Source organism: Linepithema humile, chromosome 8 (assembly GCF_040581485.1).
Source record: "Linepithema humile isolate Giens D197 chromosome 8, Lhum_UNIL_v1.0, whole genome shotgun sequence".
Classification (NCBI taxonomy): domain Eukaryota; kingdom Metazoa; phylum Arthropoda; class Insecta; order Hymenoptera; family Formicidae; genus Linepithema; species Linepithema humile.
The window spans coordinates 725,317-797,405 of record NC_090135.1 but is presented as its reverse complement, the minus strand read 5'-3'; the positions used below and the strand labels follow the sequence as shown (position 1 = coordinate 797,405).

Genomic DNA, 72,089 nt, shown 5'->3' with positions numbered 1-72,089 from the left:
CATTTGATGGAATTGTGTTGTCAAAATATCAAATAAGCGGTACACCGTTAGCAAGTGTACCCGTATATCCTGCCTGTAAGCAAAATAAAAACAAAATAATATACGATGAAGATTAAATCTGTCATACGTAATATTAAATAGCAATACTTACAGCGATGTTAGTATCACTCCGTTTTCACGCCCATGCACATCATATTCAATTCGAAAATTGTGCAGCACGTGTTGTTGCTGCACATTTCTCGTCGCCTCTTCAAAATGATGCACCGCACCGTGCAGGACGGCGATCCGATCCGTCACAGCCCTCATCAACTGCTCGATCTCTTGTAGTTCAATTGTATATAATTGTGCCATTTTTTTTTTTTAAATCACAAACTGTTACTCACAAACTCGTGAACTGTAGGAGACTTGTGACGGTCCCAACCTCCGAAGCATTTTTATAGTACGTCCCTTAAATGTGGTGCAAATCTATGTGACCGCTCTACGGGGGGTTATCTTTTCAAACATACTCCAAATTTATAATTTTGAAACATAATTCTTCTCCCGAGTAACCGAATATCAGTCGATAGATTTAGTATAAACTACCGCGGCATAAACAAATCTCATAAGAGATATCATAGCGACTCCATATAATGAGTTTGACAACCATGAAATTCTTCTCTCACGAGGATGTATTACTATTATTTACAAACTACTGCTGCAAAAACAAAAGATACGTACGACACACGTGAATACTTATCTTACAAGGATGTATTACAATCATAGATGTGGTGCAAATCTATGTGACCGCTCTACGGGGGGGGTTATCTTTTCAAACATACTCCAAATTTATAATTTTGAAACATAATTCTTCTCCCGAGTAACCGAATATCAATCGATAGATTTAGTATAAACTACCGCGGCATAAACAAATCTCATAAGAGATATCATAGCGACTCCATATAATGAGTTTGACACCCATGAAATTCTTCTCTCACGAGGATGTATTACTATTATTTACAAACTACTGCTGCAAAAACAAAAGATACGTACGACACACGTGAATACTTATCTTACAAGGATGTATTACAATCATGATAAGTTAAATTAATGTATGATAAATGTTAAAAATTGTTTCAACTGCGCCTCTAACGCCTTTCACGATTACGAGGGGGAACGGGGGGAGGCGCTTGAGTCGTCCTCGGACGAGGCTCGACCACAGCTATCGGCTTGTGGTACACTCCGCAATCCTTACACTTCTCGTATTCGGAATTTTTTCTATTCTGATCACGCTCCATTTTCTATACTTTTTTTCTCCACCGCGTGCACACTTTGAACTGATAAATTACTCTCTTCCGCACACCTTATATACAGCTCGACGCAAAAACGTCAATTTCGCTGTAGTAATAAACGTTAAAAGACGTACAATAGATGTTCGATAGACGTACGAGAGACGTTCAAAGACATTCAAAGACGTACAATAGACGTTCGATAGACGTACGAGAGGCGTACGAGAGACGTTCAAAGACGTACAATAGATGTACAATAGACGTTCGATAGACGTACGATAGACGTTCAAAGATGTTCAATAGATGTACGATAGACGTTCGATAGACGTACGATAGACGTTCAAAGATGTACGAGAGGCGTTCGATATACGTTCAATAGATGTTAAAAATAGTTCGATAGGTGTTCGATAGACGTTCAATATACGTTCAATAAATGTCTGAAAGATGTACGATATAAGCGATAGGTCATATTACATGGTGGATTATGTAACGGGTAAAAGGTTGAATAAAAGTCATACGAGTGTGATATACATCATTTTATTAGAATAAATCATAGTTGTTTTACACGTTTGTTACGCTCAAACCACCACCACTTGTACAATTTGCAAACATTCCGCATAGCGCAATGTCTCGTGTGATACGCGCAGCGCAAGGTTCCGATTACATCCAAGTTCGTCAGGCGTGCGATATCTTCGTAATCCGCATCGATCGTTTCGATCTCTACATCATCTTCCAAAATCTCGCACAGCCAATTTTTCTTCTCGAGTCCTTTCACGTATATCAGAGGCGGTTCCGTACCAATGGCATTGTTGATAAGACTTTTCATCTGACTGTACGAGACGTGTCCATCTTCCCATCGGAAGCCGTGGTGGTGTATCCGTATAACCAACACGCCAGCGATTTTTCCGATTTCGTCAACAGATACCACGGTACGTGTTCACGAAATACGTAATGAGATAGCGTTTCGCCATCGCGAAGTACCGCTACCTCTTTCACGATAAAAATGTTGTTGAACGCGTAACCTTGCAAGTCGACGAAAATTGGTACGTTCGACATCGTCGTCGACCGTCGGAAAACTGACATTCCCATTCGCACACGTCTAATTTATAACTTTTCACACGAGTCTGCGCACAATGTTGTTCAGCGGATTATATTCAACCATTCGATCGTGTATAATGAGACAATAGGCGGTGGTGTTGGCCGGTATATTTTCCTTACAATCAAATTCTATTCGCACGTCAACGGTGGCGCTCTTGACAGAGTCGTTTTGTCGCGAACAATCTATGACTACGAACGGACCGGCTTTCGAGAATTCATCGATGTCCAAATACGTATCGTCCTGTCCGTAATAGGCTTTGCGGAAACGCGCATACATGTTGTACAGTATAGCGTATCGACTCTTGTCGAAATCCAAATTCATGTCGTCGTACGGATAAAAATCTGAATTCAGATGCAGTCTCACATTGGTGAGTTTACAAGCGTCAAATTGCGTAACGTTTTCAGACAGTACGTTTTTTCGACCGGTTTGGAGAGCAAAGATTACGTATCGCGGTTTTTCCAATTGCGTCGCAGCTTTGACCGCCCAGGAATGCTTGGTCGTGTTTTGCAGCAGAGGAAACTCGTACAGATCCCACGAACGGAAGCACACGCTCAGATATCGTCCGCTTTCCAAAGTTCGAAGAAGAGACAGCTTGTTAACTTCGCTCAGAGATACGTGAGGCATTCGCCACTGTATCTTGAGTAGCTCGATCGTCGGATTCGTACCGACTCGTCCAACGAGAGAATTATTATCGTTGCGCGATCGTATCAATACAAGTTCGTGACGAGCGTTGATTACAATCCGTTTGTAGTCCTCGCAGAATCCTAAAAGAGTATTGAGCGGAACGCAAAAATTAAAGTTTCCATCGAGCAACGGATTTCCATCCGGATTCCACGATGCGTATTTCAGCGTCTTGCTCTTCTCCATCGTCAGCGATACATAGTTTTTGATCGTGCTCGTTATTCCAACGTTTCTGTTACGATCGATTTCAACTCCGTCGAGCTCGTATCGCATTTCATCAAACATGAACGCGACACAATTATTACCCATTATACACACGTTATCTCTATTCTCACCGGTAGGATTCATAACGAGTTTTCCTTCAACGTAGAGAAAACTCTCACACGGTAACGTGTACAAATCCTGTTGCTGTATCGGTATTCGTATCTCGTCGCTGTGTCCCAACGTCGTGTTAGCGTACGGATTGTACGTGTGCATCTCATATTTCACGATACGCTCGTCGAAGACGGGCTCGTCAGCGATGTCGAGTATATCCATCTCTTTAAGCGTTTCTCACAACGAATCCCAACGATTTTAAAAAGTTTACGTTCGTCGTACTGAGCCTCTTGAATGGCGATGTTTTCCCAATTTTCGTTGTTCTCTCAATCACTCGCTGTTCGTTCAACACGAGCATTTCCTCGCACCACGTCGCCGCAAGTGCAGTCTGATGGTAATCTCTTCTCCGCGAAAATCGATCAATCGTCCGTCTTGATCCACCACACGCAAGGTGATATCGGTAACGCTCCTCGCGATGACCGGAAGGTAAATGATTTGCGCCGGTGTTTCCGAGACTTTATATCCCGGAGGCACGTTCGGTGAAAATTCGTGTATCGTGTGCACCGACCTGTCGTTGGCGTACGCACCCGTGGTTATGCTGCATTCCACTCGAATAATGTTTACGTTGACGATGTTTACCGAGGAATCTGATTCGTGCAACTTTCTCGGTTCCAGTATACGACCCGTCGAAAATCCAAACAGCGGTCCGATGGTATTCGGTTTGGCGAAATTTATTCGAAAAGCGCACATGATTTCACTCTTCATGGTATTAACGTTGGGACGAAGTGACAATGGATAATCTTGCTCTTCACTTTTTCCTCGTTTTTGCAGTATCGCGCGTTTCAGATAAGAAGCAATGGCGTCCAATTCGTACGATCCTTCGGGAATTGTAATTTCTTCGTCATTGTCGTCGAAATAAAATTTATTGTTCGCTACCGTCACGTTCGGAATCGTGTTGTAGGTCTCCATCGTGGTTAGGCCGAGCTCGTAGTCCCCATCGCTCAAGTCTATCGGTGGAAAATAATCCACCGTGAGAACGCTGCTTTTACCGCTTAGAGTGAGCGTCAGCGACATTGCCGAGATTCCATCGACGACTGATGTCGATCGATGGCTGATCGATTTTTATATCTATTTTCTGGAGGAACAGGAGACACAATTGTCCACAGATCGTTTGATCGTACGTCTGGTAGACCGTGCGATTGTACGTTATCGTTGTATCGGTGTCTCCGAGGTAGCGTGTAAGCTCCTTCGGCGGTTGCAAATTGCCAAAGCTGTCAAAGTATACGGCGCGATCGCCTCTCTTGGCGTACGCCACCCAATGCGTGCCCGGCCCGTCGACATCGTCCAAATTCACGATACCGCTCTCGTTTTTATGTATCTTGTCGGGTAAAGCGTTACGCATGTAGACACCTCGGAAATACGGTATTCGCATACGCTTCGCTATTTGTAACAACTGTAGATTGGTGGTGGCACCCGTGGGCATCTCTATCGTTTTTTCGACGTTTTTTTTTTCTCTTCAATCCTTTGCCCCGCTTGTACGGAGCGAGATAAATCCCCCGTCCTTCCATAGCTTTATTGTGACGTTTCGTCTCTTCGAGTTGTCGTCGCGCGGCCTTAGAGTCGTTCACCGCCTTTGCAACACCCGCCGCTCCACCGGCAAGCGAACCGATGACTCCCAAGAGCGGTAACAACGGTAACATACCACCGCGTTTCGCCGTCGGAAGCGTTCTCCTCTTGGTCTTCTTCTTCTTCTTTCCCTTTGTCATACCCATCCCCAATTTCGTCTTTGCTTTCATAGCAGCCCATACGGCGGTAGCAGCAGCCCTCTCACCGAGAGTCGCGTCCGCAGCGGTGATCCGCACCCGCGCTTTATCGGCGAGAACGCGATCGGCTGCGTGGCGGTCCGCTGATTCGCGGTTTTGCGAGTACGCGATGTCGTGATCGCGACACGCCGCGTCCAACGGATTGATACCTCGATCCCCTCGCGCGAGTCGTTTCCGCAGACGAGTCCCCGGCCCGCAAAATTGGTAGCCGGGTATATGCAGCTCCAACGGTAGTCGATTTATCACACTGTTCAGTAAACCGGCACCCTTGTATCGTTTCATAGAGCGCGAATTCTAACGTATCGCGTGTAAATCATATTTCCAACTGAGGTGTGTTTCGACAGCGCTCACCTATAAATAGGAGGCGCGTATCGATCATTAACCAGTAGAATATCAAAGTTTGTCGGACGACAAAGTACAATGAATAACCGGGATAATAAGAAGGAACGGAAGGAGGTGATTGTCGCAAACGTGTATCGCTAATCGTGTGTTTGAAACAATATTTTTTTTTTTTTTTCAGGATAATGTCCGAATCATGTATGGAAATAGAGATATTTTAGATCTAGCGACGAATATCCGAGCACCGCTCTTTCCGACATCCGATGCTGCGCACTCGTCGCGTAATAACAATGATGAGAAAGAGTCTGGTAAAAAATGAAATTTGTACAACAACCGTACACGATCCGTGTGAAAAACATGGATGATAAGAGTGGGCAAGGGGTTTGTGAGAAGGCGTGCAGACACGGTAAAATGCTGCCAAACACGATACGCGGTATCATTTGCGGTCCCTCGAATTGCGGTAAAACCAATGTAATGATTAGTCTGCTGGAAAGTCCGAACGGTGTACGTTTCGAAAACGTGTACGTGTACTCGAAATCGTTGAATCAACCAAAGTATCGGTATCTCGAAAGATTGCTCGGATCGATCGATGAAATCGGCTACTTTACGTTCTCGGACAACACAATTGTACCGCACAGCGAGGCGTTACCGAATTCCGTATTCGTCTTCGACGATATAGCGTGCGACAAGCAGAATGTGATACGCGAGTACTTTGCTATGGGTCGACATTCGAAGGTCGATTGTTTCTATCTGTGCCAAACGTACGCGAAAATACCTAAACATCTCGTGCGCGACAACGCGAATTTACTCGTAATATTCAAGCAGGATGGAACAAACCTTAAGCACGTCTACAACGATCATGTGAATACGGACATGACGTACGAAGATTTCGGTACATTGTGTCACGCATGTTGGCAGCACAAGTACGGATTTTTAGTGATAGACAAGGATAGTGCGATTAACGATGGACGTTACAGACGTGGTTTTAACGAGTTTGCGGTACCGCGGAATGGTTAGTTGTTCTCGAGACGTTGACGATGACGCTCGACACGAAAGATATCGACGAGAGGGAGAAGATCGCGAAGGAAATCGCTCGTACGAGCGAGTCGATTCGCAAGAAGCATCGGACGTTGAAGACGGGTAGAGTGGAGCAAGAGGTGCAATTGGAGAAACGGTTGAAACCGATCGTAGAACCGTTGAAACGAATCGTCGAGAACATCAAGGGTGACGATGATTCGGTTGACGATCTCGAGATTAAAAACGAACCGGACATCAAACGAAAGCGGTCGAGCTCTGAGAAGAAGAAGAAAATCAAGCGTACCTCGTTGACGACACCGATACAGACCCCATTGACGCCACCGGTACAAGCCTCGACTCCGTTCCAGCCGCAAAAATTGGTGTTTGAAGCGCCGACATATTTACCGATCGAAAACGTGTTCGAAACCACGGACCCGTCTTTCGCGACATCCGTGAGACAGACGATGCAAACGTCCGATGGTCGGGAAGCTCTGTACGGTCAAATGGGTCCGCTGGGCCAAGAGTACATCGGTGAGCTCTTGAGCGGTGACAAGAAGAGAGGGATCGACAACGTGTACGGTGTATACTTCAACGATGCGGGAACGTTTCTCGGAGCTCGACCGCTTTCGTTTGATGTCCGGTTCGTTTTTAATCTCGAGATCGTCAACCGAATCATCGTCACCCTTGATGTTCTCGACGATTCGTTTCAACGGTTCTACGATCGGTTTCAACCGTTTCTCCAATTGCACCTCTTGCTCCACTCTACCCGTCTTCAACGTCCGATGCTTCTTGCGAATCGACTCGCTCGTACGAGCGATTTCCTTCGCGATCTTCTCCCTCTCGTCGATATCTTTCGTGTCAAGCGTCATCGTCAACGTCTCGAGAACAACTAACCATTCCGCGGTACCGCAAACTCGTTAAAACCACGTCTGTAACGTCCATCGTTAATCGCACTATCCTTGTCTATCACTAAAAATCCGTACTTGTGCTGCCAACATGCGTGACACAATGTACCGAAATCTTCGTACGTCATGTCCGTATTCACATGATCGTTGTAGACGTGCTTAAGGTTTGTTCCATCCTGCTTGAATATTACGAGTAAATTCGCGTTGTCGCGCACGAGATGTTTAGGTATTTTCGCATACGTTTGGCACAGATAGAAACAATCGACCTTCGAATGTCGACCCATAGCAAAGTACTCGCGTATCGCATTCTGCTTGTCGCACGCTATATCGTCGAAGACGAATACGGAATTCGGTAACGCCTCGCTGTGCGGTACAATTGTGTTGTTGTCCGAGAACGTAAAGTAGCCGATTTCATCGATCGATCCGAGCAATCTTTCGAGATACCGATACTTTGGTTGATTCAACGATTTCGAGTACACGTACACGTTTTCGAAACGTACACCGTTCGGACTTTCCAGCAGACTAATCATTACATTGGTTTTACCGCAATTCGAGGGACCGCAAATGATACCGCGTATCGTGTTTGGCAGCATTTTACCGTGTCTGCACGCCTTCTCACAAACCCCTTGCCCACTCTTATCATCCATGTTTTTCACACGGATCGTGTACGGTTGTTGTACAAATTTCATTTTTTACCAGACTCTTTCTCATCCTTGTTATTACGCGACGAGTGCGCAGCATCGGATGTCGGAAAGAGCGGTGCTCGGATATTCGTCGCTAGATCTAAAATATCTCTATTTCCATACATGATTCGGACATTATCCTGAAAAAAAAAAAAATATTGTTTCAAACACACGATTAGCGATACACGTTTGCGACACTCACCTCCTTCCGTTCCTTCTTATTATCACGGTTATTCATTGTACTTTGTCGTCCGACAAACTTTGATATTCTACTGGTTAATGATCGATACGCGCCTCCTATTTATAGGTGAGCGCTGTCGAAACACACCTCAGTTGGAAATATGATTTACACGCGATACGTTAGAATTCGCGCTCTATGAAACGATACAAGGGTGCCGGTTTACTGAACAGTGTGATAAATCGACTACCGTTGGAGCTGCATATACCCGGCTACCAATTTTGCGGGCCGGGGACTCGTCTGCGGAAACGACTCGCGCGAGGGGATCGAGGTATCAATCCGTTGGACGCGGCGTGTCGCGATCACGACATCGCGTACTCGCAAAACCGCGAATCAGCGGACCGCCACGCAGCCGATCGCGTTCTCGCCGATAAAGCGCGGGTGCGGATCACCGCTGCGGACGCGACTCTCGGTGAGAGGGCTGCTGCTACCGCCGTATGGGCTGCTATGAAAGCAAAGACGAAATTGGGGATGGGTATGACAAAGGGAAAGAAGAAGAAGAAGACCAAGAGGAGAACGCTTCCGACGGCGAAACGCGGTGGTATGTTACCGTTGTTACCGCTCTTGGGAGTCATCGGTTCGCTTGCCGGTGGAGCGGCGGGTGTTGCAAAGGCGGTGAACGACTCTAAGGCCGCGCGACGACAACTCGAAGAGACGAAACGTCACAATAAAGCTATGGAAGGACGGGGGATTTATCTCACTCCGTACAAGCGGGGCAAAGGATTGAAGAGAAAAAAAAAAACGTCGAAAAAACGATAGAGATGCCCACGGGTGCCACCACCAATCTACAGTTGTTACAAATAGCGAAGCGTATGCGAATACCGTATTTCCGAGGTGTCTACATGCGTAACGCTTTACCCGACAAGATACATAAAAACGAGAGCGGTATCGTGAATTTGGACGATGTCGACGGGCCGGGCACGCATTGGGTGGCGTACGCCAAGAGAGGCGATCGCGCCGTATACTTTGACAGCTTTGGCAATTTGCAACCGCCGAAGGAGCTTACACGCTACCTCGGAGACACCGATACAACGATAACGTACAATCGCACGGTCTACCAGACGTACGATCAAACGATCTGTGGACAATTGTGTCTCCTGTTCCTCCAGAAAATAGATATAAAAATCGATCAGCCATCGATCGACATCAGTCGTCGATGGAATCTCGGCAATGTCGCTGACGCTCACTCTAAGCGGTAAAAGCAGCGTTCTCACGGTGGATTATTTTCCACCGATAGACTTGAGCGATGGGGACTACGAGCTCGGCCTAACCACGATGGAGACCTACAACACGATTCCGAACGTGACGGTAGCGAACAATAAATTTTATTTCGACGACAATGACGAAGAAATTACAATTCCCGAAGGATCGTACGAATTGGACGCCATTGCTTCTTATCTGAAACGCGCGATACTGCAAAAACGAGGAAAAAGTGAAGAGCAAGATTATCCATTGTCACTTCGTCCCAACGTTAATACCATGAAGAGTGAAATCATGTGCGCTTTTCGAATAAATTTCGCCAAACCGAATACCATCGGACCGCTGTTTGGATTTTCGACGGGTCGTATACTGGAACCGAGAAAGTTGCACGAATCAGATTCCTCGGTAAACATCGTCAACGTAAACATTATTCGAGTGGAATGCAGCATAACCACGGGTGCGTACGCCAACGACAGGTCGGTGCACACGATACACGAATTTTCACCGAACGTGCCTCCGGGATATAAAGTCTCGGAAACACCGGCGCAAATCATTTACCTTCCGGTCATCGCGAGGAGCGTTACCGATATCACCTTGCGTGTGGTGGATCAAGACGGACGATTGATCGATTTTCGCGGAGAGGAGATTACCATCAGACTGCACTTGCGGCGACGTGGTGCGAGGAAATGCTCGTGTTGAACGAACAGCGAGTGATTGAGAGAACAACGAAAATTGGGAAAACATCGCCATTCAAGAGGCTCAGTACGACGAACGTAAACTTTTTAAAATCGTTGGGATTCGTTGTGAGAAACGCTTAAAGAGATGGATATACTCGACATCGCTGACGAGCTCGTCTTCGACGAGCGTATCGTGAAATATGAGATGCACACGTACAATCCGTACGCTAACACGACGTTGGGACACAGCGACGAGATACGAATACCGATACAGCAACAGGATTTGTACACGTTACCGTGTGAGAGTTTTCTCTACGTTGAAGGAAAACTCGTTATGAATCCTACCGGTGAGAATAGAGATAACGTGTGTATAATGGGTAATAATTGTGTCGCGTTCATGTTTGATGAAATGCGATACGAGCTCGACGGAGTTGAAATCGATCGTAACAGAAACGTTGGAATAACGAGCACGATCAAAAACTATGTATCGCTGACGATGGAGAAGAGCAAGACGCTGAAATACGCATCGTGGAATCCGGATGGAAATCCGTTGCTCGATGGAAACTTTAATTTTTGCGTTCCGCTCAATACTCTTTTAGGATTCTGCGAGGACTACAAACGGATTGTAATCAACGCTCGTCACGAACTTGTATTGATACGATCGCGCAACGATAATAATTCTCTCGTTGGACGAGTCGGTACGAATCCGACGATCGAGCTACTCAAGATACAGTGGCGAATGCCTCACGTATCTCTGAGCGAAGTTAACAAGCTGTCTCTTCTTCGAACTTTGGAAAGCGGACGATATCTGAGCGTGTGCTTCCGTTCGTGGGATCTGTACGAGTTTCCTCTGCTGCAAAACACGACCAAGCATTCCTGGGCGGTCAAAGCTGCGACGCAATTGGAAAAACCGCGATACGTAATCTTTGCTCTCCAAACCGGTCGAAAAAACGTACTGTCTGAAAACGTTACGCAATTTGACGCTTGTAAACTCACCAATGTGAGACTGCATCTGAATTCAGATTTTTATCCGTACGACGACATGAATTTGGATTTCGACAAGAGTCGATACGCTATACTGTACAACATGTATGCGCGTTTCCGCAAAGCCTATTACGGACAGGACGATACGTATTTGGACATCGATGAATTCTCGAAAGCCGGTCCGTTCGTAGTCATAGATTGTTCGCGACAAAACGACTCTGTCAAGAGCGCCACCGTTGACGTGCGAATAGAATTTGATTGTAAGGAAAATATACCGGCCAACACCACCGCCTATTGTCTCATTATACACGATCGAATGGTTGAATATAATCCGCTGAACAACATTGTGCGCAGACTCGTGTGAAAAGTTATAAATTAGACGTGTGCGAATGGGAATGTCAGTTTTCCGACGGTCGACGACGATGTCGAACGTACCAATTTTCGTCGACTTGCAAGGTTACGCGTTCAACAACATTTTTATCGTGAAAGAGGTAGCGGTACTTCGCGATGGCGAAACGCTATCTCATTACGTATTTCGTGAACACGTACCGTGGTATCTGTTGACGAAATCGGAAAAATCGCTGGCGTGTTGGTTACGGATACACCACCACGGCTTCCGATGGGAAGATGGACACGTCTCGTACAGTCAGATGAAAAGTCTTATCAACAATGCCATTGGTACGGAACCGCCTCTGATATACGTGAAAGGACTCGAGAAGAAAAATTGGCTGTGCGAGATTTTGGAAGATGATGTAGAGATCGAAACGATCGATGCGGATTACGAAGATATCGCACGCCTGACGAACTTGGATGTAATCGGAACCTTGCGCTGCGCGTATCACACGAGACATTGCGCTATGCGGAATGTTTGCAAATTGTACAAGTGGTGGTGGTTTGAGCGTAACAAACGTGTAAAACAACTATGATTTATTCTAATAAAATGATGTATATCACACTCGCATGACTTTTATTCAACCTTTTACCCGTTACATAATCCACCATGTAATATGACCTATCGCTTATATCGTACATCTTTCAGACATTTATTGAACGTATATTGAACGTCTATCGAACACCTATCGAACTATTTTTAACATCTATTGAACGTATATCGAACGCCTCTCGTACATCTTTGAACGTCTATCGTACGTCTATCGAACGTCTATCGTACATCTATTGAACATCTTTGAACGTCTATCGTACGTCTATCGAACGTCTATTGTACATCTATTGTACGTCTTTGAACGTCTCTCGTACGCCTCTCGTACGTCTATCGAACGTCTATTGTACGTCTTTGAATGTCTTTGAACGTCTCTCGTACGTCTATCGAACATCTATTGTACGTCTTTTAACGTTTATTACTACAGCGAAATTGACGTTTTTGCGTCGAGCTGTATATAAGGTGTGCGGAAGAGAGTAATTTATCAGTTCAAAGTGTGCACGCGGTGGAGAAAAAAAGTATAGAAAATGGAGCGTGATCAGAATAGAAAAAATTCCGAATACGAGAAGTGTAAGGATTGCGGAGTGTACCACAAGCCGATAGCTGTGGTCGAGCCTCGTCCGAGGACGACTCAAGCGCCTCCCCCCGTTCCCCCTCGTAATCGTGAAAGGCGTTAGAGGCGCAGTTGAAACAATTTTTAACATTTATCATACATTAATTTAACTTATCATGATTGTAATACATCCTTGTAAGATAAGTATTCACGTGTGTCGTACGTATCTTTTGTTTTTGCAGCAGTAGTTTGTAAATAATAGTAATACATCCTCGTGAGAGAAGAATTTCATGGGTGTCAAACTCATTATATGGAGTCGCTATGATATCTCTTATGAGATTTGTTTATGCCGCGGTAGTTTATACTAAATCTATCGATTGATATTCGGTTACTCGGGAGAAGAATTATGTTTCAAAATTATAAATTTGGAGTATGTTTGAAAAGATAACCCCCCCCGTAGAGCGGTCACATAGATTTGCACCACATCTATGATTGTAATACATCCTTGTAAGATAAGTATTCACGTGTGTCGTACGTATCTTTTGTTTTTGCAGCAGTAGTTTGTAAATAATAGTAATACATCCTCGTGAGAGAAGAATTTCATGGTTGTCAAACTCATTATATGGAGTCGCTATGATATCTCTTATGAGATTTGTTTATGCCGCGGTAGTTTATACTAAATCTATCGACTGATATTCGGTTACTCGGGAGAAGAATTATGTTTCAAAATTATAAATTTGGAGTATGTTTGAAAAGATAACCCCCCGTAGAGCGGTCACATAGATTTGCACCACATCTAAGGGACGTACTATAAAAATGCTTCGGAGGTTGGGACCGTCACAAGTCTCCTACAGTTCACGAGTTTGTGAGTAACAGTTTGTGATTTAAAAAAAAAAATGGCACAATTATATACAATTGAACTACAAGAGATCGAGCAGTTGATGAGGGCTGTGACGGATCGGATCGCCGTCCTGCACGGTGCGGTGCATCATTTTGAAGAGGCGACGAGAAATGTGCAGCAACAACACGTGCTGCACAATTTTCGAATTGAATATGATGTGCATGGGCGTGAAAACGGAGTGATACTAACATCGCTGTAAGTATTGCTATTTAATATTACGTATGACAGATTTAATCTTCATCGTATATTATTTTGTTTTTATTTTGCTTACAGGCAGGATATACGGGTACACTTGCTAACGGTGTACCGCTTATTTGATATTTTGACAACACAATTCCATCAAATGGAAAGCGATGTGGCGCGCACCGCTGACGTATTGAGAGCGGTGAGAGAGGCGCATTTTGCTGACGATGATGTACAACCGTAAGTATTACATTCGATAAGTATCACACTTAATATTTTCAGATTATTAATAGAATTTTTCTGTTTCAGATGATGGTCCCACGATTTTTTTATTATATTATTATAGTTTTTATTATATTATTATAGTTTTTTTTATTATTATAGTTTTTATTTTATTTCACACACACACACACACACACACACACACACACACACACACACACACATATGTATAGTACACACTTTTTAAATAAATATTATATTTTTTATAAATATATTATTGTATTTTTTTTTTGCCTCCTCCTATCCTTGTGTTATACTATATTATAATATTATATACTACTTGAAATTAATTTTTTATAAATATATTATTGTATTTTTTTTTGCCTCCTCATATCCTTGTGTTATACTATATTATAATATTATATACTACTTGAAATTAATTTTTTTTAATAAATGTTATATTTTTTTGTCTTATCCCATCCTTGTGTTATACTATATTATAATATTATAATATTATAATATTATATACTACTTGAAATTAATTTTTAATAAATGTTATATTTAATAATATTATATTTAATTATATTATATTTAATTATTAACTTTATAATTATTTGTTACAATTAAAAGGGAAAAATGATAGTTACCGGTTCGCTCGTTTCCTTCTATCATGTAGTGTAACATGACGCGCGCGCTTATCTCGCAGTAGGATAGGTCAGTGAATATGATGTGGTACAGGAAAGATGGTATAATAAAAATTAATTTAATGTTAAATAATATTTATTAAACAGATACATCTAATAAATACATTATGATAGTGAAAATATTTTAACAATAAAGCATGTGATATGCTAGAATTATTGCGATCCAAAGACCTGAGCTAACAGCTCACAATCGATTATATCATTCTTATCGAACGATTCGCTCTCACGTATCACCGCGATGGGGTCCTTCGCACCGCTCGCGATTTTTCGAAAGTGTGCGAACTTGGTGTCGACCATACCAGTGACGTTGTTCAACGATTGAGCGATATGATCCACACAATACTCGAGAGCGATTATGTTACATACGGTGTTGTGTGACATTACTAAACACACTGTTGATGTTTCCAGACGCAGTACTTTTAGATTGTTTATCTTTCCAAACCGTAGCGTGACATGTTCGATGGTTTGAGACGGTGCTTCGTTCGCATCATTGTTAAAGAAATGGTGGATGGCGTGTCGTTGGTCCAGGACGATCTTCCACATGTTGTATGTAAAATGTATCTCTTTGCCATGGTTGTCACCGAGAGCGATTTCTATGTGGCTCGGCGTAGAAACATTGATTCCAATATCCAGATATTTATAACCGGTTTTTGTCAACGGGTATCTTCTAGCTAAAATTCTGGGAGGCGTGATCATGCTTCCATCGATACTTGTCGAATTACTTTTATTTCTGTGGATAAAAGCTTGTATAAGTTTGAAATGTAACAATAGCAGTAAGTTTAAAAGTGTAAATAGTAATAGAGTCAACTTACACGTTGGGTGAGAATTTCCGCTTCTTCGCATCCACACCTTGCTGTTTGTCAGCCGGATTACTCATAGTTGTCTGTTGTACGGTAGAAAACATCGTTGCTATAATTCAGATGAAGCGTTGCAGCGATGTAGTGATTGTCCAAATGGTTTCGGATAACTGATGGTTCCTATTTTTTTTCCGCGAGCTTTTTATACCCGCTCGTCGCACACGACACTAATTAAAAATATCGATGATGTCACGCAAATTGAAATCTGGCAACATGGCGCCTAAAGTGGCTGCCTAAGGGCCTATGATCTAAAAATAGCGATGATGTCACGCTAAAACCTGCACGAACCTGCAAAGGATATAAACAATTCTCGGAACTATAAATCATTTTTGTATAAACAATCCTTATCTCTCTATGACTCATGCTTATATAAACAATCCTTATCTTTTCCAGGAATTTATGTAATCCGATACCTTCCCCGCACCTCCCCCTCACCTCCCTCGTCACCCCCTCCACTCCAAAAGTGCTGACGCAGTGTAATCCGATACCCTTTGTATAAACAATCCTTATCTCTATATGACTCATGTTTATATAAACAATCCTTATCTTATCTCTTCCAGGAATCCTTATATAAACAATCCTTATCTTATCTTTTCCAGGAATTTATGTAATCCGATACCTTCCCCACACCCCCCCCTCACCTCCCTCGTCACCCCCTCCACTCCGTAATTACCCCCTCCCCTCAACCTCTTCCCCCTGTAATCCAATACCTTCCCCTTTCCCCCGCACCTCCCTCGTCTCCCCCTCCACTCCAAATTTACCCCCTCTCCTCCAAAACGATGACGTCATTACCCCCTCCCCTCCAAAACGATGACGTCATTACCCCTCCCCTCCAAAACGATGACGTCATTACCCCCTCCCCTCCAAAACGATGACGTCATTACCCCCTCCCCTCCAAAACGATGACGTCATTACCCCCCTCCCCTCAACCTCTCCTCCCCTTCACCCGCGCACCCCCTCAGATGCCTGAGTTAGAACCCGTGTTGCTATACTACTAATGTCCACCTTTCGATTACGGGAAGATCCTCTTTTCTTCTTTTCCTCCCGACGCCAATATTTCCTGTCTTTGTCTTTTTTGAACCTACACCGGCTGTCGTCAGATTCCTCGGACGAATACTCTTTATAAGAGATATTCTTCGTGTCGCGTTTCCTCTTCTTTGGTGTATCCTCATTATCTTGGTTCGGAAATACGGTTATCTCTGTTATCTTGGGTAACGCGTATTGCGTTTTGTTTTTCTCATTCGGTGGTGTATTTTCTTTTTCCGGCTCGTCGTCAGATCGCTGTTCTCGTGGTGATGCTACATCTTCCAGAGACATCTTCCAATTCGCCTCAAGAGGTTGTCCTTTGGTTTCGACGGTCTCTCTCTCACCTTGAGCTTCTGTTAGAATTCCTTCCATCGGGCAGTTTGTAATTGATGATGCCCATTCGGCTTGGATTATTCTTTGCATGTTGGTTGTGGATATTTTATACGTGACTGTTATTGGTTTTTCTTCTTGTGTGCTCTGTGATTTCGATTTTTCGACAGAGATGTTTGCCGTATAACAGATTGTCACTTCATTGTCTTTGTCGCGCACGATGAATTTATCTACGTATGATTTCTTATCGTCGTTTAGCGACTGTACTTTATGTAGAAGATTTGTGACGTCTTCGTCGCCGTCGCTGTCATCTTCTTCGTAGCACGGTACATCTTTTAGTTGCTGCAGGATTTTCCTCAGATCTTCGATCCTCCGTTGTTTCCTCCGCAGTGCTGTAATGCTTTTCTCCTTACTCTTTAAGAGCTGTTGGATCTGCTTCTTCAAGTCTTCCTCTTCCTTTGCTAGTTCGTGGAACTGCTTGTTCGTGAGGTTTTCCATTTCGATATGTTTATCGCGTCGCGGTTCACTGTTTACTGACTGCCATTCGCTGTCCGCTAATGCGTTATATAGATGCGCCGCTGTCTGATCCGCGCTTTGATTGGACACGCCTTTCCGCGCGTCTGCACGTTCATTGGCTGAGTTCGTTGTTGCATCACGGTTTTCCACTATAGCTGGTTTACCGTCTATCAAGTATAATTGGCCTTTGCTTCTGGTCAAGATACTTGTATTTTGAAAGTCTTTTTCACACAAATTGCTTTTTTGGTAGAATTTGCATGTATTAGTGACTTTTTTGTTTTTCAGGATACCACTTGCGATTTCGGATGTATTTCGAATCTTGGATTCTTCCGTTCGCTGCTTCTGGATTTTTACGCCCCCTTCCAAATTTTGTGTATGGATTCGGTTGTTACTCTCCAATTTGAGCTTGTGGATTTGTTCGCCCCCTTCCAAATTTTGTGTATGGAAATTAGGTGCTTTTTGACTCGTATCACTAATGATAATTTTTTCTTCTGTTTCAGGTGCTGTCTCCAGGGATCTTTGATTAATGGTCTTCCTCTGTTGCTGCTTCGGAGTCTCGTTGCCCCCTTCTGGATTGCCCTTTCTCAGATTTGCGTCATTTTTAATGCCCTTTTCTTCTTTTTCAGGTACTGCTTCCGGGAATCTTCGATTGTTGGTCATCCATTGCTGCTGCTTCGGAATCTCGTTGTCCCCTTCCGTTTCTTCCCTTTTTAGAATTTTGTTTCGGCATGTTTCCTTGTCGATTCTCGTGAGTCTTCGCGCGTTTATGTCCCTCCATGCTTCCGCGTTGTGGAACACGCTTCCGTTGTGACACATTTGTTCGAGAACGATTGCTGTTTTTGGGATTTCCACGAACGGTTTAAGTCTGTGTTCGGGAATCACTCTGATCATATTGATCGTTGGAATCTCAACTCGGTCTTCCTCTTCCGCTCCTTGATCTTCCTCGGTTGATTCTTTCAGCAGAGGCTCGCGATGTGGTCGCATTTGCCTCGCGTTGTACGCTCCGATTACGTCTCCGTCCAGACTTTCGATCAGGTATGCGTTTCTTCTGATAACTTCGCGTATTCGATACGGTCCGTCGTACACCAAGTGAATTTTCCGTGTGAGTCGTCTGCTCGCGTCCGATCTTCGGTGTAGCTTGACCCAAATTTTGTCCCCAGGTTCGAATTCCTTCGCTGGTTCGTGTTTGTCCGTTTGCTTCTTCCGGTTTGCTGCTTTTCTGATTAGATATTCCGTCATTCGTCTCTTTTCCTCGTCGAGATCGTTGACTTCGTTTTCCTCGGGATAGATCCTCGGGTCTATGTTAAGGCTGATTTGAACGTCAGGATATAAGATCGCAGGTGTGCTTCCGGTGCTGAAATGCGCCGTACTGTTTACTATATCTTCGAATCTCGCGATGATTCGGTCCCATTGCGATTGCTTATTGTGGAAGTAGGCCCTTATGACTCTTCCGAGTTCTCGCATAACCCTTTCCACCGGGTTGGATTGCGGATTGTAGGGCGATGTGCGCCTTACCGCGAATCCGGTTTGTCCCGCGTAAATCTTTCCATTTGTTCGTTATAAATTGCCCCCCATTATCGGTTAATATTGTTTCCGGTATTCCCATTTTGGGTAGGTACTCGGTATCTAGCTTATCTATCAATGTGTCAAGCTTTTGGTTCGCAATCGGATAGAATTTAACGTATTTGGAAAATTGATCCATTAGTACCAGAATGTATTTGTTTTGCGCTTGTGTCGCGGGTAAAGGTCCGAAAATGTCCAGCGATATTACTTTATTCTTATCGTCAGGAAGCTCATAATATTCGACACCGCGCGTTGGACGCGTGTAGTATTTCGTCGCGATACACGTTTCGCACGACGCTACGACGTCTCTGACTATTCGATCGAGATTTTTTATTTTGAAAAAACGCGCTGCGAATTCTCTCACTTTATCCATTCCGAAATGTACTAGGAATTTATGAATCGACTCGACGAATGTCCATGCAATTTTATTCGGTACTATAATTCTTTCGTTCGTCCCTCTATTTACGCGTATAAGTCCGTTTCTCGTGTGATACTTTGGTACTCTGTTGCGTATTGCATTTTGCAAATCGATATCCTCGGTCTGTGCGTCAGTCAGCATTTCTATCCACTTGTCGGATTCGCTAGCGTCGTCAATGTTTCGAATCGGGCAAATCTTCAGACTTCCTTCCTCTTGACTAAGCTTAACGTCCTTCTCGTGTTGTCTCGACAGAATATCTGCGACATCGTTGAGCTTTCCCGGGATGTGTACGATTTCGAGGTTGAACTCGAGCATGAAAGACAACCATCTGGCTATTCTCTCGCTCGATGATGCACAAGAACTTACGAACTGTAAAGCTCTGTGATCTGTGTGAACTCTTATTTTTCTGCCCATTAGTAACACATGCCACTTCTTGAGTGCGAATACAAGTGCTAAGCATTCGAGTTCGGTTATCGTGTAGTTCAGTTCCGCGTTTTTTAAGCTTCTGCTCGCGTACGCTACTGTGTATTTCGCATCGTTGTCGTCGGTGTATTGGTAGAGAGAGTCTCGCTCCTAAACCGGTTTTTGACGCGTCTACGTATAGTCCAAAATTCATGTTCGGCCTAATGAGATATAATTGCGGAGCTTCTTCGAACGCTTCTTTGATCGCGTTGAATGCTTTTTGCTCGCTTTCCCCCCATCTGAATTTTGTATCCTTTTTTAATAGTAATTCGAGAGGTTTCGTCATTTTCGACAGATTTTTTATAAATCTTCGGTCCCAATTTATCAAACCAAGAAACGCTTGCACGCCTTTTTTATTCGTTGGCTTGGGGAAATTTTTAATCGCGCATTTCGTATCATTGTTGATATCTGCGGATATTTCGTTGAACGTGTGTCCCAGAAACTTTATGTTCTTTCGTAGGAATTCACATTTTTCTCGGTTAAGTTTGAAACCTACCGCGTTCAGTTTGTTCAAAACGAAATCTATGTGTTCTAGATGTTCGCTTATCGAGTTGGAAGCTATCAATATATCGTCGAGATACACGATCACGAAGTCGAGATTTTCGTCTTGCAACGCTCGGTTCATCGCTCTCGTAAATGACGCTCCAGCTGTTTTTATTCCGAATGGTAGACGCTTGAACACGTAGGACTGATTATTGAATAAAAATCCCGTGTATTTTCTACTCTCGCGCTCCAATGGAATTTGCCAGAATGCTTGTGTAACATCCAGTGTTGAGAAAATTCTACGATTTCCTATTTTGGAGAATACTTCGTCGATCGTAGGCGGTTGTGCGTAATCGTTCTTCATTCGCTTGTTTAATTCGCGCGCGTCCAGACAGATACGTAGATCGCCTGTTTTTTTCGACACGGCTACTAGCGGGTTTATGTATTGGGTGGATGCTTTCGCGATTATACCCTGTGTTTCCCAATTAGCGATGAGTTCCTTAACCTTTTCCTTGTGTATTTCGGGAATCGGATAAGTTTTACGTTTGAATCCCGTTTCGGATATCATTTCGATTTTATGTTTGTAATGATTAACGCGACCTATGCCGTTGTTGAACATTTCTCCGTATTTGTTTAAGATTTCTTCGAGAATTACCCCCCCTTCATGTTCGGATATTATCGCGCTTACTAATGCGGGTTTTTCGGGAATCTCTTCGAAATTTACGCAGAATTCGCGTTTGTTGAATTCTAATTGCGCTTTGTATCTTTTGAGCATATCGCTTCCTAGAATCATAGGATAAGCTAATTTTTCGACAACAAAAAATTCTTGTGTCAGCTCCTTGTCAGCTGCTTGTACAGCTAGCTGTATTTTGCACGCGATTGTGAGACTTTTCTCTCCGAACGCTCCTTTCAAGGTATTTTTGCGGATCGGGATTTTGCTCATCTTTTCATTTGCTTTTGTAAGCTTGTTTAGCGTGTCTTTCGATATCACGGATATCTGTGCTCCTGTATCGACCAGGGCTATAAGCTTCGTCTTACCGATTTTAACTATTATAATAGGTTCGGATTTATCGACTAACTTTTTATTTTTACCGACCGAATTGTCAGCTGTTGCCTTTCCGGATTTATCGGTTGTATTTTCGACAGATTCGTCTAGGTCTTTTAGGATTTCGCGAGTTCGAATAATCGCTAACTCTTTCGCGTTCCTTTTGTCGACTTTCGACACGGCTTCGTCCTTATTTCCTTTTCGCTCCGGAGTGTCTTCGGGTTTTTCTCCCTCTTCACCTTCGCGTATTGCCGAGATAGCCTTTTTACGATCAGCTGTTTTACCGGTCCCCGTTTTTTTACTCGCGTCGTTCGATTTGAGTGCGGTTCGCGATTTGTTTGTCGCCTTTTTACGATCGTCTTCGCTTTCGCTCGATGGCATCTGAACAATCGGTTTCGGACTTTTGCCTTCCTGCCTACTTCTCTCGAGATTGTCACGCCACGGAAGAGCTTTTAGTTGCATTTTTCCCTCGTTCGGATTGTATCTCGCGTATCTATTCGCTTGCGTGGAATTTTTTACGGGTTCGACTCGTTTCTGAGAAGAATTATTTTGCGCCAAGGCTTTCCCTTCCGTACGCGTTTTCGCGAAGATCTCTTTCTCGTCCTGAATTTCTTCTAGGAGAGTCACGAGTTCCGTTATAGAGGATGCGGTTGTCGCTCGTATTTCACGTGCGATTTCTCGTTCGAAGTGTCTTTTTATGCATCGAATTAATTCGCGATCTTTCATCGGCGGTTCGAGCATTCTCGCTTGCTTTGCAAGGTCTAGCGCGTAATCTGACATACGCGTATTTTTCACCGGTTTGTACTTTCCAGTGTATAGTTTTTCGCGGAATTTCGCTTGTTGATCCTCGCCCCAAAAATAATTTATAAATTCTCTTTTCGCGTCTGCTATGTGTTCAAAGTCCTGTAATTCGTACCAGGTTGAAGCATTTTCGCGTAGGCATTTACCGAAGAAAAACAGCTGTTCCGGATTGCTTATTTGCTCGTATCTAGCTACGTTTTCGAATTTCTTCAAAAATCGCATAGGATTTAACGAGTCTTGTTTTCCCGTGAATCTAATTTCTTCGAACGGGTTTTTTAACCATCCGCCTCTTGGTAATCGTATCCCTTCCGTACCTCGCACTTTGCTCGGTCTCGGCTCGTTCGCATTTTTATCGTCGCTTGAGCTAGTGCTCGTTGGACTGCGTCGTCTGCGCGAAATCGGCAATTTTTTAAGCGTGTTTAGTATTTCGGTTAACGACTCCTCCAGCTTCAGGATTCTTTCGTCTTGTGATAGTACTTCCATTCTCGCGCTTGTTTCAGTATTTTCGGATTCTTTATCCGCGGTAGGATTGGTTACTACTTTGCCTGATCGCAACGTCCGGTGTGGAGTGTACGATGTATTTGGTACCTTAAATTCGATTCTTCCCTCGTCCCTATCCATTTTGGAATTATTGAGAGTCTACGAGAAACATTCGCAACACGGAGAATTTAACTCGCGAGCAATTTTGTCGTTTTATGAGCTTCCCGTGTAAGGATTTTATTGATTATTATTAAACGCACGCTTTATTACGGTTTTCGCGTTACTTGTCTCGTCCGATTTGTTTATCCTGTCCGCGAGACGTTATTTCGCCTTTTGAGCTACTTGACCCGCTGTGTCGGAATTTCGGCTTGTTAGAAGACGTTTCGCGTTACTAGTCGTTCACGTATATCGCGATAATAATAAAGAAAAAATTTTAAAATTTTTCGGCTTCTTTTCACCTATTGAAATCCTATTTCACCGCTTTGTGGATATATCCCTCTTTGTCGGAGTGTTTTTCCGTCTCACTCGACTTGTTTACGACGCTCGGCTCGAGAACCAAGGTGTTCGCCGCTTTCAATAGACTATTGTCTATGTTTTTCCCTTTGGACAAAACTTTCTCGCTTGAAAAGAATTGACCGGGACAAAACATTCACGCTTGAATAGAATTGACCGTACTTCACTTTTGACTTTGATATCGGTTACCGCGCCGCCTCTACGTATTTTATTTTATTACGCGACGAGTATGTGATATTAATATTAACATTTATCACGGTCATTTTTGCTTATCGACGCTAATGTGATTTTATGTTGGAAAAATGTATCGCGTTGCGTTTCTCGTTTCGCAACGGATATCTCTTTTACTATCGCCAATTTAACGGTGATTAGTAATATTTTCTTGACTCGTGTTTGCTATTAATTTTCGCAATCTTGCTGACTACGAATTTTTTCGCACCGCGCCGCGCCTAACTTTATTTTCTTAAGCGACGGGTGTTCATGTCGCGGTCCCAGGGCTTTTACGAGGGCCATTGACAAGATTTTCGTTTTCGTTTATAGGTTTTTCTCCGCCGCGCCGCAAATTTAGCTTTTTATTTTGTTTTACCGCGACGAGCGGTCCTGTCACGGTCGCCAGAGCTTTCACGCTTTTTGGAACTTGCGCACGCCTAGCTTGACACACGCGCGTACCATGGCTTCGTGAGACATACTAGTTATCGCCTTTGATACTGTAACCGGACGCGCCCCATGGAGAGATAATACTCGGGACTCACCAGTCGCAGGCAGCAATACGTTCGCCGTAGTTTTGGTCGCCACTCGCTTTAACCTTACAAGCGAGAAGGTTGCGATCCTCGTCTCGTCCTTCCGTGACCCTCGGGCTCGGATGTTGCTTCCTTCAGCGTGGACGAAGACGCCTAATGAGATGTTGCAACGTATCTCGTTCTAATCCAATTTTTTATGTTCACAGGTTCACCTCGCGCACGTACGATGGATCACCGGGATGCAGAACGGATAAGGTAAGTGTTGCCACTTCTCTTTACACAGGTACGGATCGAAATAACTTGTGCACACTTTATTTTAATGATTAATTAAAATAAACAGTATATATTTAATATCAAACAAAATAAAAGTACACTTATGATTAGCCATCGTGGCTTACAATGTTTTTACGCGCGCCGATAACATCTCGGTCACTCGCGTTTACAATTGGTCGTCGCGTTACCGACCACTCCGCTGAGCGGTGGACTCTCGCTTTGAGTCCTCTTCCCTTCTACTTCATTTTACTCAATCCACTACTGCCGATTCCTCCTGGCACGGGTTTATATACCCGTCCGCTGGCATGGTATCCCTTCCGCTTGTTCTGCGGCCAATCACCGCTCTGGAAGGTCTCCGCCAATCGTGGAGCTCGTGCTGGCGGTCGTCAGTTGCCGCCATCTTGGTTTGGTCCGCGTCTGATCAGCTCGGTCAACGGTTGAGCAGGCGCGATTTTTAAACTTAAGATTATTACATTTTTTTTAAATACATAATAAAATTAATAATGGTCATTACATTTACACTTTTCTGACCTTGTTGTTTGTTAACCTAACTAAAATCTTAAGGAAAGATTAACAATTATTTATTATTCCAGGTAACGTCTGTTGGTTATATGGTGAGTATGGGAAGTATTTATTTAATTTATTTTAATTGTTTATTCGCGCTTTATTTACGCTTTTAATCGTAAGTCTAATGTAATTCTAAAGAATATATTATTTTATAATAACGGTTAAGTAAAAAGATATTTATTTTAATTAACTTAGCCTATGGTTACATTTTTCTTACATCTACTTATTTATTTTTCGGGGATAGGTCGCCGAATAGCCTCCTCAGTTTTATCTCCGGATCGTCCTTCGAGCATCCTGGAACCGGTTGCAAGGTTAGGTTGTGGTTTCTCGTCCCCTCCCCTTCGTCGTGCGCCACCTTGTCGTGGTGAAGGGGCTCACCATGGGGCGGCTCGCTGGAGTCGTCTTGTGGTGCCAAGAGCGCACAGTTCCCTCGCTGGAGGGAACAAGGGGAGCCCAGCGACTCCTTAGGGACTTGTCCCAATCGCTGGTAGGAGACGGGGACTCTGACTTCAAACCCCCGGTGGCATGGCACCGTTAGGGGGAGATTTCTATCTCCCCCCCATGCACGGGCGGCCAGGCTCGTTAGCCCAGTGGGGCGGCTGGCTAGGGGGGTGCTCCCCTCATGGTTGAGGCCTGTCTTGGCCGGGGCTGCTGCTCCGGCGGGACGGGTCTCTGGTGGGGTCACTTCGGTGACCCCGTCTAAAGGGGTGGATGTGGGTGCCGGTCCTTTCGTGTCTGGGGCCGATCCTTCTTCTCCCAATTGGGGGGGGGGACAGGATGCGGTCTGGCATGGGGGGAAGCGGTGTCCCACAAGGGTGGCCCTCCCTCTCCGTCCAAACGACTCGTGGACGTGGTCCACGAGCACGCGGGCGTAAAGGGGGGCGTCAGGGACGAACACCCCGGCATTATCGCCGGAGTGCAGACCGTAACCCCAATTTATTGGGGCCGGGGGCCGGTGCTTGCATTGAGCTTGCACGGGCCGCGAGGGTGGTAAAACCTCTATAAAAAGACCCGGGCAGGCCGAGCTCGTTAGCCCTGTGTGGGCAGTCGGCCTAGGAGACGGACACTCCGAAATCAAACCACAGGATTGACGGGGGGGAGGTGCGCTGCTCTCCTCCCCGGTTGTACCCGGACTCGTCGCGCTCGGCCGGGGGTCGTCCTTCCCCGTGCTCGCGCGATCATTCACACACACATACACACACAATCACTCACACACACATTTTTGGTCCCCGTGCTGTCTGTGCGCCTTCGCTGTTGCGAAGATGCTCGGAAGCCGGGGGCCATGCATGCACTCTGCGGGGGACACCCGCGCATCATGGTGATGTGTGGGTTACCGCTTCCCGCTGTGCATACTCACACACAAACACTCACCTATCATACACTCACACACACACCATTCTCACACACATACATACAACTCACCACATTTACGCCCGCCCGGGTGGGGACCTGTGGTCCTCTCGTGGGCCGGCATGTGGTGGTGAGGGGGCGGCGGTCGTGTCGGGACGCGTCGCTCGGGGGAATCCGCATTCTACCCGGGGGCGCGCTTTCGGGGCGGTCCGTTGCTTTTGACCCGCTGCATGTCGGGCCTCATGCGGGCGGGTGGCGGGGCGGGTCTTTCCGCTGGTCGGTCGGTGGCGTGCGCCGAGCGGGCCAGTTTCTTTTTGGGGGCCCGTGAGGCGTGCGCGCCGATTGGTGTGTCGAGTCCGGGACAATAGCGCGGAAGTCTCAAGCCAAGGTGGAAGGCATCGTGCCGAGGGCTGAATGGCCGCAGAGACTTTAAAAATGTGCGGTCGTAAACGATCCCTGTGGGGCACCTGGCGCAACCCCACAGTATATTAGTCGCCTTATCCCGGTAAGGAGGCTCTGCCGGGGTGGACCCATGATTCCTGCCACATTCGTGGGATTAACAATGGACAAAGACAAATACAAACAAAACAAACAAAACAAACAACAGGACGGATATAACAACGAAGACAAGGCAATCAAACAGGTAGTCGAAAGGACAAGGAAGGAAGGAACTTGCAGTCGGCAGGATGGCAGCGGCCGACAAAACGGAGGTTGGCCGTCTGCTGCATGGCGAGAGGATGACGGGTAGTAGGAATTCCTCGCCCGCCAGCGGTAAAAGGACTCCTCCGCCAATGAAAGTAATGGGGAGGAGGATGCTGCCTTCAGCACCCCGAAGGGGAAAATGGGAGCCGTGAGGGTGGCGGGAATGTCGCTCTTGAGTGAAGAAGCGGGGCCAGGAAGAGCCGATAGGGGAAGAGATGGACTAAAGAAGAAAGCCAGGAAAAAGAGCCCACCCACACCGGATAGAGACCTCCTTGAAAGGTTCGGGTTGCTCCGCAAAGAGGTCGATAACCTCAGAGCGGAGAACCAAAGATTGAAGGAGGAACTGGAAAGGATTAGGGGGGCAATACCATTTCCCCCTACCTTCCCTGCCCCTGGCCCAGCACCCCCCATCCAGGGAATGGAGCCAGGGAGGAAAGCAGAGGAGAGAGGAATGGAAAAGAAGCCCTCCCGACCGCCCGCGCGGGACCGGGCGGCGGGACAAACTCCCACAGGGAGAGAAGCCTTTCCCCACATAATTACGTGGGAGGAGGGGATGAGGAGGCTGCCAAGGGTGCTGGAGGAGCTCATCCCAACGATCTTGGCGAAGATGGGGCTCACCCCTCCACAGGAGTCAACAGCCGGGGGGGAGTTCCCCCCCTTAAAGAAAGGAGGGGGGATGAGAGGGGGAAAAAGCCTAAGGCTGCTCCCTCTCCCTCCACCACCCCCTCAAAGGAAAATTCGGGCCCTGGCCGGACCAGCAGGAGGGCGACAATGCCTAATATGGTGGCTGGGCAGCCCACTACTGGGGGAGGGAACCCTCCTCCCCCCAGCAGCAACAACAACAGCGGCAGCAGATGGTCCCACAGAGTGGCCAGGAATGGACAAGGGTACTGGGCAGCAAAGAGAAGAAGAGGATAAGGGCTGCCCAGGTTAACAAGGAACAGGAGGTAAAGAAAGGCCTGGCCAAAAGCGCCCCCCCCAAACCCCCCAAAGTGCGGCGGCCCCCCAACACGGCGGCCGTCATCATGACGTGCCCGCAGGAGGATTACGCCAAAATCATTCGGGAGGCAAGGAGGAAAATTGACCTCAGGAGCCTAGGGATCGACGAGGCGAGGCCAAAAAAGACAAGAACAGGGGCCACCCTCTGGGAAATACAGGGACCAGAGAGGGAAAAAAGGCGGACGCTTTGGCGGAGGCCTTAAATAAGGTATTTGCTGGCCGGGATGACGTAAGGGTCGCCAGACCAGTCAAAATGGGGGAGCTTCTGGTACGTGACCTGGAAGAATCGGTTGAGCCGAGAGAGGTCACGGATGCCGTGGCCGAGGTGGGGGAGTGCCTCCCCTCACTGATCAGGGTATCCATTCGGCCCTCCCCCAATGGGAGCGGAATGGGCGCGGCATGGGTACGGTGTCTCCTCACGGCGGCGATTAAGGTGGCGGAGACGGGCCGTATCAGAGTCGGGGGCTGGGCAAGAGTAAGGGAATCCTTGAGGAGAGGCCCTTACAATGCTTCAAATGTTTGGAAAAGGGGCACGTGCGCGCGAAGTGCACCAGCGCAGAGGAGAGGAGCGGTACCTGCTACAGGTGCGGCTTGACCGGACACATCGCACGAGACTGTGCGGCACCGGCAAGCTGCCCTGTATGCAGGGATAGAGGACTCCCCCATAATCATAAGATGGGGGGCCCCGCCTGTAAGGCCCCTAGCAACAGTGGGCGGACTGGGAAGGGAGGAGTGGTGGGCGCGGCCTCGGCCCCCGTGCTCACCTCAAATCCTCCTAAGTCTCCGGGGGGGGAAAAAGAAGATGGAGACGAAGAAGGAGGACAGGACGGGCGCGGCCTTGGCCTCCGCGACCGTCCCTGTCACTCCCAACAGGATGGAGGTGGAAGGAATGGGACAGATGGGCGTGGCCTTGGCACCCACGCCCACTTCTGTCCAAGAAAGAGAGGGGGATGGGATGAAACCACTGGGCGCGGCACGGGTCCCCGCGCCCAACTCGGCAAAGGGGACGGAAGAGGAGGCGAGACAGGTGGGCGTGGCCTCGGAACCCACGCCCATGTCTGCGGTAAAGGACAGTAAGGAGGGGGAAGGAGCAGGTATGGCCTCGACCAGTGGGTCCGTCCGTGAATCGGCGACAAACGCGGACGAGGAGGAGAACGAGACCCCCTGGTCTCCCCCGAAAGAGGAGATCCAGGGAGGATTTCGAGCGGCGCGGTGTCGGTAGATTGAAGTCGACACCGACACCGGGCGAAGAAATCATGGTGGTAACCCTAGAGGATTCTGTGTGTAGGAACATTCACTCCTACCAGGATCCTCCAGGTAAACGTGAACCACTCTGCCATGGCAATGGATCTCTTCCATCAAAACATGGCGGAGGGTGGGTTCGAGCTGGGGGTGGTCTCCGAACCGTACCGAGTACCGGAGGACCACCCCAATTGGTTCACGGACCCGACGAGGGAGAGGGTCGCCGTTTTTTGGAGGCCCCCGAAAGACTCCCGCCCGTGCTCCAAGATAGGAGACGGGCTAGGTTTTGTAGTGGTCGAGTGGGGGGACTGGTTCGTCCTGGGGTGTTACGCCCCACCTAGTTGGAAGCTCCCCGCCTTTAAGATCTTTCTATCGGAGCTGGGGGACTGCGTACGCAGATGCCTCCCCCGGCCCACATTGGTCGCGGGGGACTTCAACGCGTGGTCTACGCTATGGGGTTCCTCGCGAACCAACGGAAAAGGTGGGGAGCTGGTGGATTGGGCGGCGGCACTCGGCCTGTGCGTTCTGAACACAGGTTCGAGGAGCACCTGCGTGCGTACCGGGGGGAAGTCTATTGTGGACCTCACGTGGGCTTCCCCGTCTGCCGCGCGCAGGGTCACGGGTTGGTGGGTGGACGAGGACCTGGAATCGGGGTCCGATCACAGGTACATCGTGATCGAGGCCTCGACCACCCCCACCGGACAGCTCAGCCGTCGTCGGCGTAACACCCGAAAAGCATGGGTCCTCAGGAAGTTAAATGAGGACATCCTGATGGCGGTCATTCTGGTGAAAACCTGGCCAATACCATCCGGCCAGGCCGTGGACCTGGAGGAAGAGGCCACGAGGATCGTGAGCATGGTCGAAGACGCGTGCGAAGCGTCTATGCCACGATCTAAATGGTCCCCTGGTAAGGCGATGTACTGGTGGACCGAGGAGATCGCCGATCTTAGGCGTTCCTCCTCGGCCGCCAGACGTATATTCCTGCGCGTACGCAGAAGGGGGGACCACACCAGAATGACGGAAGCTCTGGAGGGGTTTCGTGCCGCACGAAATGCCCTGCGAGCCGCCATCAGGAAGGAGAAGGCCAGGGCTTGGGAGGAGCTGACCTCCACTCTGGACCGGGATCCGTGGGGGCGACCCTTTAGACTGGTTCTCAGGAAGCTGAGACCAAGGGCGCCCCCCACCGCGGAGAGACTAAAGCCGGCAATCCTCGGGAATATTATAGACACGCTTTTCCCCGTGGGGGAAATAAACATCCCTCCCCCTACGATCGGGGAGACGTGGCCCGAGGAACCGGCAGTCTCGGTGGATGAGATGACCGCGGTGCGGGCTAGGCTTGGTGGTGCTGCTAAAGCACCAGGACCCGACGGAATACCCGGCAGGGCCTGGGCTCTGGCTGCGAGGGTGCTGAGTGACCGGATGGGGCGGCTGTTTACCGCCTGCCTCAGGTCCGGCGCTTTCCCCTCGTGGTGGAGGAGGGCCAATCTGGTCCTCCTCCACAAGGATGGTAAGCCGACGGAGCATCCCTCCGCATACCGGCCGATATGCTTGCTGGACGAGGCAGGAAAGCTCTTTGAGCGAGTCATCGTTGGGCGCCTCGTCCAGCACCTGTCTCAGGGTGGTCCCATGCTGAGTGAGAAGCAGTACGGCTTTCGGGAGGGACGCGGCACGGTAGACGCTATACGTCACGTGCGCTCCTTCTCGGATGCCGCGCTGGAGGGGGGGGGGGGGGAGGTGGTAATGGCGGTGTCACTTGACATCGTGAACGCCTTCAACTCCCTCCCCTGGGACTGTCTGGGGACGGCCTTTGCTTACTTCCAGCTGCCCCCATATCTTCAGGCAGTCCTTTGGGGCCCTACCTTAGGGACAGGATATTTACATACACGGACGGCAACGGCACGGTGTGCGAAAGGAGGATGTACCGCGGGGTTCCACAGGGGTCTGTTTTGGGCTCGATGCTGTGGAATCTCGGGTACGACGTGGTGCTCCGGACGGCCCTCCCTCCGGGCTGTGACATCGTTTGCTACGCGGACGACACTTTAGTCATGGCACGGGGGGAGGATTGGTGGGAGGCCGCGGCTGCATCGAACGTAGCCGTGGCCAGCGTGGTGTGCGCAATACGGGGCCTGGGATTAGAGGTGGCTCCCTTGAAGACGGAAGCACTGTTCTTCCATAGGAAGACAGATGGGAGACCACCCCCGACAGTCATCAAGGTCGGAGGGTCCCGTATCCCTGTGGGGTCCAAGATGAAGTACCTTGGCCTCACCCTGGATGGACTCTGGGAGTTTACGCAGCATTTTAATGCTCTCGCTCCCAGAGTGGACAGGATGGTGAACGCGTTGAGTCGCCTCCTGCTCAACCTTGGCGGTCCAAGTGCCAAAGTCAGGCACTTATACACGAACACCGTCCGGTCGGTGTCCCTTTACGGGGCACCGATTTGGGCAGAGGACCTGATGGCCAACAAACGCGCCCTGTCCCTCGTAAAAAGGGCAGATAGGCGCATGGCCATCAGAGTCGCCCGGTGCTACCGGACGGTGTCGTACGTGGCGGCCACGACCCTGGCGGGGGTGCTCCCGTTCGACCTCGTCGCCGAATCGCGTGCCGAATCCTACCGGTGCGCAAAAGAGGTCGAGCGGAGCGGCATTTCCCCCGAGAACATCCCCAGGGAAGTGGCGAAAGAGAAGGTCAGAGCCCGGATGTGGGCGCTCAGGAAGTGGAAACACAGACTGGGCGAACACAACACTCCGGGCTCGTCGGGATTCTGGACCGTCGGGGCCATCCAGCCCTGTCTATTGGAGTGGGTAGACAGGAGGGGAGGTGGCATTTCCTTCCGAATGGCACAGGTTTTTACCGGGCATGGTTGCTTCGGTGACTACCTGTGTCGAATCGGCAAGGAGCACACCACGCGGTGCCACCACTGTGCGGCCAGCCGGGACTCGGCGCAGCACACGCTTGAGGTTTGCTCAGCGTGGGCTGAGGAGCGTCGAGTCTTGGTTGCGGTGGTTGGCGAAGACCTCTCCCTCCCTTCCCTAATTAAGGGAATGTTGGAGGGGGAAGGGGTCTGGGAGGCGGTCTCCTCCTTCTGTGAGGCAGTCATGTCTCGGAAGGAGGAGGCCGAGAGGGAGAGACGGGGCGAGGGGGGTTCAACCTCCGCCCTGGCGAGGAGAAGAAGGGGCCGGGGGGGCGGTCGAGTCGGACCACGTTCCCCGCGCCCGGGCGCTATGGATGCGGCAGGGTAGGGCTGGGGGGCGGGTGAGAGAGTCGGCGATCTCTCATTCCTCTACCCCCCGGTAGGTTCACGGTTCCCTCGTCTGGAGAGGCCGTGCGGAGTCCAGCGACTTCGTTAGGGTACTATCTCAATCGCTGGTAGGAGACGGGCACTCTGATTCCAAACCTCTGGGTGCCCGGACTCAATAGGTGTGTTTTTGGAAAACACACCCCTGGGATAGAGAAGCATTACCTCGATAAAAAAGCCGGGGCCTGACCAACCTCGTTAGCACGCCGGTGCTCCGGCATAACGGTCGTGCCCCCATTGCACGAGGAAGGGCGTAAAGCGTCACATACCGTAACCCCAGTTTGTGGGGCCGGGGGCCGGTGCAAGCATGGCGCTTGCGCGGGCCGCGAGGGTGATTCAACCTCTATAAAAAGATCCGTGCAGGTTGGGCTCGTTAGACTTGGCCGACAACCGCCCTAGTGAAAGGAAAATCACGATAAAAAACCTGGAGAGGGAAACTCTGTTAAAAAATGACAAATTATGGATTAATGTCGGACAGGAGCAATAAGTTACCGCAGCAGAGTTTCGGGTGCTCAACTGCCGGCGCGGATGGAGGTATCGTCCTTGCCTCCGCCGCGTCGTCATCCGACGTAGGGCTAGCCGCGGGGTTGTCGTCGAGCCCCGCGGTGGAATTAGCTATCGATGGTGGAATGGTCGACTATGTGGAGGAGTGCGGGGGGCTAATCCCCCCTCTCACGCTCAGGGGGGGGTGGAGGCGATTCGCCCGAACCCCACCCTATATCATTGGAGGAGGAGGGGGAGAGGAGAACTGCTCCGGCAGTGGAGGGTCTCCCCCTACAAGAACGGATGGAGGGGGAACCCTGTGAATCCCGCAACAACAGAGACCGTAGATCTTCGCCGGGGACGGACGCAGTTTGGCTGCGCGCAACGGCGAGGACTGCCGGTGGACGGCTCTACGCATTGAGGAGAGGCCAGGGGAGGCCGCGGAAGGACGGATCTGGTCCGTTCAAGCCCGCCCCTCCCCTGGGAGCATCAGAGTCTGACTCTGACGACGGGGAAAGGGAGACCCGCACGAATACCTCGGCGGGAAGTGCGTTGGAGAGCGTGGCCGCAATTCGGGGCGTTGGGGGCCCCGCGGGGATCAGCCCGTTTGCGGAGGTAGCGCCGCCCAGCTTCTCCGGCCCGCAGAGGAGAAGGGCGGAGGAGATCAGGAGGATGGAGAGGGGCACGACTGAGGAGATGTTGAAAAACATCGACCAGGGGCTTCTCTCCATCGAGGATGTTAGGCAGCGCGCTGCCAATTTAAAAGGGGAGCTGAGCGGGAAGCTCAAGCTAGGGGTCTACGTCCTCAGAGAGGTCGTTCGGACCATGGCCGCTAGGGCCTCTGAGGGCGGAGACCCCGGATACTGGAGGGAGAAGGTCCTGTCGTTGGAGAGGGACATGGAGGTCCTTAAGGCTGAAAATGGCCGTCTCCAACGCAGGACCAGGAAGCAGCAGGCGGAGCTGGCCAACCTTAGGGCCGGCGAGAGACCCGACTCGCCTGTGGAAGGGGGTGCCCCTTCCAGCACGGATGATGCGGGGGGGACGGCGATGGAGGTGGTAGGAAGTGGGGGGATCCCTCCCCTTCTCCACCCGCCAGGTGATCCGAGTCTAGCGGAAAACCTGGCGGGAATCGCCAAAACCCTGGTAGGGTTTGGCGAAAGGCTGAGGGGAAAAAGCGGCTGGGCCTACTCCTCCTCCGGTCCCTGCCTCTCCCCGCCCCCAAGCGCTTCCCACTGGGGGAGTTGTTCGGGACGGGGGGGGGGAAGAAGAAGAAAAAGAAGGGGGGAAGGAAGACCGGGGGGGCGGTCCTTCGTGGGATTGGTGGTACATCTCCCCAGCCCGCGACGGGGTCTCCCGCCAATCTCCCGGATCCTCCATTGGAGGGGGATGCTGCGCCAGCAATGGGTGAATGGACCACCGTTGATCGGCGCAATAAGAGGAAGGGAAGGGCTGTGAAGGAGGGGATGGGGACTGGCCCCCCCACCCCTGCAATCCGGGCCCGACCGGGTCTAGCAAGGGGGACCCCTGGTGGGGCACCAACCAAGGGAAACCCGGTTAGGGCGGCGAGGAGGAGACTCCCGCGCTCGGCGGCAGTGCTAATCACCAGACAGAATAACCTGTCCGAGGCACTGGTCGTGGCGAGGCGGGAGATCATAGTGGGGGAACTTGGCATCGACAGGCTAGATGCCAGGAAAACCCTGGGAGGAGGGCTCTTGGTGGAGATACCCAGAGGAGGGCGGGAGGCGGAGGCGAAGGCATGTCGCCTGACCTCCGCAATCCAGATTGCCCTCCAGAAAAACAACTTGGAGGGGTACAGGGTCACACGACCCATAAAGCGCCTGGACCTCCGCTTGAGAGGGGTGGACTACACGATCTCCGAGGAGGAGATCCGTGGGGCGATTGCCCTCCATGGCGGATGCTCGGAATCGGAGATCCGAGTGGGACCGTTGCGCGCTGCCAATACCAGCGGCAAGCGAACGGTATGGACCCAGAGCCCGGTCAGGGCTGTGGTCAAGGTAGCGGAGGCAGGAAGGATCCGCATCGGCTGGTCCGACGTGCGGGTCGAGCTGCTGCCGGATGGGCCGGTGCGCTGCTTCCGCTGCCTTGCAAGAGGGCATACACAGCAGAGGTGTCCGTCCGCAGTGGATAGGGCCCTCTGCTGTTTTCAATGTGGAGAAAAGGGGCACAAGGGGAAAGTATGTAAACGCCCCCCTTGTTGCCCCATATGCAAGACCGCTGGGAGGAAGACGGATCACAGGGCCGGATCGGAGAAATGCTCTCCGATCCCCCCTGCGCCTCGTGCCCCCCCTCTTGGGAGAGGCAATGAAATGGCTCCCCCCCCTGAAGGGGGAGGGACCCACGCGACAGACGAGGTGGGCCCCGCACCCCATAATGGGGAAGGATCTGCATATGGGAGAGGGTCCCCCGAACCAGGACCGAGCGGGGTCAGACCGAAAGGGGATTCGGGGGCGGAAGAGCAGAGTGTGACCTTCTGCACCCCTGCGGAAAAGCGGCCAAGGGGGGCTGGAAGGGAGGAAATTAGTCCTTCCCTACAGATGCCCGCAAAGGTGAGGGCCCTTTCTGCTTCAAGGCTACCACCAGGTAAGCCGGGGCCGAGAAGCAGAAAGGGCACGGATAGCGCAGAATAGGAAGGGCATAGACCCTTCGTATTAAGGAAGGGAGCGAAAGGGGAGGGGGAGGGGGCTTTCCCAGACACACCCCCCTCGCTCTATATTAGAGGTGCTCCCTTCTTTGGACGGTAGAAGTATGCGCTTTGCGCTCTCCGCCTACAAGTCCGGAGGAGGGGAGCCAAACTCTGTTTAAGTTCCCCCCAGGCCCGGCCCGACATTGATCGGTCAACAAACGGGCCAGGGAGTGAGACCCACGGGTCGGCCGTCTCTTTCTGTGACCGACCCGAGGATTCTGGTCCCCTGCGGGCGGTGAAGTCGCGACGTTCAGACGCGGGCCGCCCGCAGGGTGGGCCGCCGGGGGTTTTTACCCGAGGATGAGTAGCGTCAAAAAGGAGGGGGGGGGAACTTAGGTTCTCCCCACTATGGGTTTTTGAGCCGGGAAATCGGCCCGCCGGGGGGGATGGCTGGATGTATGCGTTTGCGGTTCCCAGCCTCTCCCCACAACGGCAGCTGAAGGTACAGCAACGGGGGTGGAGTTTAGTGGGTAGGCGCCTGGGTGAAGTCTCGGCTTCGTAACCCGAGGCCCAGGCGAATCCCACACTACCCTCTGGCAGGGATGTTCCCATTGCACGCCAGAAGGTGTCTTTTGAAGATTCTCCACCCCCGGGGGGGGCTTGCCCCCCCCCCCGCAAAAAAAAAAAAAAAAAAAGTTTCTCGTGGCCACGGAGCAGGACGGACGTGCTTCAGATAGCTCTGCCTTGTGCCACTTATTTTGGATTGATGGAGGCTTCTATGGACTGGAATATATTGATATTCGTGTGCAGCGCATTGAAATCTATCGAATTTGGTGAAGTTTTTCTTACTTTTGCTATTTTTGAAACATATATCTTGCTAATAAGACACTCACTCTTAAAGTGAGGTTGGAATGCCTTGTGCTGTATAGACTCAGTATATACTCCTCTTGGACTGAATTAATTTTTATAATTATTTTTATTGAGAATGTTTGCTGCCAATTGTGCACCAATTTGTTCATATATATGTTTTATTTTACTATATTTTGCGTTAAAAGAGATGTGCGTGGATAACTTCAGCGCATGCGTGGTTGCACCTTAAGGAGACAGGTCGTACATTAAACTGTGACAAATTATTATATTTGTTCATTAAAGTGATTTATTCTATCAGTGTTTTACAAGTGGTGGTCTATGGGACACCATAGTCGCCCCTCTAGAGTATTAAACTACCTATGGTTAGCTCCATAGTAAGTGTATTGAGACAGTGGTGCGTAACCCTTTGGGGCCGGCTGACCGTTACTTGGAATAATTTAACAATAATTCTTGTGCGAACATTTAATTGAGTTTATGATTTTGCATTGTTACTGTTAATGTTGTTGAGTTTTTCTATCAAACTACTATACTATTATAGTATGAATAACGAGTGGCAAGAATAGCGTATTGTTGAAATTTTTTCCAATGCAAGAAGAATTTGTTTATGGCAATCAATTGTGTACTTGCTCTATTGGAGATGTTATAAACTATGGTAGTTATTTTATAACTACCTTGATAGTTTTTAAAACTCTTTTATATGGGATAAAGTATGTTTGATTTATAGGTTATGTTACACCTATTAAAATAGTAATGATATGGAGCATTATTGATTATTAATTATATGATTTACTTGTTTGGATATAAACTGCAGTTTCTAGTGACTTTAGTGCATCGGCTACTGTGGCTGTTTATCTATGCATTTATACTCTATGGCTCATATGAGTGCATTATACTGTCATGTTTATGAGACGTTGAAATTGTTTTTCTAATAAGTTTACTAGTATTATATTGTTAACTGGTACGGTTATTACTGATATTTGAGGTCTATGGTGTTGAGAAGATCGATGTTTTAAGTTATTAAGTGATTGATGTGCGAAGTATTGCTGTTCATGATCATGCGTTCCCGAGACGCATGATACATGCACACATATCTAAATCGCATTATTGTCGATAATAAACGATCGTTATCTCTCTACACTTGATACGACTGTAACTGTTGTCTGCAATGTTATATTATAAACTTAAGCCTGAGTTTGTGTGTGATATATACATATATATGTATTTATATATATGTATATTATTTGACTATTCCTAATTGAGGATATTTAGTGTATTTGATTTGCATTGTCTGCTTATATAAAACAAGCAGATTCATTTGCTGTTATATGAATTATTGACTAGTATATTTTTCGCAGATAACCTGTCATGATTCGGTGATGGGTCTGTAACTCTTGAGGACCTTGTTATATGGATTTTCTATGGTTATGTTCGCACCAGGAAATTATGGATGATACTAAATGGATCTTGCATGGAACATACTGAACATGAACAAATGGAATATGGTGTATGCACACAAAAAAGGATATATACAGTAAGATAACTGTAATCATCGTGCTGGATGTTATATATACTTTGAAACAAGGAATTCGTTCTCACGTTCTCACGGTTTGATGTCATTAATTTAGAACTTGAACTACTGCTAGTGATATTAATAATAATATATATTATTAGTAATAATAGTATGAGGGTATAGATTCTGACTTTCAGTTTATTTGATGCTTTAAGTAAAGAACTTGTATTTGCGATGACATTTAATGGAAATCTTAGTGAATATATTGTTGTGCTAATTTTGAATGGATCCTATAGATCTGGATATGGTTTCTTTGTTATTATCATTGGATAATATTCAATAATTTAGGCTATTTGTTGCTGACTTAATAATTTATATAAGAACTTATATAAGAATCTGTTATTCCGAGCAATTAAGAATATTGAATAAGTGAGTGATAAGGAATTTCCTGAAGAGTATGTATGTGTATAGTGTTGGACGTTGGTTCATGCCTTTATATGAGAAATTCTCTTATAATTGTAACTTTCATAATTGAATTATGTAAAATACACATGGATATAATACGTCAGTTGGAATTGATCGAATAGACTTATACAGAAATTAGAGAATTTTAACTAGCACACTGTGTTAGGTAAAGAATTCGTTTGTTCATTATTATAAGCATCGAGCTAAATTAATGTAATTACTGTGAACCTTATAAACTAATTAAGAAGTTTATTAATGTTTAGAACAAATTTTGAACAATGTTGAATAGTGAATGAAAGGAGAATTTCTATAGAAACATAGGTATGAATTATGTGGGCTAAAATTTAAGGTGCGCATGGCTCATGATCAGTGCTGCAGAATTGTCTTGTGAGAATACACATATTTGTCATGTAGATTTGTGCGATATAGATACACATATATATACATATATATTGAGAATAACTCTGTATTGTATCGTGATATAATATGAAGGATTGAGAAGCGATTTAATTATGATCTAAGTATCTGAGAGCTGAAGTTTATAGTTTCTTTAAGTTGAAATAAATTTAACAACTTTATATTATATTATAATAGAAATGTAACGACATAGTTTGAAGTTTAAATGGAAATCATTGATGATGATGATGTTGCTTAGGACTTTATAGTGCATTGTGTGTTCTATATAAGATTAAGAAGATATGAATTTCAATTTAAGACTGAATGAAATAAATTGATTATTAGTGATTTAAGTAAAGCATTAGCGTTTGTAAGCTTTGAATTAAACAATCCTGTTACAATAAGATGTTCTATGGATATTATTTATTAGATTTTACGGAAATTATTGTAGGAATTGACGCTACTCAATCTTATGTGAAGTATATAGTGTTATGGATTTGTTCCATATTACTATTTAGAAGAAATGTTAAAGTACTAACATTATTGCATAAATTATAATTTTGGTTTGTAACCTGAATTGTGCAATGATGTGCTGTGTATTGTGATTATGGAATTTGGTGTTTGACACGAATTGAAAAGAATATTGTACGGATCTACTTACTGATAAATGTCAATAATGACTATTATTCTTAATGGACTATTATACGCATACTACGTTTTAAGCTATTAAAAGGGATATAATATAAAGAAGAAATCTTTATGATTTGTGTCAAACTTTATTCACTTGGTATAAGGTTTGAATACATAAACAAATAAATAAAATAAATAAAATAAATGACTCATTACATTGATGCGTAAACTGTATGGTGCGGGTGTTTTCTCTGAATTATTTTTACCTACACCTTCACCTGTTTCTTGAAGAGGGTCCGAGTGCCTGAATCATACAAGGTATGATTAATTTTAAGCATATAGATAATAAGTATCAATATAGACAATAAGGAACTTATACTTGTGTACTTACATAAAGTAAGTTTACTAGACAGATAATAATTAGGATAATAAGTAACTTACATAGTGAAGTCCAGTAGGGCCTGTGAGTTCTTTCCTTCAGTGTGTTGGATCTGAAACATAAAAACTTAATTAGTATTAATATAAAACAATTAAAAGAATTATATAAATATACATTTGTGCCGTTAAGCTGAAATTATTGCTATCTGAAACATAAAAACTAATTTAGTGAGGAATTTATATATACTCTGCACTGCAAAGGTGTAAATTTCCACGATGACTTTATCTGTAACACAAAGATAAAGTAATTAGAAATAAAGGGATTTTGCACTTATGAGTCAACCTACGACCTATATATACCGAGACATTAAATGTTATTAATACTATGTTTGAAAGGGGGATTATTAATTTGTATTGAACTTTTACACATTGTGCGATGATTAATGGGCGGAAAAACTCTGATCATTGTTCCTGAGAATCTATAATTATATCGTTTAGATGTGGGACAAACACCAGGAACAATTAGTAGCCAATTTAAGTCTCAACAAGAGAAGGAAACTCTTGTTACGTATGGCGACTCCACCTAAGGTCACCATACTCTACTCTCTACATTTCTTCCATCCCGTATACACGGTAAAATTTAAAACTTTAATATTTATAACAATCTTAAACAATAATCCACTTAAAACTAGTATATAACGATATAATTAATAAATAAGTATCTCTATTATAAAATGATCATAAAGTTATATTAAATACGTTACAATTAACAAATAAGTATCTCTATTACAAAGTAATCATAAAATTATACTAAATACGTTACAATGTTCAATAATTTATACAAAAAGATTAACAAATGTTATTAACTAATAAGCCATAATCATAAAACAACTAATTGTTATACCTAAATTATAAAATCAAGCGATAGAAAGTGAAACTCGAAATAATCATAAAGTTATACTAAATACGTTACAATGTTTAATAATTTATACAAAAAGATTAACAAATATTATTAACTAATAAGCCATAATTATAAAACAACGAAATGTTATACCTAAATTATAAAATAAAGCGATAGAAAGCGAAACTCGAAATAACATGTAGTACGTAATCACTGTAACACTAGTCTATGGTCGATCACTAGTGACAACGGAAAGTAACTAGGACAGAATACTTTTAGCCGCACCTGTAACCTAACCTAAATTTTCACATCAGACTGTACGAATGTAAATACAGGTGCGACTCAATGATCTCATCCGAAAGGAATGTACAGATCACGCGATCGATCATACGATGTCTTATGCGCAGGTCAAGAGAGTAGGGATAGTCCCTATATAAGCGGCCGTCCTCGTCAAGAGCGGACACTTAACTCTTCAGAAAGTACGCTCAACTGTTGTCACTTCGCTAGTCCGGGACCTAACCTAGAAATTATTCACCACGTGCGAGTCGGCCTTCCGCCTTTCAATTGTTAATCTAGCGTTAAATTATTGTATAAGTAGTTAAATAAAAGTGTGAGTCTTAGTTATTATAGATAAAATAGTGTCTCAGTGTTAAATAACTTTAATTAACAACCACGAGCCAACACCATTCCAATAGGACAATAATCAACCTACTACATTCAACAAGAGATTGTTAATAACAAAATAAGGTCCTTGTATCAGTAAACCCATTTACTGCACCAAAGGTAAGTGAATAAATTATTAACATGCTAATAAACTACCATTTCACTAACGCTTCTTAATTGCTTTTAATAATAAACTTTATACGTGCTTAACTAACTGCTTTTCAACATTTATAATTATAAACAAATAGTGCAAAGTGATTTGAACATTAAACAGTGAGCTTATTGTTACTAACATCAATCTATAAACTATTATGAACACATCTAAATGTGAATACATTTATATTAATGGAGTACTTCTATAAATTATAATTAAACAATTACGTAAAAGCGCTGCCATTTACGCGCAATTCTAAGGTATAGTTACACAATTATTTAAGGCATAACTAGTCAAATTATCCTAATTACTAAATCATTATATTTTATAAATAATAAAGATTAATATTAATTAATAATTAAGTTGATAAAGTGTAGTAGATAGAGCTTTTCCTTCCCCACCTTGAGCGCTTCTCACAGAGCGTTCTAAAACTCACATCCTTGAGCGCTTCCCATAGAGCGTTCTAAAACTCATCTCCTTGAGCGCTTCTCATAGAGCGTTCTAAAAACCTCAATCCTTAGCGCCTCCCATAGGGCGTTCTCATATTAATCTTGCTCGACATCTCTCTCTTACCAGTTATACATACACATTATCTATTTATTATTAATTAAAACCAGTTTTACTATATAACATTAATTTATCCACTTTATTGTATCTTTGACTATACACGCCAGAATTCAATTAACTAATAAACCTTATCGACAATCTTATTTCATCATTCTTTATTTAATTAATACAATCACTTAATGAAATTATATAATTATTAACATTTGTAATCGCTTTTACACTCAAGTTACAATATATTATCTATTACTAATATTCTGCATCTATTTTGCCACATTCTATGGAATAATAATTTTATTAAACAAATTACAATATTATTTAAACAATTAAATAACTATCTTATATAGAAGATTGATAGAAAGCTCTTTCGCCGTCTCTCAACCTCGTCATTACGTCAGCCGGATCTGTAACAAACAAAATTATCATAAATCATATGTTTAACAAATAATTTTATATTAACTAACTACACTATCTCTTCCTTAAACGTTCAGCAATCTTTCTATCAAGCCTAAATATCAAATCTATTATTCATAACAAAGATATTGCCTAATAACTAATTTCTCTAGGAAATCACTAGATTTTCTCTAGATACTTATTAATAAAAATCAAGGAAACTAATAATCAAACTAGAGTTACCTGTTAATAATCTTCACAGTGGTTCCCTAAACAATTAATAAACCTATTAATAACATAAAATGAAACAATATTAATTAACATTATTACACTATAACCTTATACTTACCGCCTAACGGGTCGATCGACTTTCCTCGATGAATTGGACCTGAAACAAATATAATAAATGGTTAGTGATTATTCATAAACAATATACTTACCTTCAACTTTACCGGGACAACACCTGAAACAAAAACAATAAAGATTAATATATAAACTATAACAATTAAGTCGGTACTTACCTCGTCCGCGTTTTCCCTCGATGATTCCAGTTGGACGTCTGCCGGCTGCATCTGAAACAAATAAAAGAAATAAGTATTAACAAATTAACTAATACCAATAACAAATGAAATTAGATTCGATTTGATTAACGTAGATATTTTTTTATTGATTATAATGGATACCTTTAGATGTCGCGTTCCCGACGATCGGGTAAGGCTATCCAATTGAAAAGACTGAGATATGGCCTCTTCTCCGAACCTGATTTTTCTCAGAGATCTATCTTGGAATTTCTCATTCCAAATGAAAAAGAAGATATAATTTTCTACGAGGATTTTGACTGTCAGCTCAGTCCTCCCAGTATATCTGAGATAGAACAATTTACGTCCGAATTGGGACAGGAACAATTGCTTAGAGCTCTTAATAGGGATAATTCCCTAGGGAATATAACGATTGGGACCGAACCCGTTATTCCTAAACAAGGATCACTCCTTAAAGCGATAAAACCCCCACCAATTGCCTTAGAGTACGACTCAGACGCCTCTTCTCAAGCATCTACAGTTATATTAGAGCGCAAAATCATAAGGGTACTTCCTCGAATCATTTCCAATGAGGTTGTGTTTTTCCGCTTTAAATTAGTTCCTCAACCCTTGGTGATTACAATAGATTAAGTTATGAATAAGCGAATCTATATTAATTTGTGATATTCCAACCAAAGTATTTCTAGTTATATTTTTCTTTTCTATATTTTCGTTTAACATTGCGTTTAATCTCTAATTATGTTACTTTATTAAAGCGATCTAGTTCTTTTTCTTACGTTCTGAATAATTATAGTATTTGTTTATGGATCTCACGAGATAATTAAGTATATATGTTACTTTCCTTTATTTTTCTATCTATAAGATCATTGCGTTTATTTTATATACATATAACTGTTCTTCTTAAGTATAAGAATATTATGTATTAATATATCCTTCTTTTCTTTATTATTACTTATAGATTATTATGTTCCTACTATAATTACTATTTCTTTGTAAACGGATAATTCTATTTCCTGTATTCTGACTGATATCTTTTCTTTTTTTTTTATATATATATTATTTTATTCTCTATGAATGAAACACTATAATTCTGTTCCCATTTATAGGTTATTATACCTTACCTACTAGCGGGCATCCCTCAGGGACCTTCCTTACCGACAATCGTCTGTAGAATCAATGCCTCCTTTAGGCAAATAAGAATCTCTCTTTATCGACAGTCGCCTTCGCGCTGAAATAAAATAATAAATATATATATATATATATATATGATTATTAATAAACGTTAACAAATTGCCATGCTACCTCCCTTATAATTATTAATTCAGAATAAATATACTTACCTTACTATATATTAGCGGCAGATCAAACAGGGTCCTCCTTTACCTACTACCGCCCTGTGCGATCAACGTCCGCACCGGATCAACCAGGGCCCTTTATTCTCTACAAGCGCCCTGCGCGATTAGCGTCCTATTTAGAAAGGGACCTCTCATAGCGCCCTTCGCGTTAACCAAGCGTACAGGTTTCCGCTCGGCCCCGCTTGTTGACTCTTAGGGATTATATATTTATATATATATACTCTAATAATAATACTATAGTTAATTTTAGGGCAGTCTGACCCCTCTCAAAGTATCTTTATCTCTTAATTTTCTTACACTCTCAGTGATACAATTGCGGAATTAAATAGGACGTAACAACGGGTTTAAAAATCTGGTGACACCAGGTGGGATAAATTTTCGTTCCGCCATAATAAGTAAATTAGCAATCAAAATCCACAGATTAAAAATCTAGTGACATTAGACAAAATTAAAAAAGGAAACTTTCTCCCTCACCACAACCATAAAAATAACAAATTTCGCTGAGATTAATCTTCTTAAAACACACTATAAAACGCTAACGTACAGAGAAAAATTAAAAATCAAATACAACTAACAATCTATTAAAATCAATTTATTTATTTTTATATTAATTCGTAATTACAAGTAATAATGAATCCGAACGGGCCTCCTGATGAACGTGCCTCTAGCCCACTACAAGGAGACGAGTATAATTATGATAGAGCCTTTAGAGAATTACACGAAAAAGAAAAAGAATTACATAAGAAAGCAGAAATGTTCGAGAATATGATGCGTACTTTCGCGCAATACCTACCTGCTATGCAGAGCACCGACGTCCCTACGTCTACCCCTAACCCCAGCACCCTTATTCAACCTCAATTTACATTCCCCCCTTCCCCACAGACGCCAGGAAATATAGGAAATAATTCATCCTACGCCTCTAGTTACTCAAAATCGTATCTTCGCGATGCACTTGAATTAGTACCTAAATACGACGGGCATAGCATTCCCGTCTGGCAATTCGCTAGAGCCTGTAAAAGAGCAAAAGAATCGGTGCCTTTTGCAGATGAAGCCTTATTAGTGCGGATGTTACGTAATAAACTAACGCATCACGCCTACCTCGCTGTAGAGGATGAGATTCACCCTACAGTTGAGAAATTTATAGATTGTTTAAAGCGAACCTTTGGCCCAGGTAGAAGCTCTAATTACTACCGCGGACAATTAAGTATAGTTTATAAAAAACCAAACGAGCATATACTAGATTATATAGGGCGTGTTAAAGATTTAAAAACAGCTATAATAGAAGGAGATCAAACAAACATTAATCGCACTTTGTCAGAGCCAGAGCTCTCATCAATAGAATCGTTTGCCCTTGAAGCTTTTTTCGAAGGACTTCCGCGTGAATACCGCATAGAATTACGCGCTGAAGGATATCACAATCTTAGTGATGCCTGCTCTAAGGTACTCACCATTAATAGAAGGTTAGAACGCGAAGAATCTCGGTATAGAAACGCTCGTACCACACGCGATAACCAACCACACGTTCCCCAAAACGACCCGGTCGCTAACGCTTTCGCGCCGATCGGATTAAAAACGTGCGGGTACTGTAAAGGTGTAGGACACCTATATAACGAATGTCGCCGGAGACAATATCACGAGAGAAATAATCACAACACTAATACTAATTATAATAATAACTATAATCGCGGGAACTACCATAATAATAATAATCATAACTATGTTAAAACAAATGATAATAATAATAATGGTAACCGACCTTCGGGAAACCAGTTGGAGGTCTCGGCCAGCCGGGCGCCCCGAGACCACGGGAAAGCCCATCCTATTCAATGCATAGAGAACAACCCCGTTCCCTCCACGTCCTCAGAGGAGACGATGGAACAGTACCCTCAGTAGAACTAGAATCTCCATCATTTGTGGGACCAACAGCTTTCATGCTGGACACGGGAGCGCAACCTAATATAATTAAGAAAGGGTGCGTTAACCCAGACGTTCTTATTAATAATAATAAAATTATTCAACTCACCGGGATTACAGACACTATAGTCAACACTCTCGGGACTATAAACATTAAAATCATTAATATTCCAGTCACATTCCACGTGGTTACAGACGAATTCCCTATTACTACCCAAGGAATTCTGGGATCTTCATTTTTTATAGAACACAACGCTTGTATTAACTACGGAAACCGCGAAGTAACATGGCAAAATTACAGTTTCCCATTCAAAGAACGCGAATCTATTATTTTACCTGCACGTACTAACACTGGACTTGTAGTACGCGTAGCAAACCCAGGAATTAAAACAGGATACTTACCTCGCATATCCACATGTAAAGAAGTATTCGGCGGAGACGCCATTGTTACCTGCATAAATGATAAAGCTTATATTAGAATGATAAACACACTGGATTATGCAATCGAATTAATTATTCCTACTATTACACTTACCGAAATCGATGAGGTATCACTCGAACCTCCACGCCACATCGTAAAGGGCGCAACTACTCCGACAGAATCTGGAAAAGAAAGTCAGAACAAACATGCAATTAATCACGAAAGTAACTCACAAAAAATTGAAAATAAAAATACAAATAAAAATAAAAATAGCGGAAGCACGATCCCGCAATTATTCAACAATAAAACTTCAAATAAAGGTACAAAATTACCAAAATCTGAAAAAGAAACTAAAAACGAAAACAGTTCAAACGCTAAATCAGCCTCACAGAAACTTGCAATTAAAAATACGATTAAAACTGGTGAACCCAGGGGTAAAAACAACCCTGTCTCAATTAAAAACAATTACGTCTCCAACGAAAATGAAAATAATTATGATACAAACACAGAATCTAAAGCAAATAAATCTCTTAATAAAATCAAAGGTGCTACTATTAATAAAAAACACATTAATTCTTCTCTAATACACGAATCGCTATATACGGTACAAGATCACGCTGAATCCCAATTATCCTATACGCATGAAAACCCTACTAATTCTCAAAACAATTCTCAATTTACTCTATTGGAAAGGGGATCTTCTACGCTTCCCGTGCACGATGATACCGCTCTCGCACCGGTTCGCCCCCCTTTTCAAAGTAATCCAGGCGATTACTTCTTTTCTAATAATTCTAATTCTCATTCCTCAATCGCAGAAGCGAACTCCTCATGCGTAGCAGCGAAAAACGGACAGGTGACAGATACTACAAACGCGAAAAAGTACGACGAGACAGATACAAATACACATATTCGAATCAATACGAAAACTAAAATACACTTCGACTCACAGAGAGTTGCTAGCATATTGCAATTACTACGCCTAGAGCATCTTAATAAATTAGAAAAAGAAAGCATCATTGACATAGTTCACAAACATAGCGACAGATTCTACATACCAGGAGACTATCTAGATAAAACAAACGTTATAACACATAAAATCAGCACTACCGACGAGACACCAGTACATACAAAACAATACAGATATCCTCCTATGCACAGGAAGGAAATTAACGCGCAAGTAGATAAGTTATGCGAGAGCAATATAGTCGAACCTTCGACATCACCATACAACTCACCAGTCTGGGTCGTACCGAAGAAACCCGACTCTATGGGCAACAAAAAATGGCGCATGGTGATAGATTACCGCAAAATAAATGAAAAAACATTAGGCGACGCCTACCCTCTGCCGAACATATCGGACATACTCGACCAACTCGGTGGGGCAAAGTATTTTTCAATATTAGATCTCGCCAGCGGATTCCATCAGATTCCTATGGATCCCGGAGACGCACACAAAACGGCTTTTTCTACGCCTTATGGTCACTACCAATTTTCTAGAATGCCATTCGGGCTTAGAAATGCACCAGCTACTTTCCAGCGTCTAATGGACCAAATCTTGACCGGTCTACAAGGCACGGAACTTCTAGTATACATGGACGATATAGTTGTTTATGCAAGCTCAATAAGGGAGCACGAGATAAAAATAAACAAATTAATGAACAGACTCAGAGACGCAAACCTCACACTGCAGCCAGATAAGTGCGAATTCTTACGACACGAAGTCGTATATTTAGGGCACGTTATCACCGATAACGGCGTTCGTCCGGACCCCCTCAAGGTCACGGCAGTCAAGAACTTCCCTACTCCACGCAGTTTGAAAAATGTACGCCAATTTCTTGGACTAGCCGGATATTACCGCCGATTTATTTCTAACTTTTCACAACTCGCTAAACCTTTATCGGATCTATTAAAAAAGGATCGAAAATTCGCTTGGAACGAAGGAGCACAAATAGCCTTTAACACTCTACGTGAACTATTATGCAAGGAACCAATACTGCAATTTCCAGACTTCACAAAAAGATTCCTACTCACCACAGATGCATCCGACCGCGCAATCGGAGGTGTCCTCAGTCAAGGGACCATAGGCCAAGATCTACCAATTGCCTATGCGTCCAGAGTACTAAACGCAGCTGAACAAAACTATTCTACAATCGAAAAAGAACTATTGGCTATAATATATTGTGTTAACCATTTCCGACCATACCTATATGGACAAGAATTTACCTTAATAACCGATCATCAACCTCTTACTTGGTTGTGTAGAGTGAAAGACCCCACGTCTCGACTCATGAGATGGCGTCTAAAATTAGAAGAATACAACTACAACATTACGTATAAAATCGGAAGTCTCAATAAGAATGCAGACGCTTTATCAAGAAATCCTGTGACAGAAATAACTTACCTCTCAGTCTTACCTGTACACAAACGTCCTCGAATTCATTACGAAACTCCAACATACTATAAAAATACAGATAGCGATAGCAAACCAGAAGCTGAGCTGAAAAGAAAAAGTTCCATTAAAACCTTACCTCAAAGACTCCCACCATTGCTGGATTCCTCCACTTCCTCTACGAATCCGGAACCAGATGAAATAGACGACATCGAAAGAAGCAACTCCGACATCTTCGATAACCTAAAAAATAAAGATAAAAATATTAAAGATAATGAAGAATACTTACCTGCAATAGATACAGTATTACCGCAACCTATTCCGCCAGAACCACCACCCAGCACGTCAAGATTATATGAAGACCTGCCTGAGTTATTTAGCGACCTTGATTGCCTTGCTACCGATGATGAATCCTTCCAATTATCCGACGACGAAGAGGAGCCTGAAAACCTGAAAATAAAACACAAATTAATTACTACACACAACATAAAATATCGTATTAAAGAAATTAACCTACCTTTATCAGAAAGAGATGATAATATTGTTATATTTGTTTCAACCGATAACTTACCTTTCGACGAAGGAGCCAATGAATTGAAGAAAGCCGGAAAATTACCGCCTCTTAACGAACTTACGCTCGGTAGAGCTCGTGTGTACCCATCTTCATTCCACGGACGCCATATTATTGTTCTACCTGTAAAAGAAAGAAGAAATGTAAAATTAGACAAAGAAATACTCACCGAATGTTTTGCATCAATCTTAGATGTAATCACTGAATTGAACTTACTAAATCTAAGCTTCCGAAGGAATACTGAACTCGATTCAATTCCCTGGAAACATATCGTTGAATTATTATTGTTAAGATTAAATGAGGTACCAATTACCGTTACCATTTGTAATGGATATCTTATTACTCCACCTAAAGAGCAGCGACCGTTAATCGTTCAAGAATATCACTGTTCAGCCGTTGGAGGACACAAAGGTATTACAAAAACCTACCTGCGAATAAAACAGAAATATTACTGGAAAGGTTTAAAAGGAGAAATCCAAGACTACATAAAAAACTGTCACACCTGTCAAACTCTAAAACTAGTGAGAAGGAAAACACGGCAACCCATGATACTTACCGATACTCCTGGTCGAGCTTTCGACAAGGTTGCTCTCGATATTGTGGGACCACTCAAGAGTACACCCCAAGGGAACTCTTACATTCTCACCATGCAAGATTTGTTAACCAAATATTCCGTCTACGCTCCATTGCCAGACACCAGAGCTGATACGACTGCAGAAGCGTTTATCAAATATTTTATCTGCCGATTTGGATGCCCAAAAAGCATACTTACCGATCAGGGCACCAATTTCCTAAGCTCTGTAATGAAAGCAGTAACAAAGAAATTTCACATCCAACACTTCCGCACCACAGCCTACCATCCACAATCCAATGGATCACTAGAAAGATCTCACCTTGTCCTAATCGAATACATAAAATGTTTTATTAATAGAGAAGAGCATTGGGACGATTTAATCGACAGAGCCAGTTTTTCTTACAATACCTCAATCCACGAAGGAACAGGATTCTCGCCTCACGAGTTAATTTTCGGACACCCAGCTCGTGCCCCGTCCAGCCATCAATACGATGAAGACTCTGAAACTTACCAGTCGTACTTACTAAATTTATTCAATAAGGTTCACGAATTACAAACCACCGCCAGAGATAACCTCATTAATGCTAAGGAAAAGTCTAAAACTTACTACGATAAAAGAACTCACGCGGTAGAATTTCTCAAAGACGATAATGTATTTTTACTAAACTCGCAAAAATTAGACAAATTAAGTAGGGAATACTCAGGACCCTATAGGATTACCGAAGTTCTCGACAAGGGGAACGTTAGAATTAAGATAAGAAACAAAACACGCGTAGTACATAGTAATAGGCTAAGAAAAGCAAACTATAGCGAACCAGGATGAAACCTTGACGTTCCTTTTATTCTTTTTATTTTTACGTTACAGATGAAATTAGTAATATTCCTTGGTATCCTCCTGATCCGCTTCAGCGTTGCACTAGTGGGATACGATTGCGACAACCCCCACGATAACGGAACACTCATCTCCCTAGATGATTCCGCTCAGTGTCTATTCGATGAAGGAGATCTTCGTCCCCATGAGACCATTATAGAGATATCGTTAAAACCTCGTTTTAGTCTCATAGACATCTTAAGTTGTAGAGTAGAAATAGATAACAGCGTTAGTCTTAAAACCCTAGATACTAAGAAAATGCAAAAAAATAATAAAATAAACGAAAGATACTATCTACCTATAAGCATGCAAGCCTGTGCGCACTTACATGCCACCAAATGCTTACGATTGGGGAACCTATCCTTAACCGACCTCGAAATAGATTTTGTTAATAGCCGTTCTATTCTTTTATATAAAACTACTAATCCCGTTAAAGAAATCTATACTTTCATTCATATAATTTATAAGCGTTATAACATTAAAACAGACCTCTTAGGTAATCGATTAATCTTGCCCGTTGGCACTGTATGCGTTTACACCGACCTTGAGTGTACGGACGAAGAAGGTTATAGTAATTTTTGGTCGCCTTATTTCCTAACAGGTTGCTCACCAATGCAACAAACAATAATCTATAGGGGCCACGCGCAACGAATCTCTCAAAAAGGGTATCCCTCCGCGTACGGATTACCCATTAACAAAATAACCCTCTTCATCCGCGCCCTCCACGATGCCTGCGATGTGTTTGTACATCAGACAGAGCATCCTTTATTAGTTATAAGAGAACACGATAAGATGTATTTGCGAAACCACACTGGAATAGATAAATTAAGAATAATTAGAGATATTCATTTATTTAACGATAATAAAGATATAAAAACTGTGTATACGGAATATTGCACCGACAAATGCAATGAGAAAAGGAAGGAACTGAAATATTCAATCACACTGGCACACAAGGACCCGTCTTTATTCGCCTTTTCGATCATGGGAACTCCAGGCTACTCCGCCAGAATTAGAGGAGAAGCAGCGCAACTTATCAAATGCACCCTGGTACCCACCTTGTTACGAGAAACCGGAAGTTGTTATATGGAACTGCCAGTTATGGTACACGGCCGACCCATGTATTTGGAGCCAAGGACTCGGCTCATAACGACCAAGGGCACCGAAATCTCTTGTGACCCTCTTGTTACCGCTATCTACAAAATTAAAAGTCAATGGTACACCTTTTCACCACGCATGAAAAAACTAGATGTATCACCCGAATCAACGTCATCAGGAAGCAGTTCCTGGGGGACTCCTAGAAGGAACACCGGAAATACCCAAGTATCTTCCTACTTCAGGACTATTTGGATCATCGTATTACTCACCATCGCTGCAACCATTCTGTACTTGGTATATAGAGGAACAACGTTACTTACCTGCTCTGCTGTTGGACAGATCGTCGACAGTCAGACCGAAAGGATCGTGGTGAAAAACTCCGCGCCGAATGCTGATCACCAAGAGACCGGGAAGCAAAGGAGCAAGGAAATAAAAGAAAAGATTTTTGAGCTTCAGACCGCTTACAAACATTTGGAAAGGAGGATGGATGAATACATCCCTACCGCACGTCCAGGGCTCAACCAGCTCGCCGTCGCATCCAATCAGAGATGCTCTCATCTTAAGGAGGGGGGTGTTACGTATGGCGACTCCACCTAAGGTCACCATACTCTACTCTCTACATTTCTTCCATCCCGTATACACGGTAAAATTTAAAACTTTAATATTTATAACAATCTTAAACAATAATCCACTTAAAACTAGTATATAACGATATAATTAATAAATAAGTATCTCTATTATAAAATGATCATAAAGTTATATTAAATACGTTACAATTAACAAATAAGTATCTCTATTACAAAGTAATCATAAAATTATACTAAATACGTTACAATGTTCAATAATTTATACAAAAAGATTAACAAATGTTATTAACTAATAAGCCATAATCATAAAACAACTAATTGTTATACCTAAATTATAAAATCAAGCGATAGAAAGTGAAACTCGAAATAATCATAAAGTTATACTAAATACGTTACAATGTTTAATAATTTATACAAAAAGATTAACAAATATTATTAACTAATAAGCCATAATTATAAAACAACGAAATGTTATACCTAAATTATAAAATAAAGCGATAGAAAGCGAAACTCGAAATAACATGTAGTACGTAATCACTGTAACACTAGTCTATGGTCGATCACTAGTGACAACGGAAAGTAACTAGGACAGAATACTTTTAGCCGCACCTGTAACCTAACCTAAATTTTCACATCAGACTGTACGAATGTAAATACAGGTGCGACTCAATGATCTCATCCGAAAGGAATGTACAGATCACGCGATCGATCATACGATGTCTTATGCGCAGGTCAAGAGAGTAGGGATAGTCCCTATATAAGCGGCCGTCCTCGTCAAGAGCGGACACTTAACTCTTCAGAAAGTACGCTCAACTGTTGTCACTTCGCTAGTCCGGGACCTAACCTAGAAATTATTCACCACGTGCGAGTCGGCCTTCCGCCTTTCAATTGTTAATCTAGCGTTAAATTATTGTATAAGTAGTTAAATAAAAGTGTGAGTCTTAGTTATTATAGATAAAATAGTGTCTCAGTGTTAAATAACTTTAATTAACAACCACGAGCCAACACCATTCCAATAGGACAATAATCAACCTACTACATTCAACAAGAGATTGTTAATAACAAAATAAGGTCCTTGTATCAGTAAACCCATTTACTGCACCAAAGGTAAGTGAATAAATTATTAACATGCTAATAAACTACCATTTCACTAACGCTTCTTAATTGCTTTTAATAATAAACTTTATACGTGCTTAACTAACTGCTTTTCAACATTTATAATTATAAACAAATAGTGCAAAGTGATTTGAACATTAAACAGTGAGCTTATTGTTACTAACATCAATCTATAAACTATTATGAACACATCTAAATGTGAATACATTTATATTAATGGAGTACTTCTATAAATTATAATTAAACAATTACGTAAAAGCGCTGCCATTTACGCGCAATTCTAAGGTATAGTTACACAATTATTTAAGGCATAACTAGTCAAATTATCCTAATTACTAAATCATTATATTTTATAAATAATAAAGATTAATATTAATTAATAATTAAGTTGATAAAGTGTAGTAGATAGAGCTTTTCCTTCCCCACCTTGAGCGCTTCTCACAGAGCGTTCTAAAACTCACATCCTTGAGCGCTTCCCATAGAGCGTTCTAAAACTCATCTCCTTGAGCGCTTCTCATAGAGCGTTCTAAAAACCTCAATCCTTAGCGCCTCCCATAGGGCGTTCTCATATTAATCTTGCTCGACATCTCTCTCTTACCAGTTATACATACACATTATCTATTTATTATTAATTAAAACCAGTTTTACTATATAACATTAATTTATCCACTTTATTGTATCTTTGACTATACACGCCAGAATTCAATTAACTAATAAACCTTATCGACAATCTTATTTCATCATTCTTTATTTAATTAATACAATCACTTAATGAAATTATATAATTATTAACATTTGTAATCGCTTTTACACTCAAGTTACAATATATTATCTATTACTAATATTCTGCATCTATTTTGCCACATTCTATGGAATAATAATTTTATTAAACAAATTACAATATTATTTAAACAATTAAATAACTATCTTATATAGAAGATTGATAGAAAGCTCTTTCGCCGTCTCTCAACCTCGTCATTACGTCAGCCGGATCTGTAACAAACAAAATTATCATAAATCATATGTTTAACAAATAATTTTATATTAACTAACTACACTATCTCTTCCTTAAACGTTCAGCAATCTTTCTATCAAGCCTAAATATCAAATCTATTATTCATAACAAAGATATTGCCTAATAACTAATTTCTCTAGGAAATCACTAGATTTTCTCTAGATACTTATTAATAAAAATCAAGGAAACTAATAATCAAACTAGAGTTACCTGTTAATAATCTTCACAGTGGTTCCCTAAACAATTAATAAACCTATTAATAACATAAAATGAAACAATATTAATTAACATTATTACACTATAACCTTATACTTACCGCCTAACGGGTCGATCGACTTTCCTCGATGAATTGGACCTGAAACAAATATAATAAATGGTTAGTGATTATTCATAAACAATATACTTACCTTCAACTTTACCGGGACAACACCTGAAACAAAAACAATAAAGATTAATATATAAACTATAACAATTAAGTCGGTACTTACCTCGTCCGCGTTTTCCCTCGATGATTCCAGTTGGACGTCTGCCGGCTGCATCTGAAACAAATAAAAGAAATAAGTATTAACAAATTAACTAATACCAATAACAAATGAAATTAGATTCGATTTGATTAACGTAGATATTTTTTTATTGATTATAATGGATACCTTTAGATGTCGCGTTCCCGACGATCGGGTAAGGCTATCCAATTGAAAAGACTGAGATATGGCCTCTTCTCCGAACCTGATTTTTCTCAGAGATCTATCTTGGAATTTCTCATTCCAAATGAAAAAGAAGATATAATTTTCTACGAGGATTTTGACTGTCAGCTCAGTCCTCCCAGTATATCTGAGATAGAACAATTTACGTCCGAATTGGGACAGGAACAATTGCTTAGAGCTCTTAATAGGGATAATTCCCTAGGGAATATAACGATTGGGACCGAACCCGTTATTCCTAAACAAGGATCACTCCTTAAAGCGATAAAACCCCCACCAATTGCCTTAGAGTACGACTCAGACGCCTCTTCTCAAGCATCTACAGTTATATTAGAGCGCAAAATCATAAGGGTACTTCCTCGAATCATTTCCAATGAGGTTGTGTTTTTCCGCTTTAAATTAGTTCCTCAACCCTTGGTGATTACAATAGATTAAGTTATGAATAAGCGAATCTATATTAATTTGTGATATTCCAACCAAAGTATTTCTAGTTATATTTTTCTTTTCTATATTTTCGTTTAACATTGCGTTTAATCTCTAATTATGTTACTTTATTAAAGCGATCTAGTTCTTTTTCTTACGTTCTGAATAATTATAGTATTTGTTTATGGATCTCACGAGATAATTAAGTATATATGTTACTTTCCTTTATTTTTCTATCTATAAGATCATTGCGTTTATTTTATATACATATAACTGTTCTTCTTAAGTATAAGAATATTATGTATTAATATATCCTTCTTTTCTTTATTATTACTTATAGATTATTATGTTCCTACTATAATTACTATTTCTTTGTAAACGGATAATTCTATTTCCTGTATTCTGACTGATATCTTTTCTTTTTTTTTATATATATATTATTTTATTCTCTATGAATGAAACACTATAATTCTGTTCCCATTTATAGGTTATTATACCTTACCTACTAGCGGGCATCCCTCAGGGACCTTCCTTACCGACAATCGTCTGTAGAATCAATGCCTCCTTTAGGCAAATAAGAATCTCTCTTTATCGACAGTCGCCTTCGCGCTGAAATAAAATAATAAATATATATATATATATATATGATTATTAATAAACGTTAACAAATTGCCATGCTACCTCCCTTATAATTATTAATTCAGAATAAATATACTTACCTTACTATATATTAGCGGCAGATCAAACAGGGTCCTCCTTTACCTACTACCGCCCTGTGCGATCAACGTCCGCACCGGATCAACCAGGGCCCTTTATTCTCTACAAGCGCCCTGCGCGATTAGCGTCCTATTTAGAAAGGGACCTCTCATAGCGCCCTTCGCGTTAACCAAGCGTACAGGTTTCCGCTCGGCCCCGCTTGTTGACTCTTAGGGATTATATATTTATATATATATACTCTAATAATAATACTATAGTTAATTTTAGGGCAGTCTGACCCCTCTCAAAGTATCTTTATCTCTTAATTTTCTTACACTCTCAGTGATACAATTGCGGAATTAAATAGGACGTAACACTCTTGTAAATAAAACCTAGGCAAACTATATGGACATGGACAAGAAAAAGGAATTAACCGTCTCAGCTTCGGATACTGAGAACCGGCACGTGGGGGGTATCGTCCCTGCCCCCCACGGGTCGTCATCCAGTGAAGGGCTAGCTTCTGCGTCTCTGGCGAGCGCAGGGGCAAAAGCTGTTATCGCCAGTGTGGAAAGGCTTGGTTCCGCAGTTACCATCCTTCCTGCGAGGAGAAGATCCTGCTCGAGCTCCATACGGGGTGACGAGACACCGCGTCTGAGGTCACCTATAATGGATGTGTCGCACCTATGCCATGCGGATTATTCTGATTCGGGGGAGGTGGTGATGTCGGAGGGATCGACGGACCATCTGAAAGATAAAATCAAAACTAGTGTATCAAGAAAAAGGAAAAAGCGAGGTTCACCTAGAGATGAAGAGGTAGAGGAGGAGAGATTTGCAACTCGCTTTTCTACTGAGAATAAAAAGAGACTGGATGAAGAGATGGCTGGCCTAGAACTGGAGCATGCAACTCAGATTTGTCTAAAAATCAACGATATGATCAGCGCTATTGAAACGATAAGGAGGAAGTCTCCCAATATTCAGGGATCGCTCAGTGGACAAATGAAAGTCAACCTTGAGGTAATCAGAAGAGCAAGTACATTATTGTCTATAAAAGCGTCCTCAATCGAGGACCCGGACTACTGGAAAAATAGGTTCTACGCTATGGAAAAGACGGCTATGGAGGAGAAAACCAAGTCGAATTGCAAGAAGTTAAAAGGATGACTAGAATTAAAGAATCCTACGATATGGATACTCCGGAAAATAATCCACTGCATGGCTCAGATGGAGTTTTGCCCTCCGTTTCTTCACACCAAGAACATGAAAGTATCTCTCTCAGAAATAGGGAATTGATGATTGGAACAAATGACTATAAAAAACAGGAATATAACGATTGGAATAATTTGTCTAAAAACAAAATGGACAGATTAGACATGGATCTCGCAATAATACGTACCTTAGACAAGCTCGGTGATGGAATGAATCATTTAATTAGAGAAACGAGACTCCTGAGGGAGGATCTCGGTGCGCCCCGTGAGGTTTTAGGCTCCGTCCTGGGTGGTTCTGCTCCAGCGGCTACACCTGAAACAAAAAGAAGAAATATTAGTAAGACAAGTGATATAGAATGTGATGACTCAAGTTATGCTAAAGCACTAAAGTCGGGTACTACGAACAGAAGTAACAGAACAAAAAAAGGTAGGAACAAAGATCTAAAAAATCTGCGAAATGAACGCGGAGAAGACTCGGCTACTTCAACTGATTTCTCCTATCTTAAAACTAGGAAAGAGGTTGCTTTCGCGGGTGATACGCGTGGTAGGTATATAAATAAGGTGGACTTATCATATATGGCTACTAGCGTAAGCGGTGACGAGTTAATTATCTTGGACGATCAGAGTGGCCAAGAAAGGATACCAGAAGACCCAAATAAATCTGTATTAAAACGGTCTTACAAAGAAGTAGCCGAATCCCGATCCAATATGGAGCCGAAGAAGGTAACCCCACGGATTTTAGAAAACAGGGAGACACTAAGCTCATTGAAAAGAAAGGTACCGCGCACGGCAGCGGTTTCCATCCTTTTGGAGGGAACTGATCTAACATATTCGAACATATTAAGCAGGGCACGAGAAAAAATCTCTTTAAAGGACTTGAATATCGTTGATACTAGACTAAAAAGGGCGGCGAACGGAGGAGTCATCCTTGAGATTCCTGGAGAGGATGCCGGAGCCAAAGCGGACAAATTATGCGATAGGCTTAAAGCTTTGTTTGACGACGATAAGGGCGTTTACGTGCGAAGACCTACTAGGCTGGCACAATTACGGCTTTCTGGGTTGGACGACTCCATCTCTGTTCCAGAGATTAAGGAATCGGTATCGAGGATCGGAGTATACAGAACAGAAGATATTTCGTGCGGATCTATCAGATATGTTCGGGGGGGGGTTTGGGCGTGCTCTTTCTCAGGTGCCCAATCCCGGCAGCGGTTAAGGTACTCGAATCCGGCAAATTGGCCATCGGATGGTCGACGATCCGAGTTGAAGCGATGAGGGCAAGACCATTACAATGTTTCCGCTGCTTAGCAGTGGGGCATACAGTGCAGAGATGCCCGAGCACTGAGGTTAGGCGTTTTTGCTGTTATCGTTGCGGCGAAACAGCTCACAAGGCGGCGGACTGCCGAAATAAGATCAGATGCCCGGTCTGTAGGGACAGAGGCATAAACGCGGAACACTTGGTGGGTAGCTTGAAATGTAAACCTGTCCCTCCAAAGAGATTGGAGCGCCCGGTGCCGAGTGCGGAGTTGAATCAACCAAAGGTACCTGAAACAAAAAAGAACACTGATAAGAAAGTGGAAAAGAAAACAGTCTCCGTAAAGGATAAGTTATTGAAAGGAAAAGGAAGGGCCAAGGACATCCACGCTCCCTCAACCTCCAAAGAGGATCTGGGAGGCAAAGGGGATCAATGGGACCTCTCGGACGGTTCATTGATATATGATGAGAATATGGATTGTATGGACGCGGACATTTTTTCATTTTGACCACTTTTAGTGCGTATCTCAAAGTAAGGGTGCAAATGCTTGCTTATCACGAGTGATAACAAGACTACTTGTTTGTCGGTCTCATGGTCCTCGGACATCAGCGAAGTGTACATAGATAAGACTTAGTTAGGTTTAAATTGTCATCAAGACAAAGTTCTGGTTAACATTGTTAGATAGAGATTAGCTATGAATAGGAATAATTTGGTTAGGTTACATATATATATATATATATATCTTAGAAGTACTCTATATACTTATATAGAAACTTGTTCGTTGAGTGTGTGTGTTTGCTTGTGGCATGAGCTGCGTGTGGGCGGTGCATACATACCTGTTCTATCTTGGACGTCCCGGTAATCAAACGGTTGTTGAGGGGTTTATGACCATGGCTGAGGGGGATAGATGAAGTCATGCGCTAGTTCGTTTTCCGTCTTCCTTCTCATATTCAAGGCCAGTGATGGCGTAAGGTGAGTTTTTAGCTAGTAGGCGGTCGAGATGGTCATCGGGGTCCGGTGGGTCTGGTGGATCTGCCTCGTCGCCTCCAGGTTCTCGGTAGCTCCATGATCTGTGTGGAATGCTGGGTCCTGGTTAGGGTGTCGGGGCGTTTCTTCTCGGTTCTGCTGGAGAAAGCCCTGGTGCGAGTCTCGGTCGAATCCAGCACTACCCTGGTCCGGGCCAGGGTGTCTTTGGAAGATTTTCTCATCTCTAAAAAAAAAAAAAAAAAGGTTAGGTTAGGTTGGTTGGTTGGTGGTCTCTCGTGGCCCCTCTCGTTGTGCGCCACCTTGTCGTGGTGAGAGGGCTCACCGGGGGATGGCCCGCTGGGGTCGTTCCACGGTGCTAAGAGCGCACAGTTCCCCCGCTGGGGGGAACCCGGGGTCCGGCTACCTCGTATGGGACTTGTCCCGGTTAGCCGGTAGGGGTTGGCGGCCCTGACTTCAATCGCTCGGATGCCTGGATCCGTTAGGGGTGTTATTCACTCCACCAGGATAGAGGAGTAAACCTCGAGAAAAAATCCGGGGCCTGACCAGCCTCGTTAGCACGCCGGTGTTCCGGCATAACGGTCGAGCCCCCCATGGCACGTGGGGGGGCGTGGCGACTCACACCGTAACCCCAGTTAATGGGGCCGGGGGCCGGTGCTAGCTTAGCTAGGATGGGCCGCGAGGGTGGTAAAACCTCTATAAAAAGACCCGGGCAGGCCGAGCTCGTTAGCCCTGTGTGGGCAGTCGGCCTAGGAGAAGGAAAACTCCGATATCAAACCATAGGAGGATGGGGGGGAGGTGCGCAAGCTCTCTCCCCCAGTCGTTCCCGGACTCTGCGTGCTCGGCCGGGGTTCGTCTCTCCCCGTGCCTCACATTCATGCACACACACACATACATTACACATACACACTTGGCCCCCGTACTGTCTGGGCGCCTTCGCTGATGCGAAGCTGCTCGGAAGTCGGGGGCCACGCATGCATTCGGCGGGGGGCGCCCGCGCATTGTAGCATCAGCGATGCGTGGGATGCCGTTTCCCGTCCTGCATACACACACACATTCATTCATCAATCACGCACACGCATACATCATTTAAGCACACATACACATTCATTCATCCTCATCCACGCCCGCCTGGGTGGGGACCTTTGGTCCATTTATGGGCTGGCATGTGGTGGTGAGGGTGTCGGCGGCCGGGTCGGGACGCGTTCCTCGGGGGAATCCGTATTCCATTGCGGGATCGGAGCTCCTTCCGGGGACGCGCTTTCGGGGCGTATCGCCGCGCGTGAGCCGCCGCAGGTCGGGCTCCATGCGGGCGGGTGGGCGGGGGAGGGGGTTCTCCCTCCGGCTGGTCGGCTGCGCGCGCCGAGCGGGCCAGTCGCTTTTCGGGGGTCCGTGAGGCGTGCGCGCCGATTTGTGTGCATGGGTCCGGGACGACGAGGACGGTGTCTCAAGCCAAGGTGGAAGGTATCGTGCCGAAGGCTGAATGACCACAGAGACAATAAAAATGTGTGGTCCGAACGATCCCTGTGGGTGAGTTGCGCAACCCCACAGTACATAAGTCGCAGTATACCGTAACCCCAAGTTTGGGGCCGGGGGCCGGTGTATGCATTGCTGCATACACGGGCTACGAGGGTGGAACAACCTCTATAAAAAGACCCAGGCAGGACGGGCTCGATAGTTCTGGTCGACAACCGTCCTAGTGGAAGGAAAACCACGATAAAAAACCCGGAGAAAAAAACTCTGTTAAAAAATTACAATTTATGATAAAAATAATGACGACAGAGAGGACTTTTGTACCGCCTCAGGGGAGTCGGACCCCCAGAGGCCGGCGAGGGGGGTATCCAGTCCCGGTGCCCCCCCAGTCGTCATCATTCGACGGGCTGTTCAGGGCGTGCCACGCGGGCGCCCTGAACAACATGGCTACCGCGGATGGAGAACTGTGGGCGGAAGCCCACAGACTATTGCGGATTCTCCTCGTGGTGATCGAGGAGATCCGCGGAGGGCGCACAGAAGTGCTGCAGGGAGGGGGTGGAAATCCCGGAAGGAGGGGTGCTAAGCCCCCCTCCTCCAAAACGGTGGGGGTGTCCGCGCCAGGCAAAGTCGATGCCTGGACGCAGACACGGAGGAAGGGGGGGCTGCAGCCCGTCCGTCAGGAGGAAAAAGGGGAGAAGGGTGATTCTACCCTCCCCCCTCGATGTTTCAAGTGCCTCCGCAGGGGGCACGAAAGGTGGAGGTGCCCCTCAGCGGTGGAGCGTAGCGGTTGCTGCCTCCACTGCGGGGGCGCTGAGCACATGGCCCGGGCATGCTCGCAACGAAAAGCGAGCTGCCCGGCCTGTGCGGAGGAGGGCAGGAGTGCGGCCCACCGAATAGGTGGCCGCAGCTGCCCGGTCGTCCCACCTAGAGTGGGACGAAGGAAAAGGGGAGGAAGAGGGGCGAGGGGAGGACCAACCCCTTCATCTGGGCCCCTGATTGGAGGAAACCGAGGGGGGGAAACCACCGTACCCCCTGCGGTGCCCCCAAAGGGGGGGGATAAGGAGGATAAAGCCCTGGGGGGCGGGGGGAGGAAGGGGATGGTTCTATCCCCGTTGTCGCCCTCTCTCCCGATCCACCCCAGGCAATGGAGGTGGCTGACGGGTGGGGGACGGTCCCTTGGGAGGCTCCGGCGAAGAAGGTCGGGGAGAGGCCGATTCCGTCACCCGTAAAGGAGGTGGCGGGGGATGGGGGGAGGGGGGTTACAGAGAGCCCCCCACTCTGTCCCACCCCTGTGAGAAGGAGGGAAGCCGGGGCTGGGGGTGGGAGGGCCAAGAAAGGCCTGGGCCCCATCTCCGCCCCGGGAAAGGAGGAAAGGGATCTGCCGGTGGGGGGGAGCTCTGGGCCCCCCCAAATGCAGGCAGAGGGACCGGGGGGGAGGTCCCGGCGAAGCAAGTTCACGGGATCACTCCTCCCACCCCTCCCCTCCCCAAGAGAGGAGGGAAGGATGGGTGTTACAGCCCCCCCCAGCACGCTCACCCCTCTCAGAAAGAGGAGGGTGGCGGGGTGTTGGGGAAGGAGGAAATGGGTGGGGGTGAGCGAGGGCTCCCCTCCCGCCCAAGGTGGGGATAGGATGGAGACGGAGTACGAGGGTGGGGAGGCTGCCTCCCTTGTGGGGTATCTCCCTCGGCGGAGTGGGGGCCGCAGGGAGAGGACTTGGGTCCCTTCCGGCGTCACCTTTAAGTGGAGGGATCCGAAAACGGGGAGGCCCCTCACTCGGAAGGAGAGGGAGGGGTCCCCCGACTCGGTCCCTCCCTCTGCCGAAAGGATGAAGAGAGCGGTGCGGGCTCTCTGGAGGATTTATGAGGACCGGCATCCGGGCGAGTTGTCGTTCAAACGCCCGTCCCGGGAGGCCGGCTGGTGGTGGATGGAGGCCGAGTACTCTGGCCCCGACCATGAGGAAGGGGTCAAGGAGCTGGGGAGGATAGGCGAAAGGCTGGCGGAGGAGTTCCCGCCCTGGAGGCTTGCCTCGGAAGAGATGTTTAGGAGCCCTCCGTTGCCAAAGCTAATCGCCCAAACCCCTCCTGTTGAAGGGGTCGGATGTTCGGCCGGTGGGGGAGGGGGAAATGTCGGAGGTTGCCCGACTACTCTTCCCCACTAGGCTGTAAATAGGTGAGAGTGGCGAGGGGGGCTGGCGCGGTGCTGCTGCCCCGGCCCCCCATCCCCGGCTCCCCTAGGCAGGGGCTCCCGCCCCCCGGGAAGTGGGATGTGCTTGCCGGGGGACCGTCGTTTGGAGATATGCGACGGTTCCGGGGAATCCGGTGGAGCCCCACGTGCGGCCCCGGGGTGAGGCGGGGCTGGAGCTAGTTGGGGGGCCCGGCCGGGGGGGACGGGGTGGCGGACGGGCCGTCGGCCCCCCCTTGCCACGCAATGGACGACGGGACGGGGACAAAACCCCGCCCGCTTTGAGGAGGGTGGGAGGGATGAGGGTTTGCCCTCTCCTCCCCTACTGGTAAGTTTAGTGGGGGGGCATTATGCCCCCCGATTTGGGAAAACCTCCCAATACAGGAGCTGAGCGAGAGAGGGGTAGGGGCGTGCCCCTGCCCCACATTATCGCTCTATTTGCGGAGTGGGCTCCTTCCTCCGGACGGCGGGAATACACGCCTTGCGCTTCCCGCTCACAAGTCCGGAGGAGGGGAGCCGTATATGGTTTAGGTCCCTCCGAGCCCGGCCTGACCTAGGTCGGGCATCACACGGGCCTGGGAGTGAGACCAATGGGTCGGCCAGTATGACCGACCCAAAGATTCTGGCCCCCTGCGGGCGGCTATGGCGCGGCGTATGGACGCGGGCCGCCCGCAGCGTGGACCACCGGGTCTCGGCCCGGAGTTGGAGTAGCACTGAGGGGGGGGGAGAACTTAAGTTCTCCCCACATTAAGTTCTTTGTGCCGGGAAACCGGCTGGCTTGGGGGGATGGCTGGATGTATACGTTTGTGGTTCCCAGCCTCCCCCCTAAATGGCAGCTGACGGTACAGCAATGGGGGTGGGGTTTAGTTGGTAGGCGTCCGGGGGAGCAGTGGTGTCGCAGACCACTCCCCCGGACGAATCCAACACTACCCTCTGGCAGGGATTTTCCCATTGCACGCCAGAGGGTGTCTTTGGAAGATTCCCCACCCCCAGGGAGGGGCTTGCCCCCCCCGTTAAAAAAAAAAAAAAAAAAAAAAAATGGTCTCTCGTGGCCACGGAGCAGGACGGACGTGCTTCAGATAGCTCTGCTTTGTGCCACTTATTTTGGATTGATGGAGGCTTCTATGGACTGGAATATATTGATATTCGTGTTCAACGCATTGTCTTCTATCAGATTTGGTGAAGTTTTTATTCACTTATTATTTTCTTGAACAATAATTTTGTTACTAAAACTCTCACTGTATAGAGTGAGGTTAGGATGCTTCTTGGTCTTCGGACACAGTGAATATACCTTCTGGATTAAATTTTTATAAATTGTTAACCTTACTGAAAGTAACTGTACTTAATTGTGCATTATTTATTTGCATACTTATGTATAATTAATATAAAATCGTGTTAAAAGTGCTATGCGTGAATATCTCCAGCGCATGCGCACGTGCCTAGAGTAGAGTAGAGACAAGTGATATGCAACTTTGATAAAGTTATTATATATTAATGAAACTTTAAATGGATTATCTCAATTACGTATACGAGTGGAGGCCTATGGGACACCATAGAGGCCTATCTATAATACTAGTAGAACGGTGGCAGTCTATAAGGTGTATAGTTTGTGCTAATTGTACTCAACCCTTCTACGCCAGCTGACCGTTATATATTGCCAAGATTTGGAATTTATTTAAACAATTTAGAAGGAACAGTTATTATCTTGACTAATGATATAAGTGTGTTAAATTGTCTTGAATTAAGTGACTATGAATAGTATGTAACGTGCATAGTGTTTGGTTCGCAATCTACTATTGTTATTGTTATTATTTGCAAATAATTTACTAATGTTAATTATCCAAACGATACTACCATAACGGATTTGAACTATAATTAAATAGATAGTGCTCATAGATATAAAAATCTCTGGATTGACTATAATACATGTGTTTAGCTTTGAGGTTATGTTACACCTCGATATATATGTAAAGAGAATACATCCTCTTTAAATTCAGCGCGCTTAGCATGCTCCGCGCGCTCCTAAGAGACCAGCCAGATGTCTCCTCGAGTATAGAGAGATATAGAGAGATAGGGAGAATATAGAAGAGCACGTGCTAAGACAAGTGAGATAAAGACAAGCAATAAACATAAACATTAAAGTCGGCAAAAAGGGGAGTGGTGAAGGAGAGACGATTAATTGACTTAAATTGTCGTTTCTCTCATTTACAGGTAACTTGTAAACTATGTACATATTCAGCAATTAGTAAGGCTAGTAATAATATAAAAAAAAACTCTCATTTACAGAGAAACTGATTTAGTTTATTTCTCCAACAACTCCAACTCCTAATAAATAAAAACATTATAAAACGACAATTCTCGTCACAAAATGAAACTAAAATTCGAGTTCAAAGCGGTGGCTTCCCCGAAAGATATTAGAACTACAGTGATAGCCATAACCTCAATTAGTACAGAACAAGGAGGAAAATATGCTATACCAGATGAACTCATCTATGCAGATTTTCATGAGGAACTAAAAAATACAGACGCCTTCAAAAAGGTAAGAGAGTCACTAGGAAAAAGGCATGACGAATTAAAAATATGGATAACGCTGTCAGAAAAATTGCGAAAGATATATTTAGATGAGGAAGGAAATATCCAGTTCGGAGGAAAATACTTAAAACAAATATTTCAAGAGAATACTAAAGAACACTCGGACTTGGCAAAGATACTGGAAAAATTAATCGAAAAAACAGAAAAGAAAGAAGAGGAAACAAATTTAAAACATATTGTAGATAAATTTGTATTAGACAAATTTAATCATAAAACATCTAACGTCAGACAATGGTTAGACACATTTGAGAAAGAATGTGCAAGATTTAAAATAGAAAAAGAAGAAACCAAAATCGAATTATTAAGATTATTTTTGGATGGGACGTGCCAAGACTGGTACACTTCTACAGTAATAAAAGGAGAACACGAAAACGATTGGGATGGATGGAAACAGGCATTAATAGAAACCTTCTCAAGTAAAGGATGGAGTAGCAGAACATACGCTCATTATTTTAAGTACAAAGAAGGCTCATTAGTACAATATGCGATAAAGAAAGAACGACTCTTATTAGAGATAAACAAGGATATGGATGCTGACACAATGATAGATAGGATTGCATTTGGGTTGCCAGAATTTATTAGAGAGAAAATTGACAGGAATGAAATGGAAAATACGAAAGATTTAATTAATGAATTACAGAAACTCGAAGGTATAACAGATAAAAAGAGAGTATTTAAAAAAGAAGGTAAACCAGAACATAAAACTAGAAATGAAGAAAAAAAACCATGCAAAACATGTGAGGATATGGGTAAAGGTGTAAGATACCACCCAGAAGAAAAATGCTGGTTCAAGCTAGAAAAAAAAGAGAAACCCAAAGCTATAGGGAACAATTCAGTAATAGAAGTAGATCTAAATACGGAGAAAAAAAACGAACAGTCACACCATTGATCAAACTTAAGATGCTAATTGAGAATAAAACGGAGATAATGGGAACATATGACCCGGGTTCCCAGGTCTCCCTAATAAACTCAAAATGGATAAAAATAAGAAACAATAAGGAGGATGTAAACAAAATATTCTTAAAGTCTGTCAATGGTGTGAATCACACAAGCGGATTGATAAAAATAAAAATAAAAATATTCAATATAGAGAAAGAAGTAGACGTATACATAGTTAAAAGAGAGGATTTCGAAGATTTCATAATAGGACTAGATTTAATTCCCATGTTCAAATTGAGATTGAACGAAAATTTAGAAGTTTCACAGGAAATAGAAAAAGAGATAGAAAAACCAAAGACAATTTCAAGTAAAATAATAAGCAAAACTATAAACGGCTCAGTTAACTTTAATGAACAAGTGGAAACAGAGGAATTCCAAATAAAGATAGAACACTTAGATAAAAATAAAAAGATTAGAATAGAAAGATTAATAGATAACAACAAATCATTGTTTGCGAAAGATAAATACGACGTTGGAACGGTTAATGAGTACGAAGCCAGAATTGATTTAATGGTGGAGAAATACTGCAGCAAAAGACCATATAGATGCAATATAAACGACAAAAAAGAAATAGAAAAACAAATAGCCAAATTACTGGAAAAAAGTTTAATCGAAGAATCTTATAGCCCTTTTGCTGCACCTGCCACGCTAGCATATAAGAAAAACGAAGGAAAGACACGTATGTGCATAGACTTCAGAGACCTAAATAAAAACGTGGTCCCTCAAGCACAACCATTTCCTCTAATAGATGATATAATAATAAGAGCCAGAAACTGTAAATATTTCACGACTTTAGACATAAACTCAGCTTTTTGGGCAATACCACTAAGAACTGAAGATAGAAGAAAAACGGGATTCGTAACGCAAGATGGCCACTTTCAATGGACATGTCTACCATACGGCTTAAAAACGTCGCCAGCTATATTTCAACGAATTTTAAGTAACATACTAAGAAAACACGGACTAACCGAATTTTCAGTAAACTATATAGACGACATCCTAATTCACTCACCGACATTTATAGAACACCTGAATCACATCGAAAAAGTACTAGATGCAATAAAAAAAGAAGGATTTAGATTAAAATTTAAGAAATGTACGTTTGCTGCTAATTCAGTCAGATACCTAGGACATATAATAGGAGAAAATACAGTTACACCATTGAAAGATAACATAATATCAATAAAAAATTTTCCGACTCCCACCACACAAAAGCAAATTAGACAATTTCTGGGAAAAATAAACTTTTACCACGAATATATAGAAAAAAGCTCCATACTATTAGACCCATTACACCAACTATTAAGGAAGAACATAAAGTTTATATGGACAGAAGATTGCGAAAAAGCCTTCGAAAAGATAAAAAAAATGCTATGTGCCCAACCAGTGTTGGAAATATTTGACAAAGACCTCCCAATCAAGATATATACAGACGCATCAATTGAAGGCATAGGCGCAATATTAAAACAAACACAAGATAATGGAAAAGAAAAACCGGTGGCCTACTTTTCAAAGAAACTCAATGAAACACAAAAAAAAAACAAAGCAATATATCTTGAATGCTTAGCTATAAAAGAGGCAATAAAATACTGGCAACACTGGTTGATAGGGAGACACTTCGAAATACACTCGGATCACAAACCGCTACAAAACTTGAATATAAAGGCACGAACAGACGAAGAATTAGGCGACCTTACCCACTACCTATCTCAATACGATTTTAAAATTATATACGTACCAGGGAGAGATAATACAGAAGCGGACTGCTTAAGCAGAAACCCTGTGCTAGAAGAAAATATAGAAGAAGAAGAGGACCTATTAAAAACGGTAAATCTTATCGAGATAAATGAGATAAAATTAGATCAGATGAATAACACAATAGTACAAAATAAAAAAGAAAAATTAATAAAGAAGAATGGAATATACTATAAAAAAGTAAAAAAAAGAGAAAAAATCATATTATCCGAAAAGTTCAGCATTGAGTTAATCAAGAAAATACACAAGGAATGGTGTCACACAGGGATAACACAAACAAGAATGAAAATAAGCCCATACTATACCGCTAAAAATTTAGCGAAGAATATAAAAAAAATTTGTAAAGAATGCGACATTTGCATCAAGAATAAATCAAGAGGACAACACAAATTCGGCACAATGTCACAATTAGGACCAGCAACTAAAGCTTTCGAAATTATGTCCATAGACACAATTGGAGGATTTGGAAGCACCAGATCGACAAAAAAATATATACATTTACTCGTCGATCATTTCACGAGATATGCGTTTATTTTAACATCAAAGACTCAAAACGCCAACGATTTTATAAAATTAGTCCAAACGGTGTTAGAAATAGAAAAGATTGGAACAATCTTAACAGATCAATACCCAGGACTAAATTCAAGAGAATTTAAAGATTACTTAAAAAAGAGAGAAGTGCAATTAATTTTTACTGTGTTACGTCCTATTTAATTCCGCAATTGTATCACTGAGAGTGTAAGAAAATTAAGAGATAAAGATACTTTGAGAGGGGTCAGACTGCCCTGAAATTAACTATAGTATTATTATTAGAGTATATATATATAAATATATAGTCCCTAAGAGTCAACAAGCGGGGCCGAGCGGAAACCTGTACGCTTGGTTAACGCGAAGGGCGCTATGAGAGGTCCCTTTCTAAATAGGACGCTAATCGCGCAGGGCGCTTGTAGAGAATAAAGGGCCCTGGTTGATCCGGTGCGGACGTTGATCGCACAGGGCGGTAGTAGGTAAAGGAGGACCCTGTTTGATCTGCCGCTAATATATAGTAAAACTGGTTTTAATTAATAATAAATAGATAATGTGTATGTATAACTGGTAAGAGAGAGATGTCGAGCAAGATTAATATGAGAACGCCCTATGGGAGGCGCTAAGGATTGAGGTTTTTAGAACGCTCTATGAGAAGCGCTCAAGGAGATGAGTTTTAGAACGCTCTATGGGAAGCGCTCAAGGATGTGAGTTTTAGAACGCTCTGTGAGAAGCGCTCAAGGTGGGGAAGGAAAAGCTCTATCTACTACACTTTATCAACTTAATTATTAATTAATATTAATCTTTATTATTTATAAAATATAATGATTTAGTAATTAGGATAATTTGACTAGTTATGCCTTAAATAATTGTGTAACTATACCTTAGAATTGCGCGTAAATGGCAGCGCTTTTACGTAATTGTTTAATTATAATTTATAGAAGTACTCCATTAATATAAATGTATTCACATTTAGATGTGTTCATAATAGTTTATAGATTGATGTTAGTAACAATAAGCTCACTGTTTAATGTTCAAATCACTTTGCACTATTTGTTTATAATTATAAATGTTGAAAAGCAGTTAGTTAAGCACGTATAAAGTTTATTATTAAAAGCAATTAAGAAGCGTTAGTGAAATGGTAGTTTATTAGCATGTTAATAATTTATTCACTTACCTTTGGTGCAGTAAATGGGTTTACTGATACAAGGACCTTATTTTGTTATTAACAATCTCTTGTTGAATGTAGTAGGTTGATTATTGTCCTATTGGAATGGTGTTGGCTCGTGGTTGTTAATTAAAGTTATTTAACACTGAGACACTATTTTATCTATAATAACTAAGACTCACACTTTTATTTAACTACTTATACAATAATTTAACGCTAGATTAACAATTGAAAGGCGGAAGGCCGACTCGCACGTGGTGAATAATTTCTAGGTTAGGTCCCGGACTAGCGAAGTGACAACAGTTGAGCGTACTTTCTGAAGAGTTAAGTGTCCGCTCTTGACGAGGACGGCCGCTTATATAGGGACTATCCCTACTCTCTTGACCTGCGCATAAGACATCGTATGATCGATCGCGTGATCTGTACATTCCTTTCGGATGAGATCATTGAGTCGCACCTGTATTTACATTCGTACAGTCTGATGTGAAAATTTAGGTTAGGTTACAGGTGCGGCTAAAAGTATTCTGTCCTAGTTACTTTCCGTTGTCACTAGTGATCGACCATAGACTAGTGTTACAGTGATTACGTACTACATGTTATTTCGAGTTTCGCTTTCTATCGCTTTATTTTATAATTTAGGTATAACATTTCGTTGTTTTATAATTATGGCTTATTAGTTAATAATATTTGTTAATCTTTTTGTATAAATTATTAAACATTGTAACGTATTTAGTATAACTTTATGATTATTTCGAGTTTCACTTTCTATCGCTTGATTTTATAATTTAGGTATAACAATTAGTTGTTTTATGATTATGGCTTATTAGTTAATAACATTTGTTAATCTTTTTGTATAAATTATTGAACATTGTAACGTATTTAGTATAATTTTATGATTACTTTGTAATAGAGATACTTATTTGTTAATTGTAACGTATTTAATATAACTTTATGATCATTTTATAATAGAGATACTTATTTATTAATTATATCGTTATATACTAGTTTTAAGTGGATTATTGTTTAAGATTGTTATAAATATTAAAGTTTTAAATTTTACCGTGTATACGGGATGGAAGAAATGTAGAGAGTAGAGTATGGTGACCTTAGGTGGAGTCGCCATACGTAACACCCCCCTCCTTAAGATGAGAGCATCTCTGATTGGATGCGACGGCGAGCTGGTTGAGCCCTGGACGTGCGGTAGGGATGTATTCATCCATCCTCCTTTCCAAATGTTTGTAAGCGGTCTGAAGCTCAAAAATCTTTTCTTTTATTTCCTTGCTCCTTTGCTTCCCGGTCTCTTGGT

The 72,089-nt window shown here is 44.0% G+C and overlaps 3 protein-coding genes and 1 long non-coding RNA gene across 5 annotated transcripts; 2 read left to right on the top strand and 2 right to left on the bottom strand.

Moving 5' to 3' along the window:
• Positions 1–14,127: 14,127 nt before the first annotated feature.
• LOC137001500 (uncharacterized) lies at positions 14,128–16,235 on the bottom strand. Its single transcript, XM_067360492.1, has 2 exons — positions 15,542–16,235; positions 14,128–15,459 (listed from the first exon to the last, which is right to left on the bottom strand). The coding sequence occupies exons 1-2, from the start codon at positions 15,631–15,633 to the stop codon at positions 14,883–14,885; spliced, it is 669 nt and encodes a 222-aa protein (XP_067216593.1). The 5' UTR covers positions 15,634–16,235; the 3' UTR covers positions 14,128–14,882.
• Positions 16,236–32,491: 16,256 nt separating this feature from the next.
• Positions 32,492–39,021, top strand: LOC137001627 (uncharacterized). Of its 2 annotated transcripts, none has more exons than XM_067360740.1 (2): positions 32,492–37,040; positions 37,744–39,021. In XM_067360740.1, exon 1 carries the CDS (start codon positions 33,178–33,180, stop codon positions 34,327–34,329), a length of 1,152 nt encoding a protein of 383 aa, XP_067216841.1. In that variant the 5' UTR covers positions 32,492–33,177; the 3' UTR covers positions 34,330–37,040; positions 37,744–39,021. The 2 variants fall into 2 exon arrangements, 1 of the variants encoding a protein (XP_067216841.1); XR_010891586.1 differs by lacking the exon at positions 32,492–37,040 and adding an exon at positions 37,059–37,346.
• Positions 39,022–44,605: 5,584 nt separating this feature from the next.
• Positions 44,606–70,116, bottom strand: LOC137001629 (uncharacterized). Its single transcript, XR_010891587.1, has 2 exons — positions 69,887–70,116; positions 44,606–44,847 (listed from the first exon to the last, which is right to left on the bottom strand). It is a non-coding gene; the product is annotated as an uncharacterized lncRNA (long non-coding RNA).
• LOC137001628 (uncharacterized) lies at positions 64,151–67,421 on the top strand. The gene is made up of 2 exons (XM_067360741.1): positions 64,151–66,015; positions 66,091–67,421. The coding sequence occupies exon 2, from the start codon at positions 66,173–66,175 to the stop codon at positions 67,283–67,285; it is 1,113 nt and encodes a 370-aa protein (XP_067216842.1). The 5' UTR covers positions 64,151–66,015; positions 66,091–66,172; the 3' UTR covers positions 67,286–67,421.
• Positions 70,117–72,089: the final 1,973 nt, after the last annotated feature.

Coding starts and splice junctions, on each gene's coding strand:
- LOC137001500 (XM_067360492.1), bottom strand. CDS start 15,633: ATGTTTTCTACCGTACAACAGACAACTATGAGTAATCCGGCTGACAAA. Junction 15,460..15,541: donor CGGAAATTCTCACCCAACGT/GTAAGTTGACTC, acceptor TTTTATCCACAG/AAATAAAAGTAATTCGACAA.
- LOC137001627 (XM_067360740.1), top strand. CDS start 33,178: ATGGAGGGGGAACCCTGTGAATCCCGCAACAACAGAGACCGTAGATCT.
- LOC137001628 (XM_067360741.1), top strand. CDS start 66,173: ATGAAACTAAAATTCGAGTTCAAAGCGGTGGCTTCCCCGAAAGATATT.